This window comes from Lactuca serriola, chromosome 1 (genome assembly GCF_051521515.1).
Source record: "Lactuca serriola cultivar US96UC23 chromosome 1, Lser_US96UC23_V15, whole genome shotgun sequence".
Lineage (NCBI taxonomy): Eukaryota > Viridiplantae > Streptophyta > Magnoliopsida > Asterales > Asteraceae > Lactuca > Lactuca serriola.
Window position 1 is genome coordinate 55,451,087 of NC_136408.1, and position 72,089 is coordinate 55,523,175.

The window sequence follows — 72,089 nt, forward strand, 5'->3', positions numbered from 1 at the left end:
GGCATTTACTTAAAGATGCTTGATGTCGGTCTCTGCCTTCCTTTGATCGACTTCCAAGAGGAGCTCCTCCACCGTAATGGTTGCAGCGTCCAAAGGCTCACGCCTAATGTGGTTCATAAGATGATGTCATTTGAAATAATATGTTGAGCCAATGGTATCCTCCCAGAATTCTTTGTCTTCAAATACTTCTTTCAATTTGGAGCTACCGGCGACAAGTATACATTTTTTGCTTGTCGTGGGGGGTGCATCCTTGTTTCGGATAGTAAAACACCCAAGAACTATCAAGAGAAATGGTTGTGGGTGAATCGGGATTTGCTTGGTCGAGTGCCTTGTCGAGCAAACAAATTTTCCGACATCATTCCGAAACTTTTCCCTCACCATCAAACCACTGCTGATTTCTTGAAGACTCTTCAAGTGGACGTCGAAAGGTTCTAGGAGGTCCTGTTTTCCAGTTTTGGGATGAGCCCTAGTTGGTGTGCACGTGGCAAGATATCGGTCTTCTTTACTGTGTCTTATGGTAGTGTTGTTACTGTCCTACTCCTCCTCCTCTTCCCTTCATTTATACACATAGTAACCGTTTGACTGGTTATTGCCTTCACATGTACCGAGTGTTCCATTTCCATGGATGTCGTCCTCCGGAAACGGAATCAAGAAAAGTTGGAGCAAAGTGTGGTGGATCTTCATGAGAACCTTCCCATGCCTCACCACCTTAGCACAGCCGCTGTCTGTCGTGGCTCGACCTTTGGGGAGTTCTTCAACTATGGAAATTGGGCCTTCCCCGGTCGTTCCTTCACATGTGACACCAGTTGTTCGGATGGCTGAGGTTCCTTTTGCTGAAGTTGTGTAGGATAGAAGGGAAGGGATTGTGTCCAGTGTTCGTTGTGCCATGGGAAAACGAAAATATGTCCACACAGTGGGTAAACCTTCTCCTGGGGATGGCTTCTTCCAGGCTGGGAGGCGTGTTATGAAAAGGTGTGAATTTGCGAGTTTAATGTCTTTGATCTCTTCCGATCCTAGTGTTGTGGTGGTTATACCCAATGATGACGTGCAACATTCTAAGGGTAATCAGGGGCGTCTAAGCAGCCCGTCATGTCAACATCTACTGTATTCGGGTTTCCTTCCACCCCTCGCCCAACGAGTGGTGGGACACGGGTTGCGCACTGTGAGCTTGTTCCTGTGGAGGGCTCATATCGGCTTCTGGGCCATGGTGCGCCCCTGTTTGTCCCGAGATTGGATCTTCGTACTGACTCTTGATTATCCGTTTGCAGAAATGCCCTGGAATTTGCTTGTCATGATCTTCCTCTAGCGACCGATGGTGACATGGATGTTATGGGTAGTGCTGCTCTATCCTAGAACATGGTCTACGCCGTTGCTCAAGCTATTTGCTACTTAGTTGTTGGTTCCCGGTAGTTCAACACGTTGAAGACCTTGAACGAGCACATTCTGATCTTGTGGCTAGTGAAGCTTAACTAAATTTTCGAGTTTTGGAACTAGAGAAAACAGCTTGGGGTTTCAATGAGAATTATGATCTCCTTGCTGCTGAGAAGGCATCCATGGAGGATGTTCAATCATCGTTGGAGAATCGTGTTGATGTTTTGACCCAGTCTAACGAGGGTCTGATGATTCAAAACAAAAGCTTGGAGCAGGATCTTTCTGATCATGACTGGGATTTGGATGAGATGCGAGTAGATCTGGAATCGTTGCGTGCAGATCGGGACTGGTTGTTACATGTTGTTGTTGTTCGTGTGATGGATAAACTAATCGAACATATGGAGTTCATAGGTGGTGTCAGCAAGATCTATCATGCTGCACTTGTTGTAGATGAGGAATCTGGATGTGCTGGTCTGAAAGTTGATATTGATGTCGAGTCCTATGATATGGAAGGTAGTGATTCCCGTTCAAGCCATACGTCCAGTCTTAAATATGCTATGTTGGCATTTGCAACAATGGATTACGCTGTGATTCTTGGTTTAGGACAGTTAAATATGGTTGGTCTCAGGCTCCTGTGAGCTTTCGATGATGTTGATGACCCTATGGATGGTCTTGGACATGGTAGTGGTGCATTTGGTTTTGACAAAGGTGTGGGCGGTGGTGGTGATGGTAATATTGCTGGTGTAGGTGGTGGTGTCGTAGAAGGTGGTGTTGGTGGAGGCAATGGTGTTATGGAAGATGGTGTTGGTGGTGTTGTTGGAGGCGGTGGTGGTGCTGGTGGTGCAGTTGGACGCGGTAACGAAGGTGTTGGTGATAATCTTTGATTTTGGGCTTATCCCTTATGCTACTCTTCGGGTGTGAAATGTGATTTAGTGTTTGTATGGTTTCCTTTATTTTCTTTTAGTTAGGCCTTACGTGGCATGTGTTCTGGTGAATGTAATTGAACAATTATGTCTTGGCACTTGGTGTTAATGCTGATGTCTTGGTACTGTTTTATGTTCGGATTTTGGATTTGTTGGCTTTTTCAAATTTGCGACGTTTCTATTTGATATATTATGTAACACATTGAGGTTTGATATATGTGTCGTGCTTTAATGCCTTCGTGTGCCATGCTCTAATGCATTGGTGTGTTCGATATGTGCCATGCTCTAATGCATTGGTGTGTTCGATATGTACCATGCTCTAGTACATTGATGTGTTTGATATGTGCCATGCTCTAGTGCATTAATGTGTTTGATATGTGCCTTGCTCTAATGCATTGGTGTGTTCGATATGTTCAATGCTCTAATGCATTGGTGTGTTCAATACGTGCCATGCTTTAATGCATATGTGTGTTCGATATGTGTCATGCTTTAATGTATTGGTGTGTTCGATATGTGGCACGCTCTAATGCATTGGTGTGTTAGATATGTTTCATGCTCTAATGTGATGGCATTTAGGTTTTTATTTTATCTGGATACTCTTCAGATCTTGGCGGCGTTTTTAGAGTGTGGATACACTTAGTATCCTCTATGTAATGCATTTTGTTTTTGGTTTTTTTTGAATAAGCACTTGTGTGTCAAATACATTAAGGTTTTCATTTTTGAGGTACACAATCTTTTCCATCATCATGCTAAAATATTTCGCATTTTGACATGCTAAGGTCCTTAATCGGATCACACTGAGTGTCCGTTTGCTAGTCCAAGTGATCAGTCCAGCCATAGTTCACTATGTGATGTGTTCTTACCCTTCTGCACAGGGGTCTGCTCAGCGATGGCTCGAGACGCCTTCTAGGAATGGAATTTTTTCAGGTGCCTTGTGTTCCATGTCCTTGGTATTGGACATCCCTTGATTGTCTCCAGGAAGTAGGACCCGTTGCGATGCGCTTCAACCACTTTGTACGGTCCTTCCCAAATTGCTCCTAGTTTGCCACACGGTTGCGCGTGGCTGGCTTCATTTCATCGCAGGACATGATCTCCTACTCGTAAGGCTTTTTCTTTTACCTGTTGGTTGTAATATATCTCTACGGCATTTTTGTATGTGGCTTGGCGCATGCTGGATCGCTCACAGTGCTCCTCCAGTAGATCCATATTTTGTCTCAGGCCCTTGTCGTTGTCCTGGCACTGGAAGTATGTTGTTCGTATTGATCCTATCACTAATTCTGCCGGTAGCATTGTTTCTACGCCATATTCCAGGTTAAACGGAGTTTCACTTGTGCTTGTATGAGGGGTGGTTCTGTATGAACATAGTACCCCCGGGAGTTCATCTGTCTAGTTGCCTTTGGCTTTCCTGAGTCTCTTCTTGATTCCATTTACCAGTGTCCGATTGGATACTTCTGTCTGCCCGTTCGCCTGAGGGTGTGCCATAGATGTAAACCTTTGTTCAATTCCCCTTTCTGCGCACCAGTCTTTGAATGGATTCTCGGCGAACTGCAGGTCATTGTCGCTGATTAATATTTTGGGTGTTCCATAGAAACTTGATCATCTGCCTTCCTGCGATACACAACAATGCCTCTGCCTCTATCCACTTTGTGAAATAGTCCACAACCACGACCAATAATTTAATTCTACTAGGGGCTTCTGGGAATAGTCCTACGATGTCGATCCCCCATTAGTAGAATGGTCACCGACTGATGATGCTTGTTAGTGGCTCTGGGGGAACACCCTGCACCGGGGAGAAATGTTGGCATTTTGCACATGTGCGAGTAAGCTTGGTGACGTCTTCATAGATGTCTAGCCAGTAGAGGTTCATTCGAAGTATCTTCCCTGTAACGGCTCTGGATCCCTTGTGGGCTCCTGCTGGGCCAGCGTGAGCCTCGTGAAGGGTCTGCTTACCTGATGCCCTGTCGATTCATTTGAACCATGGGGCCGTGTACCCTATCATGTATAGTACCCCTCCCAAGATAGTGTATTGTGGGGATCGTATTCTCGTCTCGGGAGCCTCGACGTGGTCACCCGTACAGATGCCATGCTGTAAGCAGTCTATGATGGGTGTCATCCAACTAGTCGTGTCATAGATAAGGAATGGATCAGTCGCTCGTCGATACTCATTTCTTTGAGTACTTCTACAAAAACTTCTTTAGATAGGTGGCCAAAACATGTTGACGCTAGCTTACTCAAGGCGTCTGGGCGCCTGTTGCTTCCCCTGGATATTTGTTTGATGGAGAAGCTTTTGAGTGAGCTTGCGATCTTCTGAACAACTTTCACATAATTTTCCATCCTCTTATCCTTTGCTTCGAACTCCTCCGTGACTTGGTTAGCAGCTAGTCTAGAATCGGTGAGGGCCGTCACTTTTGTCTACTCCTATCATTAATGTATGCCTTAATCCTTCCATCAAGGCTTCATACTCGGCCTCATTATTGGATGTATGGAAGTCAAAACATAGGGCATACGTCATTTCTTCGCCCATGGGGGTAGTTAGGATGAGTCATACCCCGTATCCTTCTTTTCTGGAGGCGCCATAAGTATGTAGGGTCCATACCTTCTCGTCTTCCTCGTGTTATGGCCTCCCATGCGTGCTCTCTTCCATTTGCTTTTGCAGTTCTCCTGGTATTTCCAGTAAAAAATTCCGCTAGCGCCCGCCTTTTGATGCTCGTTCGAGGGTGGTAGTTGATGTCGTGTTCTCCCAATTCAATGGCCCATTTTGCAAGGTGGCCTAATGTTTCTGGATTTAGGAATACTTGTTTAATTGGGCAAATAGTTAGAACTTCTATCTGGTGTGCTTGAAAGTATCACCACAGTCGTCGAGCGGCGTATACCAATGCCAGTACTATCTTTTCAATGATGGGATAGCTGAGTTCCGGCCCTTGCAGTGCTCTCCTAACAAAGTAAATAGGGAGTTGTTTTCCTTGTCATTCCACTACCAGTACTTACGAGATGACTGCGTTGGATGCTGACAAGTACATTTGAAGCGTCTCACTAAGAGTCGGGTTGGCCAATGTGGGTAACGTGTGTAACACCTTCTTTATCTGAAGTAGTGCTGCTTCGTCTTTTGCTGTCTAGTAAAAGTTGTTTTTCTCGATGCATCCTTTAAGCATGTCAAATAGTGGCATCTCCTTCTCAGCTGACTTAGAGAAGAAACATATCAGCGTCGTTAGCTTACCGTTTAGACCTTGAGCGTACCATAGCGTATGTGGTGATGTTACTTCTTTGAGCTCCGTTATCTTGGTAGGGCTGGGTTGGATTCCTTCTTTTGTAATGTAATATCCCAGAACTGTCCTTTTTCTACCCTGAAAGTGCACTTTGTAGGGTTCGGTTTCATCTTTACTTTCTCTAGGCAGCGTAGGGTTTCTTTAGCATCCGCTAGCAGGCTCTGTTCGTCTGGGAGAGGGTAGCAGTCCTTTGGGTACGCCTTGTTTAAGTATGAGTAATCGATGCACATACACCACGCACCGTCGTGTTTTTTGACTTTGACCGAGTTGGCAATCCATGTTGGGAAAACCGCCTTTATGAGGATTCCGACTTTGGTTAGCTTGTCCATCTCTGTGTGTTATTTCCTTGTTCCTGTCCCCCCCCCCCCTTGGACACATTTTTTCTATTTTACCTCCTTGGTTCCAGGCCTGATCATCAGCTTGTGTTCTATTACTCCTCGATCGACTCCCACCATACCGGTAGGGGTCCATGAAAATACATGCTTGTATTTATTCAGGAGTTCTATAAATGCTTGCCTTGTCTTCAGGGGAAGAGTTACCCCTATGCAGATTGGCTGGTCCGGGTGATCCCAGTTGATGACCTCATTTCCTTCGAGTCCCTCCAAGCGAGGCCTCTTTGATTCTTTTGAGATTTCTTTTGGTTGCATGATTTTATAACACTTTAGAGCCTGTAGCGGGGTTGTCAAGATTGTTCCCAGTCCTTGGATTGTGCTAAATTTCATTACCCCGTGGATAGTAGAGGATATTGCCCCAAATTTCAGTAGGATTGTCCGCCACAATATGAAATTATGCTCGGAGGGATGCCGCACGATGACGAAGTCAATGAGGGTCGTCTTGCGTTGGTGTTTTTTGTGGCTGGTGAGTGTGAGTTGTAAATGAATGATGCCTAAGGGCCATATTCTATGCCATGTGAAGTCGGTAAGCTATCCTGGTGCCAGCGTCAACCCTCCCTTCCACTTGCCCGACAGTAGCCGGAAGCACTCTTCGTAGATGATGTCTGTGGAGCTTCCCGTATTGACATATACATGGTGAATGATAATGAATCTGTTGGACCCTAGAATTATCAACAGATCGTCCCCTCTCTAGCCCAACGACCTAGGGTTAGTTGTTGAGAAATTCACACGTCGCATTGCCCCTATGATGTTGTTTATGTAGCATGTGCGTTCCATCCTTCCCCGCTTGTAATGTATCATCAAAATCTCTTGGAAGCAGTTTCCTCCTCTAGCGTTGTATTTAGGGTTTTTTGCATCGAACTTCGCCCATAGGCTTCGAGCGATCTCCACTATGTTTCGTTTTAGCTGCTTTTCTCCTATTTCGCGCTTCATGACCGAGCAATTGTTTGTGTCATGCGTTCTGCTTTTGTGATATTTGTAGTAGCACATTTTTGTTCCCTTGGCTGCCGATTTATCGGCGATAGTGTATATTTATGCTCGTCGTCCCCATCTGTCGTCTCTTGCAAAAGTTCTGATTTGTTTGTCTCGTCTGTGATACCTAAGTCCCCCTCGCCTGTCGTCCCATCTTGGTCGGTGGCTCTTTCCGACTGGGACGTTGATGGAGTTTAGGTATGCTTGCTTCCAGGCCTCACCTTCTTCCTGTCGTAAATACCTCTCCACCTTCTCCCTTTATTTGTGCTCGCGTCTGGGGTTTCTTTCCCATAAGATTATGGGAAAGTGTGCCATGGTGAAGGCCCCATGTGAATTCTCCAGCTATTGGTCCCTCGTCGTGCCCTGGCACGTCGAGGGTTGCATTTGCGAACTGGGTAAAGTACTCCTTGACCGTCTCCCCCTCCCTTTGTTTACATCTGATTATGGAGTGTGAATCACCTTTGTATTTGCGCAGCTGCATGAAGTTTGTTAAGAAAAGGTATTTCAGTTGGCTAAAGGTATAAATGCTTCCCGGTCGGTGTGTCTTGAGCCACATTCCAACATCTCCATCGAATGTTGAAGGGAAATACGTACACCAAAAACGTTCATCAAGTTTGAGGGACGTCATGGTCCATTCGTACGTGTCGGTATGGCTGTCCAGATCCGTGGTACCGTTATAGGTTTTGATGTTAACTAGCTTAGCGGTATTGGGTATCTCATAGTCCAAGAGTACCTTCACGAACAGTAAGGTTACTCTTCTTGAGAGGCAATCTTGGTTTGGGGTTTTTTGTGTATAATGGTAACTGGGTTGTTGCATCTCCAAGTATGGTTAGACCAACATGTTGTTGTATGCTACCAGGTTTGACGGTGTCAGGCCGTAGAAGCTTTGTGGTAGGAATGGGATGGGGAGGTGCTGGGTAATAGGAGGTGGTTGGTGTTGTTGTAGCGTAGGTGGCGACATGGAGCCCCCTGCAAATGTTGTAAAGGGTGGGATCTGAAGTATGGAATGTGGCCCATTGGGTGTGCTACTTTGCTGGGACATTGGTGTTTGCAACGAGGATGGTGCTCCACTGGTGGTTTGAAATGTTATCGGTGGTAACATTTGCGCGACTTGTTGTGGATTGTTAATTGTCTGGACCACCGGCTGCAACGGGGTTGGGGTGAGATTATTTTCTCTGTCGGCGGGATGGAAAACCGACGGTGTTATGATACTAAAGATGGACAATAGGTATTGGTTATGGGGTGTGTTTTGGGGTTGTGTTGTCATTACTGACGGTGTTTGGCCGATGGATGGCGGTACATCATTTGTAGTTATGACACAGTTTGTCAGTGTCATGAGAGTGATAGCTGGCTCTAATGACGTCTTTGGTCATATTGGGCTGTTCTGTTGCCCTGAGGGTTCACTGGCGGTTTCGTTCGAAATACTGAAGGTGAACTAGAATGTGGTTTTGTGTATCATTTTTAACACAAACGGACAACGCCAAAGGATGCGACCTTGGTTCCGACCACCTACTCTTGGGTTTCTCATTGTCATCGGAGGGATCTGCAGAGTCACAACAAAGAAGGTCGTCAGTCGTTTCCCGGGAGGAGGTCCCGGAAGACGCTCTGACGGTCAAGTTAGTGGGAGATATCTGTCTGAGAGTGATGAGTATTGAGAGAGATTACTTACTTATCAAGGTAGGGTGAAGGCCCTATTATACTAAGGATCCCTGCTGTCCCGTACAGGGAACAAGGACTACAATTCCGACAGGATCCTCTCCTTTGATTGGCTAATCGTGTCCCCTGCTAGTCCAGGGCCAACGATAGGCTCACACACTAGTGCTCTGGGTGTACACTTTGTCTCCTGGAACCGTTGCGTTTGTCCTGTAGCAGGGATGCTCTTGGTGAGGCCAGACTTCTCGCACGGGCGTTCTGCCCTGAGGGAGAGCCGGCGCACTGGAGCCCTTACTTAGACATTCAATCCGGGCCTTCCTGAGCTAACCGGGGGATCCTTCGACCTGGGGGATCACGCTTCTGGCCCGTGCTAGGAGGCGCGTCATCACTAGCAAAATCACTTTCTCCGACCAGACGCCTCAATTCTGGGTGCTAGCGAGACTGTAGTGAACACATTGAAAATCATTTGTTTCAATAGGGAGTATTGGGAGGATTATATGTTAGCTGTGGTTGGGATGGGCGCCACCTGGAGGGCACATGGGATGATGCCTCACTTCTTCATGGAGAAGGATGGTGATGATGGGTTTTGAGCACTACAACAATCCTATGGTGTACATGCAACCCTAATTGCTTTGGATCTAAGTTTTTCTCTATTGAACATGCAAATACAAACTCCAAAGCAATAACCCTATGACTAGCATACATTTTTCAAAATTGACAAGTAAACTAGGGTTTAGATGTTGCCTTTCTTGTTATGTAGCAATAACAAGTTCACCTTCAAGATCCCTGACCTTTGAAAAAATAGTGCCCCAAGTGTTACACCTCTAATGGACTCACAAACACTCAATGCAAAGGATGACTCGAAGAGAGGTGAAAATCGGACACCTTAGGGTTTCTAAAGCTTAGGGTCGATTTCATAAAGTATAAGTTTTTCTCTCTACTTGTCATCCTATCAAGTTGCATGAGTGAAGGCAACCCAAAAGGACCATGCTCATAATCAAATCAAGTACACCTATCAAGTTGTATGTGATTTGTTTTTTTTGCAGGTCGCGAGAGGATTGTTCTTTTCGAGATGGTCCTGTAGGTCAGGTTCCAAGGCAGTTGCCAATATAGAGAAGTAACCATGGTGGAGATACTTCCTCCACTGGTCAGTGCTGATTGTGCTCTGGCACTTGGTGGTCCTACCGTTATTGTGGCCTAAGGATCTGGTCCACATGTTGACCAGGAGTTGGTTCACGCGCTTGTTGAGGAGGTTTCTCGCGACTGGAGGTAGGCGCTCGACTACCAAGCAGTTGTTGGCCTGGTTACACTACCCGCTTACTGAAGGTAACCTTGCCCGCACTATATGCAGGTGTCTTCGTAAGAATCAAAATGTGGACTTCCTGCTGTGGGAGTTAGACGTGGTGGTGGATATTCCCGATGGCGACACTCTGAAACTGTTAGAGGATGTTACCAATCCCGGGGAAGGTGTCTCCTAGAAAGAATCCGATGGTAGGTTTCAAATTTCTCTAGATTCGGCCTTCAACCAGGATAATAGCGTTGTAGGTTCTTCCTCTCTGCCTTTGGCGGCCCCTGGCATCTACATCTCGGAGTGGGGGCTCACTCGAGAATCCCTTCTTATGCAATATATTGTTGCATATGATTGGTGTTGTCATGCATTCCCTCTTGCTACCATTGAATCATTGGAGCCCCTCTCCTACTCTTACAAGTCCAACAGTCTCTAGTACATGGCAACTCAGGTCGCTCCTTAATTGGTGGCCGCCGCTCGGTGCCTCCGCCAGGTCAATTCAGATTTAACAGAACTTGCCTCAGCTAGGTCCGAGTGGGATGAGATAAAGACAAAAGTGTTGGGACTGGAGGATGAGAAGCGCAAATTCGAGGTGCGTTATGACCTCTTGGACGGAGAGAAGGCGTCCGTGGAGGAGCAGATGACAAAGTTAGATGGGTTTGTAGAGCGTTTTTATCAGTGGATTGAAGCCTTGGTGGATGAGAAGAAGGTGTTGGAGAGCCCTAATTGTCGTTTATCAGACACCGCAGGGCTTCGTCGACTAAAAACCTAAGGGAGAAAGAGCTTAAAATTGAGAGAAATTGAGAGACAGCATTTGAAGGGTGTAAGAATGGACTAAGTTTGGAATCCCATTTATAACTAATTTTGGATTTCACGCCGCGCATTCGATCGGAAGTGATGACGTATCGATTTCTGCATGGTGCCACATGTCACATTCTGGGTGGAGTGACAGTGCGCACGAAGAATTTATGTTCCCTAGAAAGTTCGTATCTTCTTTATATGAGCTCGGTTTTCGATGGGTTTATATCAACATGTAGCTATCGACGAGATCTATAACTTTCGCTTAGACTCCTTCGGCTAATTTTGAATTTATTTTTAAAGTTACATTTTTAACAGGCTTAGACATTTAAACTTCGTAAAAATTTATAACTCTCTCATCCGAAGTCTGTTCTCGACTGTCTTTATATTTTAGGGTTTCTATTAACGAGATCTTCGATTATCGTTTTAATTGTTTCAGCAAAAAATCAACCGATCTAAAATTCGATTTTTTAGTTATACACCGCTACATTCAATCTTAGAAAAATCGTAACTTCCTCTAATGAAGTCATAATTAGGTCCAGTTTGTTTACCTCTTAATTGAAAAATTAAGAGGCAACCTCTTAAAAATTCAGATATAGCTTGTTTGATAGTCTCTTATTTTTTCCTCTTAATCTTTTAAAATCCTCTTAATATTTCAGATATGGAGGAGAGTCTGAAAAGAAATAACGGACGCTTGTTCCTTTTTTTACCCATAGATCTGCTCCTTTTACTCTTTCTATTTCTCACGATTTCCCTCCATTCCCTCTCCAACAAAACGCCGACATCATCTTTTTTTGCCCTAATATGCTTCCATTTTATTCCTCTGTGAGACCCTCGGTGAAACATCTTGTGTGAGACCCACCTTCAACATCCACCCTCCTCCATTACTAGTGACGATTCTGCAGTGAACCCTAACTCTTTCCCTCATCTAATTGTACTTCACTCGACGCAGCCTACCTTCTCCCTTCCACTGCTGGTCGGACTTGCAACCGTCCACCATTGTCGGCGCCTCCGCCTCCGTTATCGCTTCTGCCAGCCCCGCAACCAACGACGTCCTCCACTTCTGTGAAATCTCATAAGATATCCCATAAAAATCGTGAAAAGTTGGTTCTTTCCTTGAATCGGGTTCCAACAGCTCCTTCTAAATGGGTTTCATCTACGACTCCTTCCATTTTTACAACATAATAATCTCTTAAATTTTGATCTCTATCATTGTTTGTTTTGTCTTATATTGAAATTGGCTCTCAGATTTGTTGATTATAACTGTTGTGATCATTAATGTTGGTGTGGATTATGAATTTTGAAATGTATGATGCACAAGAAACAATTTGTATTACCAAGCAAAGGTGTTAAGATCAAAGGCACCACCATGTTTTGAAGCTCATTCCAATCAACAGTGGTTGGGGTTAAGTTTTTACTGTTTATTGAATCATTTGTTCATATGATGTTTTACTGTTATTTGGCTACTGTATGATATTTATGTTTCTGTGATTGAAAGAATATGATATTTATGTTTCCATGGATTCAAAAGAAGTGAATTAATTTGGAAGAATTTACGTTATAATTTGATTATATTGTATGATGTTTATGTTTCCATGGATCGAAAAAAGTGAATTCGGAAGAATTTATGTTTAATTTGGTTATTATATAATCATTTTAATTTTTATTAATTATGTATTTATCATTTAGCACAACACATAACTATAAAAGGGTAAAACAGTCATTTTTATCATTCAGATTACAATTTAGAAGTTCCAACCAAATAGGATGTTAAAAATTCAGATCTTGGAAATTCAGACCCCCTTAGAAATTCAGACCTCTTGAAATTTCAAGACTTAAAAAATCAGATTCTGCCAAACAGCCCCTTAGACGTTCTCTATATGCACACTCTCGGTTTAACGACTACTACGACCTTTGTTTAAATCACTTAAAAAGCAAGCTATCTTCGATTCATTATTTACGACATACGGTTTGAACGCGGAACTTCAAAAAGTCGTAACTTCTTCACTCGAAGTTGGATTTGGGTGTTCTTTATATGTATGAAATCTTCGTCACGTATTCTATAAATTTGGCTAGAATTATTTATCCTAAATAATACTTTGTCAAAAAGTCAATTTTAACGCTTATAATAGTCAAATTGACTAGCCCTAATTTGCGGATGTTACAATAAGGCCCAACTTGTCAATACATTCACAAAACTGTTGAGCCCCTAAAGGTTTGGTGAAAATGCCCGCAACTTGGGTCTTCGAGTGAATTTGCACACGTTGAACTTCCTTGGACTCAACAGGTTCTCAAAGAAAATAACAATTCATTTCAACATGCTTGGTTCTCTCTTGAAAAACCGGATTATTAGCAAGTGTCTAGCAAAGTCATGTAAAGTTCCTCTGACATGCTTGATTATCACAGAAAAGTTTAGTTTGACCATGAAAAGTCATGCAAAGTTCCTTCAACAACCACCTCATCCATACTACTTCACAAACATTAGATGTTATGGCTATGTATTCAGCTTCGGCCGATGAACGTGAACCAACTGATTGCTTCTTTGATTTCCAGGAAATTGGAGAGCCGCCTAATATATGAAGGTATCCAGTTCTAGACATTCTAGTCATTGGGAATCCAAACCAATCAGAATCACAGTAAGTAATGAGATTACTCCCTCCATTTGTAGTAAGAAGTATTCCTTGACCTGGAGTAGCTTTGAGATATCGTAAGACTTGATTAGCTGCTTGAAGTTGTCTTGTACAAGGATCACTCATGAACTGGCTAAGAACATTGGCAACATAAGTAATATATGGTGAGGTGGATTGAAGATACAGTAATCTACCCACGAGATGTCTATAATGATTAACATCTATCATGACTTCTCCTTCATACTTATCTAATTTCACATTTTTCTCCATAGGAAAGGAAACTAGTTGACAACCAAGCATCCCTGCATATTCTAAACTATCCAAGGTGTATGTTCGTTGACCTAAGTCTTTGATGGTAAACTCAGCATCAAGAACCCTTTTCATTTCTTGTATTTTATCCATTTTATCTAGAATAATTATGACATCATCCACGTAAATAAGGGCAACGACAATTTTTTTTCTTTACAAAGGAACAAAGAATGATCAGCTCCTGAAGGTTTGAAGGCAAGGTGCTGCAACAAAGCGGTGAATTTTTTATGTCAATTTCTTGATGCCTGCTTGAGCCCATAAAGGGATTTCTACAATTTTCATACATGAGGATCATTTTTCAATCCAAAACCTTATGGAAACTTCATGTAAACGTATTCATTAAAATCTCCATGCAGGAAGGCGTTGTTTAAATCTAGCTCGTGAACACGATATCCTTTTTTATAGCAACATCAAGGAAAGTTTTGATGGTGACATGTTTGGCCACCGGGGAAAAGGTGTCTTAGTAGTCCACTCCTTCCATTTGAGTGAATCCCTTCACGACCAAGCGAGCCTTGTATCTTTCTATATCTCCACTGGGTTTGTATTTGGTCTTGTAAAGTCATTTGGAGTAAATAGAATGATTTCCTTTCGGTAGTTCTTGTAAGGTCCAAGTTTTATTCTTTTCAAGTGCTTGTATTTTTTTCCTCATAGCTTCAATCCTTTTGGCATCTTTCACGACTTGCACAAAGCTTTTAGGCTTATTACTTGAGGTAATGGCTGCAAGAAAGGCTTTATGTTTATCAGTGAAATTAACATAAGAGACAACATGAGCTAAAGCATGTACCATTCAAGGCTAATAATTGGAGGAGTCGGATGAATGTAGAGATGGGAGGAGTTTAACATTGTAATCACTGAGATGAGCTCGAACATATCGATTTTGTTGAAAGCTATCCGGTTCAGGATGAGTTGCCTCTTGATCTTTACTTGTGTCCTGATGTGTTGGAGTGGGATCAATAATGTGATGACATATTATGGCAAGGACTTCGTATTTACTTGGAGTGGGTTGTGTATCTGAGGATGAAATAGGTTGGGTATCCTTGATTCCGTCCAAGCTGTTAATGACAGGTTGTCCTATCCCATCTTAAATTTCCCTTTCCTTTAGAAAGACAAGCAATTCTTCTTCCTTTTCAACCCCATTTACATTAGAGAAGAAAAATACATCCTCAAAAAATTTTACATCCCTCGATATGATGATCGTGTTGTGTTGTGCGTCATATATTTTGTACCCCTTTGTCCTTGGAGGATAATCCAAAAATATTCTTGGACTTTCTTTCATCTCAAATTTATATCATCTAGTTTTTGTGCTTCGATAATATGATAGACAACCAAAGACCTTCAAGTGATTATATTCAGGTTTTTTATTGTGCAAGAGCTCATAGGGTGTTTTATTGTCAATTACATCAGATGGAAACCGATTAATGATGTGTGTGGCGGTCAGAATGCATTCACCCCAAAGCTTGATTGGGAAATTAGCTTCAAATTTTAGAGCTCTTGCTGTTTCACAAATAATGTTTGAATTAGCAGAAAAATTCTTAATAAAATCAAAACGACAAAGTTTAGAAACAAAAGCGTGTCCAAATCTTTTGTGTCAAGTGCCAGAACTTGTCATTAAGGCTTTTCTTCTCGTCCCATCCTATATAACCCCTCTTCACATACACTCATTCCAATCAATTCCCTCGAACTCAAGTCCTATATGACAAGAATTTTGTAAAAAAAATGTGGCAACACATTGTAAGTCATTAGTAATCTTGCTCCTTGATAAAATGTTGCAATCAAAATCTGGTACATGTAAAACATACTTTATGGTAATACGGTTAGGTAAGGTGTGATGTCCATGACCCTTGATAGGAACGATGTCACCATTAGGTAGGCCAACGGGTGATTCAAAACGTTCAGTGGGTAATTTTTCAATTAAAGAGTTGTCATAAGTAATGTGCTCAGTGGCACCTGAATCAACAATCCATTTACCCTTCCCGCTGGTCTTACCTGCCATGTTTGTAAATGGGGCGTTTTGTTTTGCTTTTCAAAGAAGGTGGAAAACTGGTTGTATTGTTCTTCAATTAATCCGAGTGTTGGATTTGGCCCACCTTCAGTAAATGCAGCTTTGGTTTAGTTTGGTTTCCCTTTCCTGTCCACCACTCCAAATATTCAATACATTAAAAAAACCATCTCTATTATGGCCGTCTTTTCCACAAAAGTTGCAATGTTCAACCTGTCCTCCAGTGTCTTTCTTTCCTTTTTTTCGATTGGGCTTGAAGGAACCTTGATTGTGGTCACGTTTGATTGGTAAGAAGGCTTTGGAGGCTGTAGCATCAACCTCTGTTCGTCTTGACCCAAAGACAGCCCACTGATGTTCATCTTTAGCCACAAGTTGATAACATGCTCTTAATGTAGGAGTGGATCGCATGGCTGAGATTTAAGTTCTTATGGTGACAAATTCAAAATTCAAACCTAGCAAATATTCATACAAACTTTCTTTATCTTGAAGTTCAGAGAGTTTCTTACTTATACCACATTTATACTTCTTGTATTCACAAATCGACATAGGTAGAACCGACTGTATTTCATCCCATATCCCATAAAGCTTGGTATAATAAGCTGACACAGATAATCCTTCTTGTCTATCCATAGACATAGATTGTTTCAATTTATACGCCTTAGGAGCAGTTTCTTTTCCAAAGCGTTCCTTCAAGTCTTCCCAAATTTCTTGAGACGTGGAAGCATACTTGACGCTTGTTCTGATCTCCTCCACCATGGTAGTATCCATCCATCCTTTTATCAAGGCATCACTTCTCATCCAAGGCATGTAATCCTTGGAATCGACAACCGGTTTTTCGATGGTTCCATCAATAAACCCAACCTTGTTCTTGGCAAACAAGAAATTCAACATCTCTTGTGACCGGCCAGTATAGTTTCCATCTGTGAGCATGTCATTAACATACATCTGTCTAGGGTAATCAGAGTGGTGGAGATAGAAGGGAGAATCATAATTGGGGTTGTTGTTTGTGGTGTCGACAACATCTTTCTCACCGTCGTCATACATGGTTTAGGGTAGGGTTGGATCGATTGTTTCCGCTATGATACATAATAACTTTGTTATTATGGTAAAGGTTTTCTTAACTGATAAAATTGATTAAGTGCCCTTTATATAACTAGGGAATAAAAAGATAAGGAAAATAACAAACATTCATAAAAAAAGGGATAAACATAAAAGGAATAGATATGGGTAAATATTATTCTGAATATAAGAGACAGATTAGCTAGGCTACTATACTGAGGAGACACGCTTACGAAAACATATACAAGTTATGTTGTTCTTTCGATGTAAACTGTTTCACAATCCATGGATTAGTTTAACGTTTAGGTCATCCATAATGCATGAACTTATTAGACTTTTAACATATTAACACATCATTATTTTATTTGATATGCACAATTCTACATTCATTTTTCTACACTGCATTAAACTTTACAAAATTTAATAAAATATATTTTTAATAATTAAAAAAGTTTTGTTAGTATTGAACTCTATATCTATTGAATGACAACATGACCTCCCATAAAATAGAGTTTAATCTATTAAATGTCAATTAGAAATACTATCTTATTCAACTCTTCCATCGAACTATGTATTATACATCCTTTTAGTATATCGGTGCCTTGTTTCACTCCATGCATTTATACTTCAAGCCATGATTGGTATATTAATATACCTAAACCTTTATTATCTTATGAAGAATTAAGCTTTAGTAATCATATTACCATGTTAACACACACATATGTATCAAAGAAAGCATGTTATTAATTTGGCTTTTTCGATCTTATGAATTATGATGACGCTGTGGAATTAAGATATGAGAAGTTGTTGCCCTATATGCGCTTTACATGAGTGATCATAGATATGACATCTTACTTGATAACATTTTAGGTTATTAATCAAGGTCTTTAATAAATTATCATATTCCATGATAAACAATATTAGAGATCCGTGATCGTTTATTTTAATAAAAGTAGGAAAGGTTTTGAACAATTGACAACTTTTGGTCAAGTGAATTAATGCCTCGTTTAAGATGTCATATGCATGCAATAGCAGTAGTTCTTCCCTATACACACTATGCAACATGATGGCTCTCAAATTGGACTTCTAGAGCATTTACTTTTTGCAGGGAAAGATTAGAAAAAGGATATCTGAACATTTAAGGAATCATGAAATAAGTTTCTATGGCAATTAAATTGATGGGACTTACAGATGGTCAAACCTAAAAAAGATTTCCATTTCATAGCAATTAAATTAATAATCTATTGGGTATACCGTGTACCCATATTTCAACCGGCAAAACGCTACATCATCCTACTTCCACAGCATCTGTCATTGTTTTATTTATTTATTTACCATTTTATCTTTTTTTTTGGGTGGTTGTTTAGGTGAAATAACATATTTATAAAAACATTTAAAATTTACAATTAAGAGATAATAGGTTTAAGTTTCATACCATATGTTTTATATAAGACTCTTAATTTGTCGTTCAAAAAATAAATTTAAAATTTATAAAATATTCTATTTTTTGTAGTTAATAAAAAAATATAATATAACAATCAATATATATATATATATATATATATATATATATATATATATATATATATATATATATATATATCCTAATCTCTAGTATAACTATAAATTGTAATTTAATGAATTTCTTATGTATTATAATCTTTAGTATAGCTACACAGTAGGGAAGATATATTAAAAAGAAAGTACAAAGAATAACATAACAAATTATAAAGTAAGTCCAACTAAAACAATGCTCTCTCTCTCTCTCTCTCTCTCTCTCTATATATATATATATATATATATATATATATATATATATATATATATATATATATAATCTTTAGTATAGCTACACAGTAGGGAAGATATATTAAAAAGAAAGTACAAAGAATAACATAACAAATTATAAAGTAAGTCCAACTAAAACAATGCTCTCTCTCTCTCTCTCTCTCTATATATATATATATATATATATATATATATATATATATATATATATATATATATATATATATATATATATATATATATATATAGGAGTAGGATCAAATGAGAACACCTAAAAGGTTGAGAACGCGAGAACAGATCTGAACCATTTAAATACTTAGATCTAAGGTTATTATTAAATGGACTATTTATGAAAAATTCTAAAACTAATGGTATTAAAGTGTAACTTTGAAATGATCAGAAGGGCATAATAGGAATTGCAACTTTATCTATTTCCTATAATTTCTCACCCTCTCACCTATTTCCTTTCATCTTTCTCCCATTCCACCGTCTCTCTCGTCACTCTCTCTCTAGGGTTTTATAACAAATCCGTCTCCATCATAAAACTCATGCCATCATTGATCTGGGCATCACCCAGTATTACACCATCACAGACCCAAAAATCACAGACCCAAAAATCGAATCTATACAACTCTTCTTTCTCTTCGATCAACACCACGCACAAGAAAAAATCACAGGTAATGGTATCAATTATAAAACTCGAAATTGGACCTCTTCTCTTCTTTAATCGATCGTACCCTTCTTAAATTCTCTTCTTTCTTTCTTGAAATTGATCACAGGTTCTGTTATATAGAGTGTAATAACAAGCCACTAGTTGACTTTTGGTGCTTGACTGATCACTGAAAAGGAAAAATAAAGGCAGAAGATTTTTGGCCCGGTGGTTCAGTGATGGCAGACCCTTACCATCGAACAAAAAAAGGAACAAAAAAAGAAAGCGATCGAACAACCGCAGTCAAGAAAGAAATACGAAGGCAAAAGGAAATCGGGTCTAGTGGTTGCTGATCTTTCGTCGAGAGATTCGCGATGTGGGAGGCATCTCCGGGGTCGACGAGACCGAAGAACGAAGACGTGAAGAAGCAGCGAAGGTTCGATCGTTCTCATCCGGCTGTGAGGTGCGAAGGAAGGAGGTAGTACCCTCGACGTTTGGCCAGACCAAAGAAGAGAGAGGGAGAGACGAAAACAGGTGGATGGGGCAATCGTTTTCCTGTGAGTCCCTTTTTGGATCTATTCTTCGTCGCCGGTAGTAGCAAACTAGAGAAAAATCAAGCAGCAACAGTCGTAACGAAGAAGGGGGCTGTTTGGCTTGCTATTGTTCGATTCTCACAGGTGAATAACAGTGAATGAATAGCAGTGCATTCATGTGTGAATAGCAGTGTATTCATTTGTGAATAGCAGTGCATTTATGTGTGAATAATAGTGAATGAATAGCAGTGCATTCATGTGTGAATAGTAGTGTATTCATTTGTGAATAACAGTGAATGAATGTATTTATTTATGATTAGAGGTACTCATTTATTCAATTCTGAATAACAGGGTACTTATTTCTTAATAGCATTGTATTCATTTGTGAATAACAGTGTAAACATGTGTTAATGAATATATTTATTTATGATTAGAGGTATTCTTTTTATGAAGAAATGATAATTTTTACACTATTTTTATTTTCAATTGATCAAAAAAAGAAATTGGATTACTTGTAAATTGATGTGTATTTATTTGTGATTGGAGTAGTATCAGGTTTTTTGAAGAAAAAAATCATTTATGAATACAAATGTACTAATTTGGTGTTCGATTTCTATTCATTTTTTTAACAAAAAAAAATGTGGAGTAGGAGAAAAAAATTGTTTTTTGTAAGAATTTTTTTTCAGTTTTAAAATAAATTTTAGTAAAAATGATTTTTATATTCCATTAATAAGAAAAATAAAAAATTGAATATTTATTTCTTTTTTGGTAACTGATCCTAAATTTAAGGAAATTTGATTGAATTTTAGTTTAGTTTAATTTAATTAAAAAAAACGTGGAGTAGGAGAAAAAATTGTTTTTTGTAAGAATTTTTTTTCAGTTTTAAAATAAATTTTGGTAAAAATGATTTTTATATTCCATTAATAAGAAAAATAAAAAATTGAATATTTATTTCTTTTTTGGTAACTGATCCTAAATTTAAGAGAATTTGATTGAATTTTAGTTTATTTTAATTTAATTAAAATATACAATTACTAGTATGCTCTTATATACTGATTGGTCTAGAATTGTTCTCGCGTTCTCAACCTTTTAGGTGTTCTCATTTGATCCTCTCCCTATATATATATATATATATATATATATATATATATATATATATATAATATTCTGTTTTAACTATCTATTGTGTGCATGTAGGATTGATTATGAACCAATCATATTCAGGATTCTCAAATACTTCTAAAGCCTCAGGATCCTTAAACATATCCCGAGATCCAGACTATTACCGCTAATATTTCTAACACTTGTAACAACTGTATTTTCTTTATTTTTCTCACATGTGTAGAACGAGTCAACACAAGATCCATTCTTAACGGAGAGTCATCTCAACCAGGCAAAAGACCTGGAATACCAAGTCAAATAACATTCATATGCTGATTCTAGAGGATCCTGAAATTATCAAACTTCTTGTTATAAGAATTAGACTATATATAACACATGTAACTACCAAAAAAGGGGACAATAAGCTCATATACGACATTTGTACTTGATTTCATACATTTAATTCTGTATTTAACATTTTATATCAATCAAATCATCAAGGCAAGTGATCATTATCACATTCCAAGGTTTTATGTCGGAGATCCTATCAAGGATCAAGTGCTTTCCTTATAACTCACTTGTGTCACTTTGATTATCATTTCGTACTTGATTACCATGAACATCACAACCTCTCGTACAATTTGGTTAGATTCTACTTAATTGATTTTTGACCGAAACAATTTGGCGCCCACCGTGGGGCTGTGGTTTTCAAAACCTTTCGGAAAATCATGTCTACACAACCGACCATATCTTCCTCCTCCATTCCTCCCATTTCCTCTAAAAACCTTCCTCCACCCCCAACGGGAGCTCCCATGAAAGCCTCTGAGGAACCAAAGAAAACACTTCTTCAGTCGTTACCCAAGGACATCAGGATCCTCCTGTGTTGATTTTCAATAATGAAATATTCGTTATGATGATGAGACTAGAACTAAAAATCACTGAATAGCATTAGGATAACAGGACAATACTCAAGGAAGTGGAGAAAATGAGGGCAGAAATCTGCAAGCCTCAAGAAGCAGCACCCTCGATCTTGCAGCCCAAGATCCTAAACTTTGATAACATGGGACCCTCAACGAATCAGCTCGAGATAGAATCTTCAATACTGGCCTATGTTCCCTCTTGGGGCACAACTCCAAGAGAGCAAGCCCATACGACCTAGGATCCCAACGAAACCTTCGTTACTCCCAATAACATGGATCCTGCTAACTTCGTCGATAATAGTATCTTTACTACTAACTCTATCGACCTTGATACATGTTTATGCCTGATCATGGCTAAAGAGATTCAACAATTAAGACAAATGATCTCAAGCATGCCTGGAGTAGTCCACTCTATAACAGAAGTATCCCCCCACAAGCCATAGGATCTCAAGATTTGCTCCCGTAATAGTTGGTACTGAAGTCCCAAAGCGCTTCCAAATGCTCAAGATGAGGCCTTATGATGGGACCATGGATCCTGAGGAGCATGTTACACAATATAGGGAAATAATTAAGATCATCCCCATTCCTACACACTTGAAGGAAGGTTTCTTATGCTAGGGATTTGGTTCGACCCTCATAGGACTAGCCTTAAATTGGCTGCTTAACGTTCCTCCTTACTTTATTACATCATTTGATCACTTAGTTAATTTGTTTAACAATCAATTTTGTTGTAGCATAAAATTAAAAAAGATCACTAGTGATCTTTATCGAGTGGTTTAGTATCCTAAGGAATACCTTTGGACTTTTATGAACATGTTTGGCAGGGAAGCTCTAAGTATCCCCTAAAATTGATAAAACGACTGCATTTGAATCCTTTAAAATGGGCTTAACATGGACTATCCTTTCTACGAAGACCTTGTAATTAGCCCATGCAAGAGAATAAATGAGGTTCGAAGCAGAGCATTAATATTCATAAGGCTCGAAGAAGACAAGGAGATCCAAAAAAAAGGACCAACCCACCAAGATCATATGATCACCCTAATAGGAAGGCCGAATCATCGGCACGAAGATTCTACAAGTCAAAACCATATTCCAAACCTGATCATCATTGGGTTAATTCCCTTGAAGATGAAGGTGAGAAAAAAGAATTTCCTAAGATTATCAACTATTGCTTTTCTGTGGATATTTCAGGTATAATATTTGCTATGCGGGATCTTGGCGACAAAGCAAGATGGCCAAGAAGGGAGAGAAATCCACTACCTGGAAAGACAAATCCAAATGGTGTGCATACCATGAAGACTTTGGTCATGTCACAGAGGATTGCATAGCTCTCAGGAAGGAGATCAGCTACCTCTTAGACAAAGGATACCTCAAAGAAATCCTTGGAAGAAGAAAGGAAAGATCCAAAGAGAAAGATCAAGATCCTTAAAATATCCTCGATAAGAAAGGGTCCCCTCCTACTGACGCCAAGGTAATCAATGTGATCTTTGGAGGATCTGACATTTGTGGTACCTCTTATTCTACAGCAAAAAGGCATGCCAAAGTTTCAAAAATAGAAAAAGAAGAAAGGCCACAGAAGAATACATTAATAAAAAATGATAAAGAGATCACCTTCGACGAAGCGGATAGACAAGGCATCCAGGATCCCCACCACGACAGATTTGTGTTCACTTTTTACATCACCAACCATTTCGTCAGAAGGATCATTTGTCGATGGAGGATCCTCAGTCAACATTATACTCTTGGTTTCTTTAAAAAGAATGAACATCCTAGAGTCCAAAATTTTCAAAATATCCTCAGTATTAATAGGATACAGTGGCGAAATAAAACATATAGTCGGTGAAATAAAACTACATATCTACATTGAGGGGGTAAACTCTGCAACGTTTTTGTGTAATAGATACATTATCCGCTTATAATCTTATACTAGGTAGACCATTGATCCACGAAATGAAGGAAGTCCCTTTAACATATCATCAATGTGTGAAGATGCCCACCCCATAAGGGACAATAAAGATCACAGGTGATAAAATAAATCCAAAGAGTGCTACAAGAGCTCGATGACATCTTCAACTATACAACTACAAGCATAACAATTAAAGCAGGGTCACAAGATGTGCTAGGAATAAGAGAGCAAGATATAAAGGAAGTGCCCTTGAACCTTGAGGATCCTGATGCCAAATTTGTCATAGGATCCTCAATACCAGAACCAATCGAACAGGGACTAATAACGTTCCTCAGAGCTAGAATCAAGACATTTGCATAGAAGCACGAGGACATAAAAGGTATAGACAAAAATATAATAACGCATAAGCTAAATATTGATCCTTCTTTCAGACCAATACACCAAAAGAGAAGGAAGATCGCACTTGAGAGAAACCAAATCATACAAGAAGAAGTAGAAAAACTCCTTAAAATAGGAATGATCAAGGAAGTGAAGTTCCCAAGGTGGCTAGCCAATATGGTCATAGTACAAGAGAATAATGGAAAATAGAAAGTATGTGTGGATTATACGGATCTCAAAAATGCATGTCCCAAGGATCCTTTCCCTCTACCACACAAAGACGCCATGATAGACATCACAATTAGTCATGAGATACTAACATTCATGGATGCATCGGCAGGGTTCCAACAAATCCAAACGGAACCCTGTGACCAAGAGGATACAACATTCATAACCCCCAACCGGTATATATTGTTATACTGCCATGCCATTTGGTCTTAAAAATGCAGGTGCAACATATCAAAGGCTAGTCAACAAGACGTTCAAAGAGAAACTGGCGGTCACCATAGAAGTCTACATTGATGACAAGGTGTTCAAGTCGAAGAAAGCTGGAGACCATCTCAAAGATATTGAAGAATCCTTCGACATAGTTGGATGAGTATAACATGAAGCTAAACCCCTCCAAGTGTCACTTTGGAATAAGATCAGGCAAGTTCCTTGGGTAAATGGTGACCAAAAGAGGAATTGAGGCAAGCCCTCAGCAAATCAAAGCAACCATTGATCTAAGATCCCCATCCTCGACAAAGGATTTTCAAAGACTAACAGGAGGAGTAACAACCTTAAACGGGTTCATCTCAAGATCCTCAGAAAGATGCAAACATTTCTACGACGTATTGAAGAAAAATAAAAGGTTCTAGTGGAATAATGAGCACGAAGATTCTTTCCAGGAACTTAAAAGATACCTATTTTCAACACCCTTATTGGTAAAACCATTAGATGGGGAACCACTTCTTCTCTACCTTTCAGTATCCTCAAGTACGGTGAGTGTAGTCTTAGCTAAGGATCTTAATGGAGACCAACATCTCATCTACTATGTAAGTAAAAATCTCTTGGATCCTGAGAATATGTACTCTCACCTTGAAAAGCTTATACTTGAACTAGTAACTGCTTCCACGAAATTAAGACATTGCTTTCAAACACATCCTATAAACATAAGAACTAATTATCCTATTAAGATTGTTATGAGAAAACCAGGAATGTCAGGAAGGATGGCAAAGTGGTCCACGAAGCTAAGGACATACGACATCAAGTATGAACCAAGATCCGTGATAAAATCTCAAGAACTGGCAGACTTTGTGGCTGACATCACTAATGATCTACAAGCTGAAGTAGAGATAGAAACTATACGACTTATAGAAGAAGAAAACACATGAAGATGGACACTATTGAAAGATGGCGCATCAAACCAAAGAGTAATTGGACTAGGGATCATCCTAAAGTCACCACAGGGGGACATCCTATCCTAGGCAGTCAGTTGAAAGTTCGATGTAACCAAAAACAAGGTTGAATTCGAGGTTCTAATCATGGGACTACAGCTAGCCAAGGATCTTCAAGTATATATCGACTCCTTATTAATAACTAACCACTTTAATGGATCCTATGCAGTAAAAGGAGAAAGACTAGCACTATACCTCTAGATGCTCAAAAATTTAGCCTCTAATTTTGAAGCATTCAACCTAAACCAAGTTTCTAAAGTACGGAATGCTGAACCAGATGCTTTAGCCAATCTAGGATCTTCTCTTTGGATCCAACTAGAAACCAGGATCCCGATAATTCAGGTGATGATCCCAACAATCGAAGATCCTGCCAAAAGACTGAAGGATCCCGATGATGACAAAATAACAACCAGCATCGCTACAATCGAAGATCCTGGTCCTCAACTTCCTCAACAGGATCCTAGCATCCAGGATCCTTCCCCAACCTTAAGATCCTAGATTCAAACCATTGTGGAATATCTCCAAAAATTATACCATCCCAAAGGAAGAAATAAGTCACAAGTCGTTCAAAATGAGGGTCTCACGTTTTGTGATGATAAGAGGTAAGCTATACAGGAAATCCATGGCAGTATCATACCTTATATTCCTAGAAGATCACAAGGATGTGGAAGTCCTAAAAGTCATACATGAAGGATATTATCGTAACCACACTAGGGGTAGATCCTTGTGCTCCAAGGTGTTGAGGACGAGATACTACTATCCAACCATGAAGAAATATTCCTTCTTGTATGCTCAATGATGTGATGCTTGTCAAAGACATAACAACATTCTACACCGACCAACAGAACCTTTACATCCTTTCATCTCCCCTTGGCCATTCATGAAGTCGGGGATGGATATAGTAGGAAAATTACCTAAGGTGCCAGGAGGAAAAGTGTTCATGCTGGTAGTGACAGACTATTTCTCGAAGTGGATCGACATTGAGGCTTTTGCTCAAGTAAGAGATAAGGAGGTGGTGTCGTTTATCAAACGTAATATCCTGACCAGGTCCGGGATCTCTGCATAAATTATATGTGAAAATGGATCCCAATTCATAATCAAGATGACTAGGGATTTTACACAAGTTGGGGAATCAAAATGATAATGTCCACCCCTATTCACGCTCAAGCTAACAGCAAGTAGAATCTAGCACCAAAATCATAGTCAACAACTTGAAGAAAAGTCTAGATAAAAAGAAAGGAAGATGGGCAGAAGAACTTCCTCTCGTCCTATGGGCATATAGGACCACTTCCAAGGCAGCCACGGGTCAAACTCCATATTCATTGGTTTTTGGGACAGAAATTGTGATCCCTACTGAGGTGGTGATCCCAACAGCAAGATATCAACTTCAAGAGCAAGAGAACAACGATAGGATCCTATCCCTTGATCTTGAAACTATTGATGAACTCAGGGATCTTGCTAGGATCCACATTGCTGCTCATCAACAAATGATCACCAAAGCATACAACAAGAATATCAAAGTCAGAAGATTCCAGATAGAAGATTTGGTCTTAAGGAAAGCATTCCAAAATACCAAGGATCCTAGTGTAGGTAAATTGGCACCTAAATGGGAAGGACCATATCTCATAGATGCTGAAGCAGAAAAGGGGGCATAAAGGCTAGCTACCCTCGATGGAAAGGTCTTGCTAGGATCCTGGAATGCTATGCATCTTAAAGCTTATTTCATGTAAGTTAGATTAGTCATTTTTTGACAAACTCAAGCTACACATACTCTTTAACCTTTACCCTTTGTTTTCATTATTATTATTATTATTTACTCTCCCGAAAACCATTACTAACTTAAGCATCAGAGGAGCGTTAGCCAAGATAATGCCCACCCCAATCTAATGTTTGTTGTGTGTAGGAATCCAAGGATCCTAACATTCAACGATCCCAATGGCTACCAAATTATAAGATATTCATGCTTACAATACACAAATTCCATAGTAACTATGGATAGAGACTGATCATCTATCCTATGAATAAGGGTACTTAATCCCCTCTAAGGTTTAAAGAGTTAATTACCTCTTTCATACGAGTTAAGGTTTCTACACCTCACCTGGATGCACGATATCTAACTATGGGATGTGAATAAGGGATCATTTCACGCTGTAGTGACTTTGCAACCCTCTTATTTCTGAATAAAAGTTAAGATCCTAAAGTTTGAATCTAAGGTTAATAGCATTGACATGTTTTCTCAAATTGGGATCTCCCCAAGAAAATTTCCTAAAGTTTATAGCATTGACATTTTATCATACGAAGTGGGATTTTCTCTAGTAATTTACCAAGATTTGTAACATTGATGTGTTATATCAAGTTGGGATTTTCCCTGAGATTTTCTAAGAGTTATGACACTAATGTGTTGTGTAAAGTTGGATGTTCCCCCAAAGAAATTCAAGGTTTACAACATTATCACATTGCAAAACAAGAGTTTTTCTCATGCATTTTCCAAGTTGAAGTTATTTCCAATTGATTCCTAAAGAGGGATCCTTCCCAAGTTCATTGGGCTGGGGACAATCAAGGATCCTCCTTGATGAACTCTTATAGCAAGGATCTTTCCATATCATACTAAAGGACTTCTTCGGTATGCAAGACCATTATCAACAATTTCGTTTGACCAAATCCAATGCAAGTTACCAAATTGTCAATGTCATTAATCATTACAAAAAGTAAGTTGCTATTTCTTGTATTTATAGCCACCAATTTTTAGAGTTAGATGCAACAAATATTGGCTCTAGATTGAATAGAGTGCAAAAGCATATTTTGAAGACATGAAACATGGGGATGTAGCATCATTTAGCTTCTGTTGCACATCCAACAAAAAGACGAATATCAATCCAAAGTCTCGCTGTTATAATCAACACACTTGTCACTTTTATTGCATCAACTAACTTTATGTCTACTAATTATAATGTTTTTATTTACATTAATTATTATATCTAATTTGATCGATAAAATGAAACAATTTTAGCAAAGAAGTGTTTAATGAAACTATTTCATCATTTATTTGGAATTTCATGATATTACGTAGTGCTTAAAACACCGGTAAGTAAATTCACAATGAGTATTACTCGTATTTAGCTTACCACAAATAGATTGGGATCATCTTTGAACAAGTAAACTCAATTCATGCTTCACAAACACCCAAAGATGGTTTGATGTTAAAACTTTATGGTAGTAATTTATAAACTTTAACCCCCAGTCCATCAACAGGACATTTAGGTAATCGGAAGCCATCAACCGCCGATAAATTAGTGAAACATACTCCTTTTTGTCTAAAAATGTAGCTTTTCCTAATAAGGATAAGAAAAAATTCATGTTAAGCAAAAACATATTAGGATTCTTGAAGAAAGTAATACATGAGAGTAAAATTACCTTCTTGGGCTTCTTTTTTAAATCAGTCAAAGCGGGTTCAAGTATTTAAGAAAATTTCACAAAACATAAGATAAGAAACCCATTACAACATTTGAATCTGGCAAAAAAAAAACACAAGATCTTATATGTACATCTGATAAAAAAAATACCAGAAAGATGGACAGGGGAATGTTGTTTACCACAAAATCTACACTTAGTCATCATGACGGGATTGGGTGCAAAAGCAATTTGACAATAGTTTAATTGCTTTGCAAACACATATTAACAATAAAGCCAATAAAATCATTTTTTGATACATACATGTAATTTGGTTTAAAAGATGCAGAGAATTAGTTACCTTATCCTCTCCTGCTCCTTCCATGGTAAGGTGTGGTCCATTTGGAATTAGATAGTAATTACTATTAACTAAATTTTATAAAGAGGAAAACATCAAATTGTCATCTAATGCAAGAAAATCTGGAGAACATACGGATCAGATCAATTCATTTTCATACCTATTTCTCTTTTACTTCAGTTAGCCAATATCAATCAAGATCAGGGGCATGTTCGAACCATATAGTAGGTGCTGGTCTGAAACATAATATATGAACAAAACTAAAGAGTTTAGCAAATTTTTGTTTAAAACTCCTCGTAACCACTTAATTCCAACGTATTAGGATGGGGTAGATTACCTGTAGGTGTTAATTACTTGATAAATCCAATAAAAATGCCATTAACACCCATGGTTATGTCAAAAGGAAGAACTTTTGAGGTCAACTATGATGATCCAGGAATTTCATTTCCTAAAGGCGTAAAACATGAAAAAAAAAGGAATAAAAATCTAGGGTTTCCTTTCACCCTTTCTCTCCAATCGATTTCTGATTCCTCATTTGTCTCTGCAACATGTTTAAATTGAAAAATATAAGAAGAAAATTAAACATCATACTGAATAAAGAATATATAATTACAACAAATACCCTTTTACAACCAATACCCTTTTCCCCCAAATCACCATGACCGAATGGTGTTGTCCCTCCACCCTTTTTTTTCTCCGGTCGATTCCTTTTTCCAAATCCAAATGCATATCTAATCTTCAAACCAATACTCTGTTACTTTTTTTTAAGATCAACATTTCAAGAAAAGGATGATTAACAAATGAAACTTTTGAAGCAATAAAAGAACATTAGAGAGAAGGGGATTCTAGTTGTTTTCTAATTCATCATCCTCTATGAAAGCAAATAAAAAAGGCAAATCGTAAAGAACCAGATGTGTGTATTTAGATCTAGGTGTGTGAGTGTGAGTCTATTATGGAAAACCAGAGAGTGGTAGTGTGGTGGGTGACTGGTCATGTTGGTTTCTTAGATAGGGACGAAGAAGGAGATAAAGAGAAATATGGTAGTGGTGGTGAGTTGTGATTGAGAAGCTTCATCGATTCCTAGCTGTAAATGGAAGCAACAAACTAAGCCTGTCAACAAATCGAAGCAACAAACCATTGAAAAGATAATTATAAGAAGAACGGGAGATGTTATATAAAGTGTAGTTGGTGTTGACCGATTCATTTGGCTGAAAATGAGAAATACCGGTCGAAAGGCAACATGACTTTTTCAATTAGATAAGATTTACGTAATGCATAATGTTATTGTATATGTTGCTTTAAGGGTTGTACCTCTTAAAACTCAGCATTTGAGGCTAAATGATTATTAAGTTATAAAGATATATATATATATATATATATATATATATATATATATATATATATATATGTGTGTGTGTGTGTGTGTGTGCGATTTTAATGTTTATAGAGTCCAAAAAATATTAGATATCTCAAAGTATTTTTTTTCTACGTATTTCTATTGACTTTCTATGTTTTAAGGTTTCCAAAGGTGTATGTATTTTCTATTGATCTTTCCTTTTGTATATATATATATATATATATATATATATATATATATATATATATATATATATATATATATATATATATATTAGTGATGTGCATATTTATAACCACAAAATTTCAATTTTAAAACCATGCACCATCAAATCAACCATAAATAATTTTTTTGTTAAAAATCATGAATAAATGTCTGTGATACCTCTCTACATCATTATGTGTTTTTACAATAATATAAATTAAAACTTGACAACTGAAGCAAATAAGATCAAACATCTAAATCCATTCAAATAGATCATGTTCATGTGTTAGAAGCAACTAACTTAGAAGCAACCGAAACCCCTCAGACAGTGCCACACGCTTCAACAAGCAAACAACCAAGAACACCTCAGTCAGGAGGCTTGCATGGACAATATACACCATGAGTAGGTTTCATCTCAAAGCCAACATCGACTAAACACACACATATGGGGATGGCTCATTTGTATGTTTTTGAGTGTACGATGTTATCTCCTTTGATCCTTACCCTAATTTATAAGTTATGGGATCTTATCTTAATTTTAAACATTCATTGTTTCATTCAATGGATTATCCAATTCAATTAATAACTTATTCCTTCAATATTATTATTCAAAATTATCCATTAGTTATTATTATATAATTAATATACGTCTTTTTGCATAATTATTTTATTATATAATTAATTTGTATTTATATATTAACAATTAATAAATAAAAAATTAATTAATTGATTTCTATTAATTTATTGATACTTTAATAAGTAATAAAATAATCGCTCTTATTTATGGTTTTTTGCTACACTATCTTGATCTGAATGTGTAACACGTTGAAGCAATTATTACGTCAGTACTATGTTGTGAGAGTGGTCATATTTCAAACAAGAACTGCAACATCCAAAAATGCAATCCTTCTTTTTGAAATCATAGTATAAAAATCTTAGTATAATATAAACTTCGTTCATAAAATCCATTATTTTTTGAAATCAAACATATATCATCATATCATCGTACCAAACAATAGTATCATCAAATTGCGAAAGCATAAGTATCTTTTTTTATATAAATCATCACATGATAAAATACTAGAAAAATGTCATGCCCCTTCATAATATCCAAATGTTGTAATCAAGTCAACACCTTCCCCTCCAAAAGACCTAATGGTCCTGCTATAAACATTAAGTAGTTCCTATAAGCCTAGGGCTTAGTGAGTAATCACAACACATACCTATTAAACGTATCATATGCAATACATATAAAAGCGCATAAACATCATGTATTAAATCACGTATTACATATCATCGGATCTCAAACATCTGCTAGCATAAACATATCTACTTACCGAATCAACTAGACTTCCCATAACAGGCTTTTCTCTAGTTATCTAGTCCACGAGACCACGACCACTTCCCTCTTAGAGGATTTTCGTCGCCTGTCACCTAATATCATTCTACTTACTTGTTTGGGTAAAAAAAATGAACAAACAATAATCACCCAAATTGTATAAGAGGATGTGATGTTCAAAATAAAACAAGTATATGATGATGATCCAAGTGACACAAGTGGTTTACAAGGAAAGCCCTTGATCCTTGCTCGGATCTCCGACACAAAACCATGGGAGGTGATAATGATCACCTGCATTGATGATTTTATTGATTGAAAATGTTGATTGCAGAGATCAATTTGTGAAATGTAAGTACAAGTATCGTAAATAAGCTAAGTGTATGTGTTGTGTGTGTAATACAACAGCTATTTATAGTCTAAAGCAAATAGCAAGAAGTCCAATAATTTCAGGATCCTCCGAGATCAGCTTATATACGTTATTTGACTTGGTATTCTTGGTCTTTTGCATGGTCAAGATGCTTCTTTGTTGAGAATAAGTCTTTTAACTGACTATTTCTGCACATGTGAAAAAATAAAGAAGCGTATAACCGTTATATATGTTAGGAAAATAAATGATAAGAATCAGGATCCTGAAGTATGTTTAAGGATCCTGAGGTTTGAGGATCCTGAATGTAATTTTGGGATCCTGGCCCTAACAATTGCCCCCAAATTATTTTTGCGAAATATTTTGAAGTTAGTTTACCAATATTTAAAGGGATAGTTTATATAAATTAAAAACAATTAAGAGAAAGAGAAAGGGAATTTGAATTTCAAATCTTAATTGGATAGGATTTATCCAAACAAGATTAATTATTGCGCAACCAAATCATATCTTCTTTCTTCTGTGACTAGGTTAAATAGGGTGAGGAACCGTCATTCTCTTTTACCTTCTTTACCATTCCCTCCGGTCATCCACAATTGCTCTCAAAGTTAATTCTCTTCTGCCTTGTTCTTCTTTGTTCTTTCTATAGTCGTCCACGAGAAAAAAGATGACCTGTTCGTGCACCAACATTATGGCTCCGTTGGAGAAAGATTTCATCGACCAGGGGACCTGGCCTACAATGAGGTATGTTCCTTGAATGATGAAGACATGCAACACCTAAGGTCTATAGGATCTTTTCCTTTTGATGTCATTTTCAAACCTTTCGATACCTCTATTCAACCTGATTTTGCATCTTCCTCATGGGTGTGTTTTTCGAAATACCCTTTTTCCCTCGGTTTAAAGTATCATTTTTCCAGCATTGTCTCCAAGTTCTTTCAAGCTACTGAACTTTCATTCGTTCAAACCATGCCTGTAATCTGGAGGATTTTGTCTTGGATTGACCGAGTAAATCTTTCCCATGATCAAGAGATAGGTCTTCCTGAGTTAGCCTTCGTTTGTGAACTATCTACCTTTGGAAATTCTCGTTTCTTACTCAAGCTTAAGCCTAACCAGTCCCCTTTGATTCTAAAATCAAAATACAATGACAGAGCTTGGAAGGAGATGTATTTCTTCGTGAGGCGTGATTATATTGCTGGTGGAGATTTTTTTGCCTAAAACTTGGGCTAAAAAGGGTAGGGTTCGTTTGTTGTTTTTGAGGATCCTCAAAGTTATCCTTCTTATTTTGTTTGTTTTAATGTCGGTTTGAAGTTTAGGGAAACATTTTCTAAAGTTGAAGATACCGAGGAAAAGGTTGCAGCCTGTAACGCCCGGGTTTCAGGGCTAAGCATTTTTGTCAATGTAATAGTCTAGTTCAACTCTTGTAACTCTTTTTGAAATAATAAAGATGAAATATTTGAGTATTATGTGAATTATATGTGTTTATTATTTAATTATAAATGTATAATTAATAAAGAATAAAAATGAGCGTCAAAATTAAAGTGTGAGATAATCCTGATATCTCTACATAAAGTTGTAGAATATGTCTCAAGGTTTCTGTTCATATAAGGAACGCCGAAATCCGAGTTATAACGAAGAAGTTATGACCCGTCGAAGTTTCACGACAGAACCGGCACGATACCGGGAAGCGTGAATAGTGAATTTACGATAGAGCGAGATTTAGCCTTAGTGATGTAAACGAAAGTCGTAGAATATGTTAAACTAAGAACATCGATAAAAAGAACGCCCAAATCTGACTTCGTATGAAGAAGTTATGAGATTTTAAACAGACCAATCCTGTCCCGGCTTGTTAAAAATATAACTTTAAAAATAAAGTCAAAATTAGCCGACGGAGTCTAAACGAAAGTTGTAGAGTACGTCTTCACCTACGCGTGGATATAAAGAACGTCAAAAACGGAGTTCGTATGAACGAGTTACAAATTATAATAGCATATTTACGTATTAAAATAAAGTATAAATCATGTATACGTACACATATATATACATATGTATATATCATTAGAAAGGTATCGACGATGCGGTCATTATAAGACTAATGCTGAGTTCTTTCGACATTAGCTTAGTACAAATATCATTAAATCCATTTATAATAGTATTATAGAGGGGTGTTTAGTTGTTTATATAACTAAAAGGTCATTAAGTAATTATGGAGGGTAGTTTTTGAAAATTCAATTAGTATAAATAAGAGCCTTGGGCTCTCATATTTCTTGCACCATTCTCTTGATTCAAGAGTCTTTCTCTCCTTATCCCCCGAGCATTTCGGTCCCTCGTGATTCGACTTCTCTTTCTGTAGCTTAGTATAGTAAGGTGAGCGCTGAAGCGTTGCACGAATCTTTCTTAGAAAGATTCAGCGACGAATTTCTGCCCCTGCAGAGCCCGACTCCTAGCTAAAACCCCCTTGTAAGTAAGTTATGCTTACCTTATTTTAATATAGCTTCTATTTAAAATTAGTATTGTTATTATGAACTTATAATAAATATTTGAGCTATTATTATAACTTATATAAGTGTCGTTATAATATTTTTTTTTAACTACTCGCGGTACGGGGAATCTGGTTTAAAGGGCCGCATAGGGTTGTTGGATTTCAGAAGTGCTATATGCCAAAATGGTCCTGCCCTCCGGTGTTTTATGTCTGGTCCCTGTCTGTACATAGTGGTTGGAAAATATTGTTTAACGCTTATATAATAATAATAATACTAAGACTAATAGTTGGTCACGGTAAATATTAGACTAAAATTTAGCGATAATAATGCTAGGTTTCGTTGAAGGAAAATAGAATCGTTAGAAGCAAGCGCTGCCCGATTTTGGAATCATCACCTTAACAAGTGAGTGCATAGTTACTTTCAACTTACACATAGATATGAAGTATTTTATATAAATTACGTGCTATGTGTGCATATTATCTGAATACTTGCTATCTATGCTAGATGAACGTTGTTATACATGTTTTCAATGATTTAAACTGTATATGTATTTTATATCTACGAAAATGTTGGGGTAAAACATGGGTAGATGCAATAGGTGATGTGTGATAAAATGATGAGAGGCCTCGATGTTGATGTTGTTGATTCTGTCATCTAGCAGAGTATGGATGACGACCACGGACTCTTCTAGACAGTCCAGTGGAACACTAGCAGGCTCGCAACCTGTAGGTGTTTGTGAACGATATGTTCACCGGTGTACTCCATCCCCCACATGGTTGCCTTTAGGACATTTATTGCTGAGGAATCCCCTTAGCAGTAGTGTCCGTCCCGATGATGATCCTTAGGCTAGGTCCCTTATGATAGGTGTTTAGGGACGTAAAGTGAGGATAACGGGAACGGGTAATCGGGTTATTGTTGATCGATGAAATTAATAAACTTATTTATTGTGGGTTGAAAACCCTATGTGCTCACCAGGCTCCCAAGCCTGACCCACTCAGTTTTATGTATTACAGGTAGTGGCGCATGAGCATAGGTGTGATGTTTTGGACGAGGGATTACGGATATAGGCCTGTAGATATGAAATAATGTAGTAAGGCTTATATTGTACTGTTTATGCTTTTGATCTGTACGAACATGACATCCCGAGTCTTTTAATGAAATACATTTCTATGGAAATGCTTTTGATAAATCTTTATCATATTTTTGTTTTGGGACAAATTCCACAACACTTTCATTTAAAATGTAACTCTGATTTCTAAACAAAGCATAAACAAACCAGTCTTTTCTGGCCGTGATTTTGGGGATGTCACACAGCCTTTCTTGCTTTACCAGCAGGTGTTAGGACTTTCAAGTTTGATTGTGCAAATCTGCAGGAAGGTTCATCCACGATTCCTCTCATGGCTACCGGTTAGGATACCTTTCTATTTTTTTATTTGAATATTAGGATCCTGAATTCACAAGGATCCTTCATGGTTTGTAGGATCCAAAACTACTCATTCTAGTGCTCGCTTCGCTTTAGCCGATCTAGAGAACGACATGTCTAGTGGTTTGCTCGCTGTGAAGAAGGATAAGATCCCAGCTTCTGCTCCTGCCAAGATGACCAGCTTGACCTTCACGTGAAGCCTTCCTCATCTCTCAAGAGAAAATATTCCAAAATCTGGGATCTTGAAATTTTAGGGACAGACGAGGCACTAAGGAAGCTGATTTATTTCTCCTAGTTTGTAAGTGTTTTTGTTTTCCCCTTGTTTAAATTCAATTTTCTACTTATTGTTGCTTTTTATAGGTGGTTTATCATGTCTCTCCTTCTAATGAGGATTCCAAGGCAAAGCTGGATCAAGCAGAGCGTGCCTTGAGAGAGCAAGAGGAGATCAACAAGGAGCTTCTACAGAGGGTAAAGATGTTGATCAAAGAGAAAGCTGATAAGGAGGAGAATCTGATGGGTTTTGAGCATATCTACATTCTTATGTGATCATGCAACCCTAATTGCTTTGGATCTAGGTTTTTCACTAATTGAACATGCAATTTGAATACCAAAGCAATATCCCTAAAACTAGTATAAAATTATGAAAATTATATAAAATTAGGGTTAGAATATTACCTTACTTGTTATGTAGCAAAAACAAGACAATCTTGAAGATCCTTGACTCTTGAAAGCTTAGTGCCCCAAATGGTGCACTTCTAATGGTTCACAAACACCCAATACAACAAGATGAGAGGAAAGACGCGGGAATACCCTAAGAATTTCGGCTAGGGTTTCTATCAAGAATCATTTCCGAAAGTCATAGGTATAGGGGTCCTTATATAGCTGTGGGCTGCTAGGGTTTCTGGATGAAACCCTAATTTCCTACATAAGGCTTAAGCAGCCCATGGACCTCTTACCAGTAGGCATTAGACAAAATCTTTAGGGCCTCTCTATATAATTTCGTCCACTCCTAATTAAAGAGTCCATCAACCCGATTTTACAACTATCAATGATTTGCAAAACAGTCGCTCTATTATTAATCAGTTCCTTTAATCCCAAAATTAATATCAAATTAATTTCTGATTAAATACTAATTAATAATATGATTTTCCAAATAATATATTAATCTTATAATATATTAATAAAATCATTTTGAGTACCAATTTATTATTTCAAATAATAAATTCTACCCTCTCTCTCCACTAGTCATCACGTCAATTTGCATGAGTAAAGGCAACCTAAAAGGACCATGCTACTATCAAATCAAGTACATTCCAATTATAGTTATGGGATTAGACACCTAATCCAACAGTCTCTCACTTGGATAAGTCTAATAACTATTATTGCAAGTATGGCCTCAAAATTTAACTAGCAGTCGTGGCTTTCAAAAGCCGTTGTCGAACTCTGCACTATGACGTGTCCTTTAGATAAGTGATCAAATATCCCACCATTCTACAAGATATCGTATGGACATGAGACATGGATAATAATCATTCTCTCTGTCCAAAGTTTGTTTTCTGATTTATGATGACCGACTAATTAAACAAATCAAATCAGTCCAGGCTTGGCTAAGCGCTTTAGATGCCATCACTAAATCATTGAGGGACCCACATATATCGCTTTTATCCCATTTAGGGTAAAAGGAATGGATAAACTTCAACTCATATGCTTGCACAGTTCACTCGTCAAATCACGCACACCAATACGTTTTATAACATCAAGTTACTGATGTGTTTACGTATTATCAAAGCACAACTGACTCGTAAAAAACAAGTCATATGTCTCCCTTTCAAGAATATAAGATATTATCGTCTCAGAATTACTCGTGATAAAATCCGTGAAGTAATTCTCTTAGCGTGGACTTATCCAATACTCAAATTCCTATTTCAGAAGTACTCATGAACACTGCAACAAACATTTGGTATGTTTAAGCACTTAGACAATCTACAGTCAGATTCATGACAGTTTTAATTCGCTACTTACTTCCAAAGTATGAAAGACTGTGGATGTTTGAATAAACCAGTTATTCGGGAAGTAAAACATGCAAAGTGAAACACAAGAATAACCTAATTAAATATGGTCTCAAAACTTTTGAATATAAATAAAAACACTTTTATTTAATCACCATATTAACTAGACTTTATTCATTGTATAATGTTTCGAATAATCAACTTAATACTTGAATTAAAACAATAGTCATGTCATTATCCAAGGACACACACTATGTTTATTTATGGTCCTTCCTTTGTGAAATAGATCAGTTGAACATTTTTAATGATGCTTATTTCACAATTCCAAATCCTTATCACAAGTGTAAGAATACTAAATTCTTGCCACTACTAGAATTTGTTAGAGTCTAAACTTACATGCAACGATCCTTTTCTAATATCAAGGCACCAAAGTCATAGAGACTTTGCCAATGATATTACAAAGCATTCCATTGGATATTTGTTAAAGAAACAATTCCATGGAAACGAAGTCTCACATTCAAAGAGCATTCCTTGAACATCATTCTTGCATTAAAGTTACTAATCTCACACCCAGATCTCAATACCCAACTCCCATGATGAAACATTTCCAGATTACATCTATACTTGTCTATATCATTATCTAATATACAAATATTACATAGAATAAGTAGCATACAAATTGTTGAATGAACAATACAACTAGTTAGATGACTTACCTCTTAGAAGGACTTATAGTTCTTGACCTTTGAAAGCTTGAGCACCCCAATTGTGATGCCTCTAATGGTTTACAAACACCAACATGCAAGAGGACGATTAAGAGAATATTTTACTTGCACAAAATCAACTTCACACTCTTAGAAAGTATGGTGTAACCGATTTTGGCTCTAGGGGATCCATTTTATAGTGTAGCAAATGCTAGGGTTACACTTTGTAAACCATAATGATCCATGACCTTCCACATTCTTATGCTCCATTGGTTTAACCTTCATGGACTATCCATGGATTATCTAATTGGTTTATCTCATCTGAATAATCATGGATCATTGGCCCACACAATAAGAATCATTGATTTACATAATCAATCTCCATTTATTTAATTAGTCTCAATTGACCACAAAATTAATTCCAAATTAATTCTTAATCAATACTAATTAAATAATATGATCTCATATTAATATATTATACTTGTAATATATTAATAAATCATAAATAACCTTGTTCTCAAAAGTCCATCCTATCAAATCGCACTAGTGAAGGAAACTCAAAAGGACCATGCTATAATCGGGTCAAGTACATCCAAGTTATAGTTATGGGCTTAGACACCAAATCCAACAGTCTCCCACTTGGATAAGTCTAATAACTATAAATGTCAATGCAACTTCAGGATCTGACTTAGCAATTGTAAGCTTTCAAAAGACGTTGTCGAACTCTAATCTAGTCAGTGACGCATCCTTCACATAAGGGATCATATATTCCTCTGTTCTCTAGATATCTATGCGGACAAAGACATGGAACAAAGTCATACTTATTGTCCTTCAATTTGTTTCCTGATTTTTGATTCTTCTGATATAGAAGATAACTGAACACATCAATTTAGTTCTTACCGGGCCCAACACATAGTTAAAATAGAACCATTGAAGGGCCCAAGATATCTCTTTTAATCCTCTTAGGATAAAAGGAACAGATAAACTTCAACATTATATTCTTTTACTAACTAGTCATTAAGTCATGCACAATGATACGTTTTATAACATCAAGTTACTGATGCATTTTCGTATCATCAATGCACAACCAACTCGTAGTCAACAACTCATATATCTTAGTTTGAAGATTATATGACATCATCGTCTCACAATTACTCGTGATAAATTCCATGAAGTAATTCAGGTGAGCGCGGGTTGAATCCAATACTCAACTCTTATTTCAGGAGCACTCATGAATGGTGTAGCAAACTTTTGCTATGTCTAACACCTTAGAAAATCTACAAGCCAACTCATGACAGTCTTCTTTTATACTTACTCCCAACGTATGATCGACTATGGATGGTTTAAATAATCTTATTATTCGGGAAGTCAAAACATGCAAAGTGAAACACATGAATAATACTAATCCTATATGGCCCCAAAACTTTTGAGCGTAAATAAAACACCTTGTATTTAATCAACATATTGATTACACATTATTCATTATATATTGTTTCAATTTATCAACTAATACTTGAATTAAAACAATAGCTATCTCATGCTCCAAGCATGCACACTATGTTTACCTACAGTCCTTACTTTCTGAAATAGATCAATTGTAAACATTTCCAATGATACTCATTTCACAATTCCAAATCTTTATTGTAAGTGTAAGAATACCAAGTTCATGCCACTTACTATAATTTGTTAGATTCTAAACTTATATGAAGTTATCCTTTTGTAATGAATCTGTACACATGTCACATAGACTTTGTCAATTACAAAAATTTCCATTGGAGATTGTCGCAAGACAATTCCATAGATCCAAAGTCTCATATTCAACGCATATTCCTTTGAACATCCTTCTTGCATAAAAGTTTCTAACTTTCTCATAGATTCTTGATATCCAACTCCCATTATGGAAACATTTCTATATTTTTCATATGACAACTCATTGTTAATAGAATCTTGTCTATTCATAATAATTTCAATATGCTCCATCCATTACTATACTTCCAACTATCAATCAGCAACCAATCTTTGGCGAACCTTGGATTGTTCTTAGCAGTTGTTTAATAACTTTATTGACGAAGATCGATGATTGATTAACACTGGATGATGTTGATGATGGTTTAATTGAAGAAATTTGGATGATTGTTGAAGTTTGGAGGAGAAATTTGGATGATGAACGATTGATTAGAAATAGGTTTGAACTGTTATCTATTTCTATACAATTACATATTTGAGATTGAAAGTTATTATCATATTTACAAGTTTGTCACCGTGTCTTTTTATGCTTAGATTAAATGAGTGGGTGAGAATGATTCCCCCATTCTCAACCTTTTTTATTTTCTCAATTGAACTCACCTCTCTCTCTCTCTCGCTCTTTCTTTCTCTCTCTCTCTCTCTCTCTCTCTCTCTCTCTCTCTCTCTCTCTCTATATATATATATATATATATATATATATATATATATATATATATATGGTTGGGTTCAGTGATGATCATATTAGACCATAAAACCAAGGAACCAATTTTGATTGTTAGAGGCAAAATGGTCAAGGGCCATAAAATACACATTAAGAGGTTGAACGCACATGCATGAGATCATAACAAAGAACTCACTTCTTTATTTTGTTTTTGTTAATTTTAGGACAATTTTATTGTCGAAAAAACAAATATACCAAATTTCATATGTTTTTTTTTATCCTTTTTCGATAAATATCTATATTGTTATATACAAAATATATATATTTTTTTTTGAGAAAAAACATAGTGTTTGATTGGTTTTCTAAAAAAAACATTTAGTCTTTTAAAAAAAACCATTTGTTCTTGTGAGATAATTATTCCATCTTTGGAGTTTAATTTGTTTTTGATCTTTAAAAATGAGTTTTTATGAATAAAAAAAGAAAAAGAAAATTGGTAGTTTGAAGTTTATTCCAAGGATATGAACCATTTAGTGATCATTTACATGTTTAGTTGAAGTGTTATAAATTTGTCTTGAACTCCTTAAAGTTTTTGGGTTCGTTTTGGAGTTATACGCAAGTTGGTTGGCTAAATGAGAAATAAATACCAAAATCTGATTTTTTTACCAATAGTCATGATGCGGCCTTGGCGAAGTTGTGACATGTTTTTTTATCTCTTCCATTTTTATCTTCATGATTATATTTTGCTTTGAGTCTAGCTTACTAATTTGGTCTTCTTTGGCCTCTATGTTCCATAATAGGATGTCTTAGGAGCATTTTGAGCTTAGAATGATGGGTCGACCCATAGAAGGATATTTTAGTCTTTTGACACCTTATGAAAATGATATTATGTGTTGACTTGGAAGCACAAGCTTATGAAGTGTAACAAGAGTGTGGTATTACAAGTTTTGGACTGAGGTGAGTTTACCAAGAACATATGTCACAAACAAGAAACTTTCCTCTAAAAGTTTTAACATGCTACTATTTGCAAATATGCTATGAAATGTTTTGATGATCCTTATATGATTTTACATGCTATGTGCTTTCTATATATATAAAAAAACCAGTTTAGTATTTTATACGAGTGATTTGGAAAATATAAGAGTTTTCTTTAAAAGGTTGATTTGAAAATAAAATGGATTTATGATGAAATATTGTTAAGATGTTTTCAAAAAGGTTTTCCATAAAAGAAACTTTTTGTTTTATGTTGATACGATGTTTTCATGTTGAAAGGATGCCTTTTGGAAAAATGTTACTATATATTAAAATGATGCTCTAAGGTGAAATAATGTTTTGTGATTTGAGGTATTAAAATTTGCATACATACTACGATGGGTGCACATGTGTGTCCCTCATTATATCCTATGATGTGCACTTGGGAGGTGTTTGTCTGGAATACACCCATTCTTACATTGTCCCTATTGGTTGTGTTTGGAATATGCTATTTCATAACTATATGGTGTATATTTGGAATATGCTCCTTCATACTCAATTCTTAACCATATAACTTATGATATTGGACTCTTTGAAAGAAACTTGGGTTTAGGGATAGTTGCATGTACCATCCCAAAAATAAGACCCAAAATTTTTCATTTTTAATTTAATAAAACGGTAATCCAAAACATTGTCATACAACCAAGATGGATCAAAGTGTATCACTAGATCATAAAATATCAGAGTAAGTCACAAAATGTGGAATGAGGTGGTGTGTGCTCTACAATCATCCCAGGCTCTTCCCTTTTGAACCAGAAGTACCTGAAACATAAACTGAAAACCGTAAGCACAAAGCTTAGTGATTTCCCCAAACTACCACATACCATACACAATAAACACATACTGGGCCCACGCCCTTCATCGGGCCTCATCCGACATCAAGTCCCACCCGGGCTTGGGCCTCGCTCGATTTACAGATCTGCCAATCATCAGTCCCCGCCTGACATCGGGCCCCGTCTGGTACACATATAAACATATAATCATACGAACACATGTGATAATCATGAAGACAATAGCATACAGTACAGTGAACGGGCCTCGCCTGACATCGAGCCCAACTCGTTATATATACCAACGCATACGACATTCAAGAGTCACGCAGACTATCTAGCATCCTAACATAATAAACCATGGGCCGTCATTGGTGCCTTCGACCCGCTAGATATAGTGAGAAAATTCACCTCAAGTTGTTGAGTCACTAAGATAAATCTATGTCTGCTGGTCCGATAATCCGAGCACTATCAATACCAATAACATCTAATTAATAACTGGATTCCAATCCATAACCATTAGTCTAATCAATTAGGGCCATCATTAAGGAAAAATACCATTTTACCCTTTATCTAACTTGGCCCAAGACCAAGGCCCAATTCAATTACTATGAAGGCCGAAATTCTATTTGACAACCTTAAGCCCAAATACACCCCAATCTTCCAAATTAGCCCCAAACCCATCATGGGAATAGAATCCAAAGAGCCCAAGACACTAGCCACAAGCCCAAATTAGAAGTATAATGGCCTAACAAGGCCCAAATGAAGAAAACCCAACCTATGGCCCAAACCGAGAATGCATGCCCAAAAAGCCCATCTGCTGAGTACGCCTGTAACGCCCGTGTTTCTAGGCTAGGCATTAATGTTGATGTAATAGTCTTGGTTAACCTTTGTAACTCATTTTGAAATAATAGAAATGTATTATTGGAGTATTATGTGTTTTACGCTTACTTGTTGTGATTTAAATGAATAAACGATAAACTAAGAGTTAAAATGAAATATTAGATAAGCCCGATTTCTATGAAGGAAGTTGTAGTGGTCGTGACGAGGATTCTGAAATTATAAAGAATGTCAAAATCTGAGTTATAATGAAGATGTTATGACCTGTCGAAGTTTTGCAACAGATCCGGTACGACACTGTGTGACGTAAATAATGAATTTACGATAGATCAATTTTTAGCCTTAGTGATCTAAATGAAAATTGCAGAATACATTAAACTGTGAGTGTGCATAGAAAGAACATCAAAATCTGACTTCGTATAAGGAAGTTATGATTTTTCGAAGTTTCGACATAGCGGTATGCAGCCAAAAGTTCGATTATGAGATCGAGTGATTTCTAGCCGAAACAATCTAAATGAGAATCGAAGATCTCGTTAATAGTAGTGCAACGGTAAAAAGACAGACGAAATCAGACATCGGATGAAGTTATGAATTTTTAACGGACTTTTCTTGTCCCGACCTGTTAAAAATATAATAATAAAAATAAATTCAAAATTAGCCGATGGAGTCTAAATGAAATTTGTAGAGCATAGTCTCACCTACAGGTGGATATAAAGAACGTCAAAATTGGAGCTTGTATGCAAAAGATACGAATTTTAGAAGTTTAGAAATGCGAAGTACGCCCAGTGTACTCGTGGTTCATCGTCTAGGTTGGGCCACGTCGACCTACTCCACCACTTGAGTGTCTCGGGTACGAAGCCGGGATGCATCCGATCCAATACACGTAGTACGCCCAACGTATATGTCGACGAGGGAGTACGCCCCGCATACTCTGAAGTTACGCCCAGCGTAAATCGGGGGTTCAGCCCCTATAAATAGAAAGTGAAACCTCTGGGTTTTATTGCTAATTTCCACTTCTTCACCCCTTTTTCTTTCTTCTACTTTGTGACATCCCCAAAATCACGGCCAGAAAAGACCGGTTTGTTTATGCTTTGTTTAAAAATCAGAGTAACATTTTAAATAAAAGTGTTGCGGATTTGTCCCAAAACAAAATATGATAAAGATTTATCAAAAGCATTTCCATAGAAATGTATTTCATTAAAAGACTTGGGATGTCATGTTCGTACAGATCAAAAGCATAAACAGTACAATATAAGCCTTACTACATTATTTCATATCTACATGCCTATATCCGATTAATCTCTCATCCCAAGACATCACATCTATGCTCATGCGCCACTACCTATAATACAAGAAACTGAGTGGGTCAGGCTTGGGAGCCTGGTGAGCACATAGGGTTTTCAACCCACAATAAATAAGTTTATTAACTTCATTAAATTAAACAAACCCGATTACCCGTTCCCGTTATCCTCACATTACGTCCCTAAGCATCTATCATAAGGGACCTACCCTAAGGATTATCATCGGGACAGACACTACTGCTAAGGGGATTCCTCAGCAATAAATGTCCTTGAGGCAACCATGTGGGGGATGGAGTACATCTGGTGAGCACACAGTTCAAATAAACACACAGTTTGAATAAACACCTACAGGTTGCGAGCCTGCTAGTGTTCCACTGGACTGTCTAGAATAGTCCGTGGTCGTCATCTATACTCCGCTAGATGACAGATTCATCAATAACATCTATAGCGAGGCCTCTCATTATTTTATTTCGTCACATAGCAACTATTACATCTACCCATGTTTTACCCAACACATTTTGTAGATATAAAATACATATACAGTTTAAATCATTGAAAACATGTATAACAATGTTCATCCAACATAGATAGCAAGTATTCAGATAATATGCACACATAGCACGTAATTTATATAAAATACTTCATATCTATGTGTAAGCTGAAAGTAATTATGCACTCACTTGAGTAGGTGGTGACTCGGCGCTTGGACAGCACTTCGTTACTCTTAACACACTTTTCCTTTGGCAAAACCTAGTATCATTGCCACTAGGGTTTAGTCTAACGATAACCGCGATTAATTAATAGTCTAGCTATTATTACTATTATATAAGCGTTAAACGATACTTATATAACCCATAATAATATCCCAAGTACTTATTATAAGGACCTAATAACATTAATATATTAAAACGTAAGCTAAACTAAAGATAGGTTAGGCGTAGCTCACTTACAGCGGGTCTTCTCGAAAACTGGGCTTCGCTGGAGCAGCGTTCCGGAGTCGAAAGACCCCTTTTCTCGGGACTCCGGGAGCCTCGGGGCTTCCTTCAGGTGCTAGGGGGTTTTCCTAGACTTTAGGGGGCTTAAGGAGGCTTAGAGAGAGAGAAAGAGAGAGAAAGAGAAGTTGGAAGGTGTGAGAAATGAGGATGCCCCGACACCCTTTTTATAGGCTGGAAATCACCAAAACTCGTCGAGTTTTATGGCCAGGTGTCACCATCTGGTGGCTAGCCTTGGGGAGGAAGCAACGGCCAGGATTGCGCCACGTCACCCGATTTCGCACAGCAGCCTCCCGACTTAGAAAAACCATAACTCTCGCATACGAGCTCCGTTTTTGACGTTCTTTTTTTTCCACGCGTAGGTAAAAACAAGATCTACAATGTTCATTTAACAGTAGGAGGCGTTTAGACTGTTAAATTACCGCGAAGAATTTGTAACTCCTTCATATGAACTCCGTTTTCTTCCATCTTTTTACCGTTTAGTTCCTATTAATGAGATATTCAAATCTCATTTAGGTCGCGTAAGCCAAAAACCGCTCGAACTAAAATTCGAATTTCGGGCTGTACACCGCTAATCCGAAACTTCGAAAAATCATACCTTCTTCATACGAAGTCAGATTTGGAAGTTCTTTTTATCGATGTTCTTAGTTTAACATACTCTACGATTTTCGTTTAGATCGCTAAGGCTAAATCTCTCTCTATCGTAAATTCATTATTTACGCTTCCCGGTGCCGTGCCGGTTCTGTCGCGAAACTTCGACGGGTCATAACTTCTTTGTTATAACTCGGATTTCGGCGTTCTTTATATGTACGGAAACCTTGTGACATATTATAAAACTTGGTTAAGATTATTTATTCTAAATAATCTTTTGTCGAAAAGTCGTTTTCGACCCCTATTGCCTCAAAATTGACTAGCCCGGATCTACGAGCGTTACATACTTCTCGAGAAATACCCCCGAAGTCCCGATATCATGCTGACACCCGAAGCAAGTCCCGAAGCCCCAAAGATCCAGAGAAATAAACTTGTTGAGCCGAAACTTTGCCCGCGAGAAGCCCGGTTTTTGGAAGATATCCCGGTTTCATCGAAGATTATTATTTTAAGAGCCGTAGTGCTGTCCAGGCATCGTCTTATCAAGTGAGTGTGTGGTTATTTTCTTCTAACACGTACATATGAATTATTTCTCTATAAAATATGTGTTATGTGTTTATATATTATCTGTTATTTGGAATGAGTATTGAATGAAGATATTATACTGGTTTTAAGTTGTATATGAATATATATATATATATATATATATATATATATATATATATATATATATATCTACAAAAATATTGGGTAAAGCATGTGTAGATAGTTGATGTGTGATGAAATAAAAATGAAGAGAGGCCTCGATGTTGTTGTTGATCTAGTCATCTAGCAGAGTATGGATGACGATCACGGACTCTTTCTAGACAATCCAGTGGAACGCTGGCAGGTTCATAACCTGTAGGTGTTGTGAACAGTGTGTTCACCAGTGTACTCTATCCCCCTCATGGTTTCCTTTAGGACATCTATTGTTGAGGAAACCCCTTTGCAGTAATATCCATCCCGATGAAAATCCTTAGACTAGGTCCCTTGTGATAGTTGTTGTTTTAGGGACGTAAAGTGAGGATAACGGGAATGGGTAATCGGGTTATTGTTAATTGGTGAAATTAAATATAATTATTTATTGTGGGTTGAAAACCCTATATGGTCACCAGGCTCCTAAGCCTGACCCACTCAGTTTCTTTGTATTACAGGTAGTGGCGCGAGAGCATAAGTTGGACAACTTGTGAAGATATTTTTTTATAGGCCAGTAGTTGTATATAACTGTTGTAAGACTTATAATGTGCCGTTTATGCTTTTGGTCTGTATCGGAACATGATATCCCGAGTTTTGTTATATATGAAAATACATTTCTTTAAGGAATGATTTGATAAATTTTATTTATCATATTTTGTTTTGGAAATAAATTTCGCAACTGTTTTAAATTAAAGGATTACTCTGAAAATTATTTTAAAAGCATAAATTAAATCGGTCTTTTATGGCCGTGATTTTGGGGATGTTACAATGCGGGACGTACTTAGCTTGTATGCTTAGAGTACACCCTCTAGGGATAGTACGTGCAGCGTACCAGCTTGGTACGCCCAGTGTGCTCCCCAGTTAGCCACCCCACTCCATTAAGTACTTAAATCATTGAGACTTCGAGCCAAACTCTCAAATCCGATTCTATAAGAGCACTTATCATGCAATTTTACACACATGCATGGCTTAATGGTGCTCAAGAGCTCAAAAAGAGCTTAACAAAGGTTTTAACACATGCATGTTTAAAGATACACCATAAAACTTTGATTTTTATGAACAAAGGGGCCAAAAGAAGCATAAATCTAACACCAATACTTCTGGAGTGAGTCAAGAACCTCATCAAACAGTCCAAGGACTCAAAATGCATAAAATAATAACACAACTAGATCTAGTATCATGGATCATCAAGATGTGAGCTTTTTACCTCAAAAAGCTTGCAAATGATAAGCTAACCCCGTATCTTCAAGCGCAAGAAACCTCTCAAATTGGTCCTCTTCTTCTTCTCATCCACTAACCACCAACAAACACTCTTTGACGCTCAAAACTCAAAAAAATACACTAGGGTTTCGGTTTCGGGACAAAGGAAGGTGGAGGCTACATAAACATGACCAAATGAGGCTATCATAAGGTTTAAACATGGTGAAAACTCTAAAAATTAGGGTTTCACTCAAGCTCACGTACGCCATGCATACTCCATGTACGCCTAGCGTACGTGGATGGGATCCGCGATCAAGACCTCGAGCTAGTATGCTAAGCGTACTACCTAGTACGCCAAGCGTACTAGCTTAAGGACCAAAATGCAAAGTTTTTGATAAATAGGGTTAAATGTGAAACTTACCAAACTTGAGTGGTACATTACATGTTGCATATCATTGATAATTTTGTATTCTTATCCCGTTTTGTGCCAAGTTGAATCATGATTATGTTGAACTAACTAATATTAGTTGAGATTTGTTGATTATTTTGAAAATTGATTTATGGGTCTTAAACCCTTGAACCTAAATTTAGGTCATTAAATCCAAACTTATTTGTTTTGGTTTGCTAAACTTGATTTGGGTCTTTAAATCCCAATTTATTTAAAAGGATTGGTTTAACTTGTTTTGGAAATATTAAAACCAAATACATTGGAATCTGCTTTGATAAGATCCAGGTTATGAAATTCCTAAAACATGTGGAAGTGGTTTTTGAGTACCTTTTTGGCATAATATTTTGAAATGGTGTTTGATAAGAACTAGGGTAATAAAACCTCTATATTTTTTGAAATGATTTTAAACATAAAAAGAGTTTTAGGCCGATTCGAGTAAGTTAGATTGATATCTCCTTACTGAAAATAAATCTACCTCGAGTATTCTCACCAGGCAAATTAATTACCTAACTTGTTTCGACATATCCTCAAGTTGAAGACATAGTCAATAAATAGAAGACTTTAGCTTGGATATTAAGAAGGCTCTTGGTTTGTAATGGTTTCTTAAACCTTTGTTTTGATATCTATTCTGACACCCTCAAACAAAGTATTTTTCTTAAACCAAAAATAATTGGGAATTTATGACTGTGATTGTTATCTGCATTTGAACTCTGAAAATACGTTAAAAGATTTTATTAAAGAATATTTCAAATGGGCTCATGAGGGGTTTTACAGTTTTGTTATTAGAGTTTTCGTTTAAGTGAACTAGGTGCTTAGATTTATACTTGGACTTAAATTGAAGCTCTAGTGGTAATTTGAAATAGTAATTTGTATCTTATCTGCTTGCTTTTTTTTTGATCTTCTGTCATTTTTGGCGAAATAAAAATAGCTTATAAGCTAGTTTTAAAAAAACTATTTATATCAACTTTTCATAAGTTTTTTTTTAACTTCTTAAATATACCCTTAACTAATTATATAAAAAATTATTTTTATAAATGTTATATTATGTCATTTTAAATATTTCAGCTACCTTCTTAGTTAGGTTTTACTGAACGTCATTTTTATCAACTATTTTATGAGTTACCAACTAGTTTTTCAACTAACACTTACATTTTCAGTTAGTACGTCGTCTAATAACCAATTAAAATATCATTGTTATTGAAACATATGATTTATTTTTACTTTTCATTAACTACTAAATATTTATAAAGTATTTATTTTGATTTTTATTCGTTGAGTAAAATCACATTTTCTATCTTCAAATTATATTTAATTAGGCGAATGTCCGTGCGTTGTGCAGAAACACCTATATAGTTGAAGTTTTTATAAATATATGTTTTTTTTAAATATAAAAATAACGTTGTAGTTAAATTTGATATAATAATTCATATACTAAATTGATATAATATGTTGATTATTTTGAATTGTATGATAATATATATACATCTATTATAACTGCATAATCTCAATCGTTTGAATGACTTCCATCCACAAGTTACACATGAATAAGATTAAATAAAACATGGTTTAATGATATTTATATTTGTTGTTATTGTTAATTAATTTTTTAAATTTTATTTGTTTAATGTTTTAATTTCTATCGTTATAATTATTTAAAACATCAAACATTGTTTTTTGATTTTAAAGGTAACAATATAATTTATATAGAGTTGTTTTTAACTATTGTTATTATAAGTTATTTTAAGCTACTTATTTAAAAAATTTTAACGATTATAAAAATATTTTTAGGAAATAGTTTAGTTAAATTGAGATTACAATTTAGTTTTTGCATTTATCCCTACAATTAATCACTTTTAACTATTTGCAAAATATTCTTTGGTTTTTTAAGTGGAACTGAAATTTATATTTAAGTTGACATTGTAATGTTATATTTAAATTAACAATTTAAGTATTTTGTCAAAACTGTTCAAAAGTTGTAGTTTTAAACTGATAATGGTTTACATACAACAACATATTAAATATAATAAATTAATTATAATATGTTAAAAGTTAAAGAGATAACTTTATAAATAGAAGTAAAAATATTATTTTTAAACTGAAATTTAGTATATTTATGATCATAGTTTAGGTTTGATATTTATTTAACATTATTAACCAACTTATAATCATTATTAGAAAGACATTACAATTAATCACTTTCAACTATTTATAAAATATTCTTTGGGTTGTTTAAGTTCAACTAAAATTTATATTTAAGTTGACCCTGTAATGTTATATTACAGTTAATAACTTAAATATTTTATACAAATTGTTCCAAAATTATATCTTTAAAATGATAATAGTTTACATCCAACAATATATAAAAAACTGATAAATTAAGTATAATATATTAAAAGTTAAAAAAGCATAACTTTATAGTAGAAGTAAAGATATTATTTTAATATTTAAATTTAGTTTATATATGATTACACTTTAGATTTGTTATTTATTTAACCTTATTAACCAACTTATAATTATTATTAGAAAGAAATTGAAAAGTTAAGGGAGTTTCAAATGAATATGGTGAAAGAAAAAATACATGTGAGTTTCAAATTAATGCGGTGAAAGGAAAAATGTTTCATTTATAATATAGTATGATTTTAGTATTATTATTTCTTTAATAAATAATTAATTTTATTAAAAATTAAAAATTATATTCCCTTATTATAATAATTTTAGTTATTTACATTTCAACGGCAAATACTTATATTTCTTTTTGAAATGTATATTTCAAATACCATTATCTACCCTAATAAATAAAGATTTTTTTGTCACATGTCTTATTCTTATTCATTTTGCCACATGTAATTTTATGGTTATTTTAAATTAACTTTTATTCCACATGTCATTTTATGCTTTTTCTATTTTATTAAATTACACATATTATCTAAATCTAAAAATAAATGCATATCAATTTCATTAATGGTATTTCCTTCTAATTTCAAAACTACTAAATTAAAGTTTCATTAATTTCCTTTATTTATTTATCTAAATCTAAACTATTTGTTTAAATTGAAAAGAGAAAAAAAAACATTTTAATTTTTATAATTCAATTTTTTTTCTTACTTTTCTTATAAATTCAAACTTTTCAAATATATTGAATTTTATATTTAAATTTTCTTTTAAATGAACCTATGTAATACATGGGTCTCACACCTAGTTTGTTTAAAAAGCAACGAACTTATAATAGGCTTTTGTAAAACATTTAAAAAAAGTGAAAATAATATTTAATTAAAATTTTACATTTTCCTTAGGAAAAGATTAACGTTGAAAAATATATTTGATTTTTAGTTTTTGTTATTAAGATAGAAAAATATGCATAAAAATCATATATTTTGGTTTTATTGACAAAAAAATTACCTTTGATTATTTTATTTATTATTATTATTATTTTTTTTTTTTTGCAATTAAACCATTGAAATGGGTTATTACTTACAATTGAGCTTAATTTTGAGATTAACACAAACAATTACAGATTTTGATGGTTACATTTTAAACAACATATCAATTGTGGTTTTTTTTTATCAATATGTCAAAATATAGGTATTTTTTTCATTTCATAATAACCTTTATCCTTAAATTTTTATATGTTTTAAGATTAAAATGATGTTTGAGATTTCATTTTGAACCTCAAAATGAATTATTGACTTATGGTGATGAGAAAATAAGTTTTTGAAAAGTGTTTAGATTAACTTTTGTAGTCAAAAAAGTCGATAAGCCAATACATTATTTTTTTAAAAGTGTTTGTCTTAACTTATACATGTTGCATATGACCAAACATTTGTTTAACTTATTGACTTTTCAAAAAAATAATAAATCAATAAATTGTTTTTAAAAGAAATCTCAAACACCCTCGAAATTAAAATCTATTTTTGCTGAAACAACCATTACAAATTATTTGATTTTTAATATATGATACTGAATAAATATATTTTTTTAATTATATTTCTATTTAATAAAATATAAAACCGATAAAAATATGAAAAAATCTTGTTATAAAATGTACCTATCACTCTTTGATGATGAAACAAAATAAAAATTAGATAACACATATACATCAAAATACCAAGTAATTGGTTGAAAACACAAGATGTAATTTATCCATATATCGATAGAGAAGATATGAAAAGACATACGTTCTTTTCTTTATTGGATTTTCATAATGATTACCAATATAGACAGTGGTTTTATAATTGTCTACAAACCTGTTTATGCATATTTTTCAATCACATTAATATTTGTTCACACCAACCCACATGAATACTTTTCATAATTGTCTAAAAACCTATTTAATAGACACCAATCCATATGGATATTTTTCAACCAAGTACTTGATATATGAATGTATTCAATATCAAATTTTGATTTAGTTTCATCATAAAAAAACCAACAATACATTTCATATCAATATATTTTTACATTTTAATTGGTTTTTATATTTTATTAAATAGAAGTATAATTAAAAATTATATTTATTTATTATCCTATATTAAAAATCAAACATATTATAATGGTTGTTTCAGCCAAATTAGATTATAATTTAGAGGGTGTAGATTTCATTTAAAAACAACTTATTGATTTATTAGCTTTGTTTAAAAAATCAATAAGTTAAAAAAATATTTGGTAATATGAAATCATGTATAAGTTAAGACAAACACTTTTGAAAAAATAAGTTATTGACTTATTGATTTTTTTCTATCATAAAAGTTAATCCAAACATTTTTAAAAATTATTGTTCTCAACACCATAAGTCAATAAGTCTTTTTAAGGTGCAAAATGAAATCTCAAACATACTCTTAATCTTAAAATAGATAAATCTGAGGTTAAAAATTATTATGCATTGAAAAAAAGTACATATATGTTGGCATAATGACAAATAAACATCCCTTAATATGTTGTTTACAATTTAACCATCGAAATTTGTTATTATTTGTTGTGACCTGGAAACTAAACACAACTACCTGATATTGTCGGTTTCAATGGTTTAATTGTAAAATAAATAAATAAATAACTAAATAATAAAATAAAATAAATGTCAATATATAGGTCTAAAATATAAAGACTTTTATACATTTTTAACTTAAAAATAAATATGATGTTACAAAAATAATAAATAATGGTTAATTAACTACTTTGATGCCCTTCCTCTTATTTTAAATGCAAAACTTAAAGACTTATACAACAAAGTTCAAACTTGTTTGCTTGCGAAATGCGATACCTCATGACTCTCAATCATTCATTCGTTTTGTCTTTTTTTTTTTTTTTTAATTATAACAATGGTATTTGTGCATCATCATATTAGTTATCCCACAACTAATCAATTATACAAATTGAAGAAGAAAAACGTTTTCTAATTAACGCAACGTTCTTCTTCATAGTTTTGCAGCGCGTGAAACACGCGAATCAAAGGTGAAAGTTGGAATGTAAGCGGGATTAGTAGCAGTGATGGGCCATTGAGAGAGTGGATGTGCATGTGAATCTAAATGCAAGTATAGATTGGCATGACATGGCATGCAGTTGTAGTAATCAGTGGAATGCCATGCATGCCATTTTTCCATGCAATTTAGAAATATTCACTGCACTCTAACAATTTCCTTCTTTCCAAAATGCTTATTCTTTTCTTTTTATTTCAATAAAAACACCAATTGTAAAGAATATAACTAAACCTAACACTACTACTATTTCATCAAAATTAAATTCTATTATACAAAAACACTTAACGACACAACTTGTTTCCCATTTGCCATCTCACTCGTTATATAAAAGTATTTATTAAAAAAATTATATCTTTATCATAGAGTATAATCAAGGGCCCATATAATAGCTTCATTCCATCTTCCCAAAAATTCCACAATCAATATAGATCATGGTGAAGATCTTAAGATAACAACTGAAGCATGCACATAGAGTGTAAGATCAATCATTGATCATACAACCAACGGATATAAATTAATGGCGGTACGGTGTTACCGTACCGTAATCGGTGAATGAAAAAGTTTGCAAAATACAAGCATTTGTAAACCTAAGGGTATTTTGGGAAATCATTTTGTAAAAGTATATTCTTTTGGGTTTCGTTTGTAAATATGGGGTGGTGAGTGTTATTCAACTACTCATAGAGGACTCATTTTTATTTTATAAAATTATGGAAATTAAAACGGAAAAACCTAAAACTTTGAAAAATTGAAAGTGTAAACTAGATGAATCTGTGGTGACTTGGTGGGGTCACCACACACTTTATGCAAAATACCCTATTTTTTAAATGATTTTAGAAATTGCCCTATTTTTGCAAACCTTGCAAAGTAGTGAGAGAAGATGTCCTTAAACGTTTGGATTCCCAAATTTGGCTGTCAAATGGAAGAGAATTTGTCTTTTAGAGATTTGAATGAATTGAAAAAGGTCCACACTACACACAAAACCCTCCATATCTTCATTCACAGATGCATTGCAGAAGACAAATCAATATCTCACTGTCATTTTTTGGATTTCTGAAAATTCGTATTGCTTGGGACAATTTGTATCCCTATATGCAAATTAAATTAACAATGATTACCATATATATATATATATATATATATATATATATATATATATATATATATATATATATATATATATATATATATATATATATATATATATATACACACACACGCGTTTACATGGATGTATATGTAATATATTAATATGTAGGTAACTTGTTAGTACTTGTAGACATTAAGTTTCATAGAACAATACAACATACATATTGGAGTTGTACATGTTTTCCTACACAATTAATTAAAAGGTTTAACATTTTTACCAGGGTTTATAGTTTGTACTTATAAGTACGAATAAAATAACAAACACGTGTAATTTATACCACGGTTCGCACAAGCTTATAGTTACAAGTGAAGAATGCGAGAATGGTATACGTTTTGGAGGGTTTTGTGTTACATAAGATGCATGCAAATTACGTAGGGTCATTGTCCTTCTACAAGAGGGGAAGATGATGGTGATATTATTCTTATATGAAAGAGAAGGTCCACATTGCTGAAAATTTTCACTGTTTCTCTTGTGTTTATTTAAGGCTTGGGGTTTCTCTTTCAATTCTTGGGTCCACTCATTTCTTATATTTTTGTCTTAGTGAGTGGTAGGTTGCTTTTGAAGTCTGATCAACTTCATTGACTGACATGGATAAATTCCAAATCCATACATCATCCCATGTGAAAGATCACATATTAGGGCTTTTAGGCATCGTTTGATACATGAGATTGACACTACAAGAAAAAAAAAAAACTAACATTAGCGGTGACATCGGCGACAAAAGTCGCCTGCAATAGCGACGACACGTCACTGGAAAAAAATCGCTGGTACTACCCCGTCGATGTTGCTCAAAATGTCACCGCTAATACTTCTGTCGCCGGTAATACTCTCTATTGTTGTTAATAACCGTGTCGCCGATAATACTATTTTTCATTTTTTTTTTATTTTTTTTTAAACCTAACACTTTTCGGGTGCAAAAAATCTAACATGTAACGACATTAATAAAAAATTACATAAGGACATCCAATTAAGTACCAAATCTTGTTATAATTTCATACAAATACAAAAATAAACAACAAATGTGTTACAATTCCAAAAAGTACCAAAGTGTCACAACAAGTTTAACATACAAACCACAAACTAATTATCCAACGAACCATCATCGTCGCTCCGCTTGTTTCCTCCTTAATCATCACTCTGTAGTTTTCCCGATTGAAAAACCGCATAAAGTTCATCCCAGCACGCTGGGTCGTTGAGCATTGCACTAAAATTTTCCAACTACATAATAAATAACAACATTTATAAACTTATAATTTAAACTATCAAACATAAACAAAAACTATCAAAGTGCATTGCTATTTCTCACTACTAAATAAAAGGTATTAGGGATGGAATCAACGACAAAAATTTTCCATAGCTATATTAGCGAAGGAATTACGAGGGTTCAGCGACGGAATAAAAAATACTCATATTTATTAAATTGTAGCCTTTAGCGAGGGAGTAACGAGAGATTATCAAGGAATCTACGTTGAATTTGCGATGGGCTCGATCCTCCGTTGAAAATACTTCAGAAGTACACTTAAATTGGTCCTTGATTTTCATTTCCCTCCTTAGGTTTTCATTCCCTCTAATTCCACTTTTCATTCCCCTCAATTGCACAACAAAAAGTTATCTTTTCCCTCCTTAGGTTTATCATTCCCTCAAATTCCATACATTCCCTCTCAGTCGACATTCTTCTTCTCCCTTCCAAATTGAGGTCGTCGTCACTCACCCTATGAATCAAACGTCGCTCACCATCACCGAGAAAACCAACTCTTTCCCCACCGGGATACAAAAAGGGAAGGTTCATGCTCCACCCCTAACACCAATGATTTCTCATAGGTAAGCCCTCATTTCCTCCGATTTCTTGGAATAGTTTTGTATAGGGATTTAGAGTTGTTTATTTTATAGATTTGGACCTGATTCTTTTCTACAAAAGAATTCGATTGAGAATCAGTTTGAAACACAATCCAACAAAAATACTACTGGATCGACTTCTTTCTCTTTATTTTTTCCTAAAACATTATCAATTTGGTTATGTTTGTTAGTATCACTTCACAGAATTCTGTCACCTTGTTGTTTTGTGGTGGATATGGAACAGCTTATGCTTTCTTGTTCAGGGGCAAATCTGTCCAAATATAAAAAAAACATAAATAATATTTTTTTACATACATACATATACATAAGATATATTACATGTTCAACTTAATTTTTAAAAATTAAATGGTTAAGTTCTTATTCAGGGACATATCTTCCCAAAAAATAGAGGACATACAAAACATACAAAGAACAAACCCAAAACATATAGGAAGTCCTATAGAAGTATAATAATGATCTAATTTGATAATATAATCATTAATTCCTAGCTCTCCAAACATTTTAACAACCAATTGAAAAACCATCTAAAATTTAAACCTCTTGAGACGTATCAGGACCAAATTTCATATTGAGAGGCAAATCTATCCAAATATATAAAACAAAAATAACTCACATAATATTTTTTTACATACATACATATACATAACATATATTACATATATTACATGTTTATCTTAATTTGTAAAAATTAAATGGTTACGTTCTTGTTGAGGGGCAAATTTGTCTAGTGGCAAATATGTCCGAAAAATAGAGGACATACAAAACATACAAATAACAACCCTAAAATGGTTATGTAGTTGAAACCTCAACCCATAATGGTAGTGTACTTCCATTTTTGGTGAAAAGTAAAAATGATAACTAATGAATGGAAAAAGAAATGCATTGAACAAGTTATACTTACATTAAAGACAAAAGTTGACCACTTAAATAATCTGAACATATAATAATGACAATTTAAGACACTGAAGACAAATAACTTAGAATATTATTAAAGAAAACAATTAGATCACTTAAAGTGTTGATATCCAATGAACTTTTAAATGATTTTTGTGTTCACTGGAACATTTAATTCATTGTTTTTTATTGACATATTTATTATAATATTCAATTTTTAAATGTATTTAAAAAGTTACCAAATTGTAACCACATGTTGACATGACTGATTTTGTTTAATTTCTTTGTTCAACCGACACCACGAGGTATATCGTACGTACCACTAGGTTAATATTCTATATTGTATCTATAGTCGCTTGTAGTTGTGGTCATTATCTCAATACATAGTGATTGAGGATGGAAGTACAATAGGAAAGAAGATGGGTTACTTAGTGCATCATATAAGACATCAGTTGACTACTTTTTGGATGTTGCTTTTTCTAATGAAGCAACTATCGATAAGGATTGTATCAAGTGTCCTTTTAGTAAATGAAAGAATATTCCCTATAGGAGAAAAGATGATGTAGAGCTTCACCTGTTACAATATAGGTTCACCCCTAATTACATAACTTGGTGGGTACATGGTGAAAGTACCATGATATTGTCATATATATATATATATATATATATATATATATATATATATATATATATATATATATATATATATATATATATATATATATATAGGAAATATTTTAATACATTTTAAGTAATATTTTGGTTAATTGCAAAGATATTTGATACTTATTGAATTAAGTTACATTTTGCAGTCAAATATGACATTCTTGAAGAATAAGGACCGGGCGTGACAAGTATTGGAGCTTGGAAGGACGGGAGTTAAAACAAGAGCCTAACGAAGTTTAAAAGAAGAAGATTCTAGCAAAAGACCAAGCTCATAACTTGATTATAACAATCTCATGATGTGAGGAGCGAGATTCTAGAAGATAACTACGCGGTAGCCAAATTCCTTGTCAGACACAGATTCTACGGAGCTCACAACTTGAGATCTTAATTCTCACGTCGTGAGCTAAGATTTTATGAAAATATAAATAGCCTTTGCACATTCAACTTAAAAGGTTGAATTAGAGATATTCTGGAGAGATAGTCGATTTTAGAGGCCAGAAACTTACGAAATTCAATTTGTGAAGGAAATATCATTTGAGTTTGAAGATTTGAAGACTACACATCACATTCGGTTTGCATTAACTCAATCATGTTGAATTCTTATGATCTAATGTGTTTACCTTCTGTCATGAGAAGGTAATTTAGTAGACTTTCGTTTAGTTAGATGAAACCTAATACTATGTGCTAGTTTTCTTATTTTATGGATTATATGAATTTGGTTTATGTTAGTGTTTGATTATCATTACCTAACATGTTAAAGTTTTGATACTTATTGATTTTATTCAAGTTAAGTGTAGTTTAGTGACCATTAAATTGTATGAACTTGTTTTCCTAGTAGTTTAGTGATTATTAAATTATCAGAGCTAGGATTAACAAAAGGAAAAATAATGTAAAATTTTTCCATGTGCTTTGGTTACAGATGCTTTATCAAGAATCTCAAGGATAATCTTTCAATATTCCAAACTAAGGCAGATGAAGGAATGTTTCTTGGATATTCACATAATTTCGTTGCATATAGGGTGATGAACAAAAGATCGCAAAGGGTTGAAGAAACTTTAAATCTTACATTCTATGGTTATTATGTCAAAAGAGTTGATCATGAGTTTCCTAAGAAACTAATTCATACTAAGTCAAATGAAGACTCTGAAAAATGATTACTTTCGATGTTAATTTGATTCTCTTTGGTATACCTGCTAAGCCTATTGATGTTGAGGTCAATTTCAAAGACAATCAAGTTCAGGAAGAATCAAAGCACTCTGATGACTCAAAAATAACTAACGAACAGACAGATGAATATCCGTCATCAACGCCAAGAGTCAATGTTAAAGGAGGAAAAAATTTGACATTTGGTCATGTAGAGGGGGAGCACTTGACTTATCAATCTTAGGTAGAGGGGGAGTCATTACATTCGCAAGTTGGTTTTAAGGGGGAGCAAAAAACAATGGATTCATTGGTTGAGGGGAAGCCAAGTGGAACAAATAATGAAGATGATAACGACACGCCAGTAAATAAAGATGTTAACATTAATGATAATATTTTTGTTGTAGAAGAATTCTATGAAGCTAAAGAAACATTTGAATATGCACATTTGTAGTTTGATCTATCTTATCCTCCTTTGGAGAAATGGACATGAGATCATCCAAAAGAACAAATTCTTGGTAATCCTATTTCCGTTGTTTTAAAACATGCACATATTAGAGCTAGGATTGAAGTTCTTAATGTTGTACAATGTTTTTATCTCAAAAATTGAACCAAACACATTCAAGAATGCATTAGAATATCCTAATTGGGTTGTTGCAGTGCAATCCGAGTTGGCGGAATCTGAGAGAAACAAAGTTTAAAGGCTAATTCCTAAACCTAAAAATGTTTCTATAGTTGGTTTAAAAAGGGTCGTTAAAAATAAAATGGATAAAGAAGCTAATGTGGTTCGCAATAAAGAAAGATTAGTCATTAAAGGTTATTCTCAACAATAAGGAATTGATTATGATGAAACATTTTCCCTTGTCACAAGACTCGAGGCAATATGAATTTTTCTTACTTATGCAGCTGACAAAAATTTCGACGTCTATCAAATGAATGTAAAGTGTGCATTTTTCAATGGTTTACTTGAATAGACAGTTTATGTTGATCATGTCTTAGAATTTGAAGATATAATAAAGAGTCAATTTTAAATAACCATGATGGGGAAGATCAACCATTTCTTAGGACTGAACATTTGTCAAAGCATGGAATGAATCTTTATTAATCAAGAAAGCTATACATGAAATCTAATTGAACATGTTGGAATGATGAATTGCTCAATGCGAAGGTTCCCATGACATTCGTGACTCGCTTAAGACCTTCAGTAGATAAGCCAGTCGTGGATTTAAAGACATATCGAAGACAAATCGGTGTATTATTGTATTTAACTACAAGTCGACCTGATATCATGTTTTCGGTTTGTAATTGTGCAAGATACTAAGTGTATCCCAGAGAACCACATCTCATTGTCGTTAAGAATATTTTTTGATATCTACATCGAACACCAACTCTTGGATTGTGGTATCCAGCGAACACATGATTCTTTATTCAAGCATTTTTTTGATGTTGGTCTAGGGGGTTCTCAATTAGATCACTAGAGTACTACTGGTGGATTTCAATTCCTAAATGGGAAGCTAGTGAGTTGGTAGTCGAAAAAGCATACTTGTGTACCGATATCCAAAATTGGGGCTGAATACATTGATGTTGCGGCCTTTACTTCTCAAGTGATCTGGATCTGAAGTCAATTACGTGACTATGCGATTAACATAAAGAAAATTCCTTTATATTGTGATCCTTAAAGCGAAATTCGCGTTTAACATAATCGAGTTCAAAATTCCAAAACAAAACATATTGCACTTTGATACCATTTCATCAAAGTTCATGTTACGGATGGTAATATAGAAGTATATTTTGTTAAAATGACAAACCACCTGGCAAATATTTTTACAAAACCACTTGATGAGAAATCCTTTTTGAGAATTTTAAATGGTTTGGGACTCATGGAAGCTTGTTATGTTCCGATCTCTAATTATTTTTTTCTAAAAATTGAATTTTGAAGTTTAAGACTAACATTCGTTATTGATATAATTTCATTCAGAGCTTACTGTTCACATACAACGTTGTGATACGCTTCGCTTTCGACTTTAGCTCTGACTCGTTCAGAAAATGTTTCCAACTATCAAAGTTGTAGAGAAGGACTGATGGAAGTAATGATGAATGGGACGCTAAGGCATGTGTCATGTAATGACGAATGGGAAGTTAAGGTTTGTGTCATGTCATATCGAATGGGAATATAAGGCTTGTGTGATGCAATAGTGAATGGGAAGCTTACATTTATGTGAGGTGCTAACGAATGGGAAACGATGGTAATCTTCACAACTATTCGTTATCAATAGTAAATGAGGAGCGTAGGTCTACTTAAGTTTCCTAATTGAGTAGAGAAGGTTTAATCCTAGATTCTCTACATAACTATTCATTATCAATAACGAAAGTCCAATGTTGGTGATATCTTTATTTTTATTTTTGTTATTTTTTTAAAAATATCAAAAACACAAAAAGATTTTCTTTATTTTTGTCTTTTATTTCTAAAATTCAAAAATCCAAAAAAATTTTCTTTATTTTTTTCTTTTATTTCTATAAAATCAAAAATCCAAAAAGATTTTCTTTACTTTCGTCTTTTAATTCTAAAATCAAAAACAAAAAAATATTTTCCTTATATTTACGATTAGGAAGTCCATTGTAACAATATGTTGCTCATAAGCATGCATAAGTGAAGCTCAAACAAAGAACATGTAACATTTGTAATTCATAACTAGTTAGGTGTCCCTAGAAACATGATGCAACATGTTGTCCAAAGCTTCACTGAGTCATTGTTTATGAAGCCTTAATGAAAATTTTCTCCTGAAATTTTTTTCCTAATAGGATGTATTAACAATATTCCTCGAGCTGACTTTCTCTTCTCAATTTGATTGAAGAGATGTCTGCCTGGTCACTATCATTCGTAAAGGGACAATGGATTTTCTTAACCAATCTTTTTCACCCTAAAATTCTTACACTTGCACATACAAAGACGCATATCCCAAGACATCTCTAGTAAAAAAATAACTAGGATATAGGTTTGGCAAAACTCTATGTTAATGATCCTAAATCATTTTTTCTTGATGAGGGTGAGACCCGTCAAACCCTAAACCTAAGGAATTGGCGGTGAACAATTTTATTTTTCAAAATTTTAACAAAACCTTATGTTTCATTATACCATTTCAAATGTTCAAAATCTCATTTTCTTTTCTTTTGAGAGATCTTGATGAAATGCACTAATCCCAAGTAATTTCTTCCCAGTAGATCCAACTTTTTAATTTTCTTATGAAATGAGGTTTCCATCTGAACATTTACTTAGATCTTTAGCCACTTTAGAATTTTCCAATGCTTACTTGTTGTTAATTACACTGATCACACAAGTCTTTTCTTACAAGGATTTGCTCTTATGTTAAGTTGCAAACTTGTTTGAAAATTAAGCCACCTACGAATCTTGTTAAAAGAGGCCCTTCGGCACTTCTCTATAAATAATTGATTGTAATTCACGGGAAACCACACAAGCACTTTGATATCTCTTTTGATGTCGAAGGAAGAGTATCTTTTCCTAGGATTTTTCTGCTTTTATATAAGAGTTTCTTTGATATCACAGTCTCCAAAATTTTCTTATTTTGATTCTATCTTTCATTTTTGGGTACACAAAAGCACTGAAATCCTCGAGGTTTTGGGAACCAACTCAGACCTTGATTTTGCAAGTCTAGCTTATGATTTCATTTATTATTCCCATAAGTGAATGAGGCCCATATTTAACTCACAAAGATTGGCTCTTGGTTCCTAAAGAAACTTTGTGACTATTTGATTATACCGGGAATGACGAAGTAGCTGCTGGATGTGACATTTTGTGCTTTCTCATGGCTTGAGAAAAAGTGATCATTTTTACACATGGCAGAAGGGGGAAATGTCGTTTCAGTTACTTACTTTACACGTGGCACTAATTAATTGGAATGTGGTTTGAAGTTGAATTTAACGTTGGTTATAAAAGGAGATGTGATCATTGAATTTCATCTTTCTGATTACCTACATTTACGCAAGAACCCTAACCCTAATTTGCGATCAAATTCAAAATTCTTTTGATCACCATGTCTACTGCCAACACTGTTGTTGATCAATTCATTACCAACAATAACGGTGTTTCTATGCCACACATGAAGATTCAATCCAACAACTTATGGTTCAATACGATTGTTTATGAGTATCCAGATGAAGTGAAGATGTTCATTCAGATAATGAAGGATGCATGTCTTGCACATGCTCTGTGTGCTTCGTTTTCTATTCCAATGAACTAGTTATCACTTGCTACTTCTATAGCCATGTATAACAATTCGGCAATCATCATCATATTTCGGATGGATTCATAAAAGACTAAAAGGTTGAATAAGAAGAAATTTTTACAAATTCTTCAAATACTATCAGAAGGGAAGTTTGAAACTCCCACGAATGAATAGGTACTCTTGATGTTCAATGAAGTGGGGTATCAACCTCCAATTACGCTTGTAAGTAGTATCAGGAAGTCGAGTCTTCCTGGGGTATGGAACTTCTTCTTTGGAATCACTCTACAATGCCTGACTGGAAGGAGTTTTGGAATCGATAAGGCAAAACTCCAATTATAGTCGGATATGGTTGGACTCTACTATGGCTTGAGTGTGGATTATGCTTCGCTATTATGGGTGGAAGTTTGCTTCATCGGTAAAGCATTCCAAGAAAACTATTGAGATTTCCAGTGAAATATTTTGGATTTTAATCTTACATGAAGTCTATAGTCAAGCAAGTGTTCTTGTTTCAGAAGATGCTAACGTTTCCACATTCTCTCATCAGCACATTCCTAAGTCAGCACTCAATGACCCTATTGTTTTCCCAGCCGTTGGTTGCATTTCAGATGCCATGTTAAATTTGGTATCTCCTAAGACCTCCATTTTGTTAAAATATAAATCTTCAATGGAATCAACTTCTACAGGTGTTATCCCAAAGAAGATGACTTTTAGAGCCACAGAAGGAACTTCCACAGATTCGCAATTTATAAAGAAGAAGTCAAAAGCGAAGCCTAAAGCTGTTGAGAAAGAAGCTTCAACAAAAAATGTTCCTGAGAAGTATGGGAAGGGGTATCTAAGAAAGTTACAAAAGAAGTTTCCTAAGAAGTCTGTTGCAATTGGTTTCGAGAAGGATGTTGAAAATGTTATTAAATAAGGTGTTAAGGAGACTTCTATTCCTAAGATTGTTCTCAGGAAATCCAACAAATTAAAGACGAAGTCAAAGTCTTCTGGTGTCGTTATTTAGTAAATTAATGAGGAAGAATGCAGAAAAAGAAAAGTTGTTGGTGTCCTAAAATGCATTAAGAAGCTTAGGGCTTTAGCTGATGATGAGCCTTCAACCAAAGCTTCGTCACCATTAAAAAGTTTTGAGGTTGATAGAGATAGAGAAGAAACAGAAGATGATTTCTTTTGAAATGATGGTCAAACTTTTAGTGATTCACCTAGAAAGGAAACCATTTTCAAATCGAATTTCGAGGAGATACATATTTCTGATGTCACTGTGAACGCATATGATGCAGATACAAACATTAAATTTAATGAACCAGTTATCACTTCGCTCCCTGAGTAGACAATAGTCACACCACCTGAGCTTCCTATTTTTGAGTCCAATGTGGAGGATAGTAGGACTCCAAACATCACTGAGAACTTATATAAATAGGACTCAAATGTTATCATGGGTGAAAGGAGTTCGACATCAACAATCAATACTACAACCGTTCCACCACCACAAACATCAAAAATCGCACTAACATCAGTTCCAACTATCTCACCAACATTTCAAGGCGTTATGAATGAACCAATGACTACATTATTCTCTTCTTAATCCACAAAACCAAAGATATAGAGTTACAAAGATGTGGATGAAGATGAAATGGTTGGATTCACAGAGTTAGAGTTTAATCTAGAAGAAGAAAATCTCGATGACAATGCCATCATATCTGGAAAACAACACAAAATTCTCAACTCTAAACTCAATTCAATTCTTCAATTCTTGAATGAAAGTGTTGGGAAATCAAATTTTGGTGGAGAAGAAGTAGAATTTTTATTAAAATCTCACGAGTCACAATTTAGATCTTTACTTGATAGTGTTGTTGAGGGCGTTTATGAATGTTTGGCTACTCAATCTCGAACTTTCAAACATGAAAACAAAAAATTACATGATGTTGCTCATGAGTGACATGAGATTTATGAGAAGTTGGTGAAAACTTCTAAAGAATCAATCAAAGTCAAGAAGCTTGATACGTTTTGTGGAGGTATTAAAGATAAAGTTCAAGTTCTTTTGGGAGAAACACAGACCATGATTGAAGATATTCATGCTTTTAAAAAGGATTATGTTGGGGAGTTGAAAGAAAAGAAAGAAGCAGATGGTCATGTGCTTTCCAAATTTGAAAACTCTTACTAGCTTTCAAGAGACTTTATCGAAGTTTGATTTTACATCAAAATATTCGATTTCCCAAGATCTGGTGTCTTCAATGGTTTCCTCTTTCAAATTTTGTTTCAAGAAAGGGCATTCACATATTCTGGATTTAGTCCTTCGTCCCCCAACCAATGCTCCACATCCAGTTGCAAACGTGTCAAAAAGAGGAGAAAGGGGAGTTGGTTCGTTAAAAGATAGTGGGGAAGACAAAGGGAAAGTTGTAGGAAGTTGATCTCTACCCTGATTCCTACTTCTCTACCTATGAAGCCAATAATTACACCTTCTTCGACTACAATTTTTGTTCCAAATGTCAAAGAAGACTTATCCAAGTTGCAACAGAATAAAGGGATAATTATTAGGGAAAGAGGATCAAGTTCGCAAACTGCAAAACCTGTGACAACCAATGATCCTAAAGACAAAGGAAAGGGTGTCCATGTAGAACCCTTGGAAGAAGAGAAGAAAAATCTTCAAGAACTGGAAATGGAAATACTTAGGCAATTAACATTATGAGGCAAATTGAGAATGATCCACTAAGACTCAACAAATACGATCCTAACAAAGTTTGGTGCTATGAAACAATTGATAACATAACTTTTAGTGACGAATAGTATTTTATTATGAAGTTAAAGAACAGTTATGACGTTGAAGATATTGAGTTCAATCAAGTAGACTTCCCAGTTAAATATTTGTTGTTTGTCTTTCCTCAGGTCAAGGTTGTAGAATGTTACAAAGATAAAGATGAGTTCAAGAAGATGAAAATTTGTTTTCATGTGGTGCTTAGGAAGAGTGAGGAAGAAGCATGGTCATTAGTGAAGATAAGCAAGCTTGTTTCGATAACTCTAGATGCTTTGTATGAAGGAGTTTTACAAAATTTCTGACACCTTGTTGTGAGGGCGAACAATGTGTTATTTGATTTCACCATTGTAGACTTTTCTATAATGAATGTCAATGATCTCATCACAAAAAAGAAACTAATGGGTTATGTAAATGTAACATCTGGTTCCTGGTATGCATTTAACTTAATTATTTATTCATTTTGAAGGGCTACTTGACGAGTTGGTGGCCCTAACTCGTTGATTAGAAGGTAGAATATGTGCGGGTTTTAATTGAACTACTCGACAAGTCAAAGTCTTGACCCGATGAGTAGGACAGCCTGGACGAAACCCTAATCTTTAGTGCTTGCACGCTATTTAAGCATCATATTTGGCCTCCACCCGAGCCTCTATCACCTCCAAACCCTAATCTCGAAACCCTAATCAACCTTGAGTGATCTTGACCTATTTCTTGCCATTTTTGAGTGTTTTGTGTGTTCTTGAAGCTTAGAAGAAGAAAAAGGAGCTTGAAGGTTCAAGGAGAAGGTTATACATCCAAGGATTTGGTTCCATTGTCATGACTTTCTGGTAATCAAGCTCTTAACTTGCCTTATAGTTCATTAGATCTCTTTGTGGTCTATTTTATGGGGTTTTTTTTCCAAGTAGCATGATTTATGAGTCATGGATGTCCCAAGTTGAATATACTTTCACATCTGGAGTTATTAAGGGTTGTAAAGGCATAAAGGTGCAAAATTTATGCCATTTGAGTCTCATGCAACAAGGATATTGTTATGGCCTTTTAAGCCCCAAAGGGGCCATGCATGGAAGCAAGCTCGAGACTTTACGTGGTTAACTGGTTTCTAGGCCCTAGATCTAGGATTTCATGCTTTGGTTTAGAATACTAAGGCTGTTTGGACAAGATCTATGTCATAGAGTAATTAGGGTTTTAGCTAAACCCTTCAAAAAGGGTTATCAACGGGTAAAGTTGGAAAATTTTCCCTTAAAAAGGTCATTTCCAGTGAACAAGATAAGTATGGACTATAGATCTAGAGAGCAAGGGCTTAATCTCTTAAGATGGCCAATCAGACAGAAGGACTCGTCGAGTCCATAAGGGAACTCGACGAGTCGGGTCGTGCTGTCCCGTTTCAGTTTATGGTAGAACCCGACGAGTCTGTAGAGGGACTCGACAAGTTAATTCGCCGAGTCGCGACTATGAGCAGCTTGATAGGACTCGATGAGTTGGAGGAACGACTCGGCGAGTAGGATCGCAGTTTCAGGATTTATGAGTTAAAGAGCTCGATGAGTTGAAAGGTTGACTCGGTGAGTTGGTCAACCCAGAATGTTGACTTTGACCAAAGCATTGACTTTGACTAGGGGTAAAATGGTCATTTTACCCTTAGATGGATTTTCAGTTTTCTGACTAAGTATTATTGTATAGAGTTAGTTGGGGAGTCATGGGAGTAGCTAGCATAGATTCCTCACGCACGAGTTCAGCATCCAGTTTTAGAGGTGAGTTTTCCTCCAGTAGGAACGGGTTGAAGGCACCAATGCCGGCACGCTTATGTATGTTAGTATGTGTCGGGCTTTGGTCTAATGTCGGGGCTAGCCCGATGTAGAGTATGTGTTCCGGACTTCGTTCTGATGTCAGGGCGGTCCCGAGAAGTATTTATGTATGCTTGATGTCTTTGTGATTAATGCATGTTATGTGTTATGTGTTTCGGTCCTAGGTTCGATGTCGGGGTAAGCCTAGTGTATGTTAGCTTATAAGTGTTATGTGTTCCGGGCTTCGTCCGATGTGGGGGCAAGCCCGATGTATGTTATATGTTTATATTATGTGTTTATGATATGTGTTATGCAGTGTGTATGTCGGGGCAAGCCCGATGTCGAGGGAGGCCCAATGCCAGACATGGTCTGATGTCGGGCATGAGTCCGATGTCGGGTAAGCTGATGTCGGGTTCGTCACGATGCAGTTAGGCGGAGTCCCAAAGTTACGTTTTATGTTATATGTGATATGTTATGTGTATGGTATATGGTAGTTTGGGGGATCTCACTAAGCTTCGTGCTTACAGTTTTCAGTTTTGGTTTCAGGTACTTCTGTTAGCAAAGGGAAGGGCTCGAGGTGATCGCATGACACACACACACACCATAGTTTTCTAGCCTGGGATATTTCACTCTGATATTTGATATGATATTTTGATACTTTGACAGATATGATGATGTTTTTGAGATACATGGTTTACAATGTTTACTTGATGATGATATTTATGGTTTTAATAATGAATTAAAAATGAAATTTTTTTGGACCGTATTTTTGGGATGTTTCATTAAATAAATCCCAAATTCTAGACAAGGCCACTTCCATCATTGGTTATAGGCATATCAAGGCTTTCTTGGATGCTTATTTTTCTAACTTAGCCTTAACTGATATTGATCTTATTGTCGCCTTCAATAGAAAGTTGAAAGTTCCAAAGCTTTCTTGACAGGGAAGATGAACATTGAAGATTTTGAAGATGGAGAAATCATCCACAAACCACTAGGTGTTGTGTTCTAGGGTAGAGGCAAGAAAGGGGGAAGGAAGAAATTTTTGTTTCGTACTGATGATGTATACTCAAGCCAACATCTATCTAGTATATTGCTTCACATCAACAACTGTTAGAGAAATATGAATGAATACAGGGCAGAGATTAGGAAGATCATCTTTTGGTACATGGAGATTCGAAAAGTTTTGTTGCAGACTATAAAGATACTACCGTTAGTTTGAAGATTCGTTATTGATCACAAAGAGGGAGAACGTAGAGTCTATCTATGTTGTGATATGTCGAACCTAAGGTAGTGTCTTAGATGTCGAATAGTTTGTAAATAGTGAAGGCCTACAATAATTCGTTAAGTAATGTATTTACTAGGCACATTAGAGATTCTCCATGTACCGGCACATTAGAGATTCGCCATGTAATGTCGAGTCCAAGTATTTTTTGTTTCCGTAAGTATCCTATAAATAGGGTAAGTACATTTAATGGACTTTTGGGAACTTATATGCTCTGAACTTTCTCTCTCATAGAAATACCTCTTGTACTCATTTCAGAATTAATTGAGCTGAAACCAGATCTTATTTAGATCATTGTGTTCAAACTTACTCTAATTTTACTTACGATTGATCAAAAAATAATTTAAACATCCTTTCAGTTATACTTGCAATTGTAGTTATAGACTTATCCAAATGGGAGACTGTTGGATTAAGGTGTTTAAGCTCATAACTAAATTGGTATATTCTTGTAATTGGAAGAAAAATTATTTTTGGGTTGCTCGTATAACTAAAACTTAATTAGAATGACATTTGTAGTGAGAAAATATATGATTTATTAGATTATTATATGATTGATAAACATATTAGAAATTATGAGGAAATGATTTGTAAATATATTATATGATTAATATATAAATTGGAAGTAGATAGTTGATTTGTTAATTTATTATGTAATTAATAAATTAATATGAGTTCAATTGTTAAATAATTGATTTTTTAATTTATAAGATTAATAAATTAATGAGAAATAAATTAGAATTAATTAATTATCAATCAAAATTAATCTGTAATTAATTCAGGACTAATTAGAATTAATTGAAGGTGAAAGGGGTGAATTGTAATTGTTCAATAGTTAAATAAAAGAGACAATTCTAGAACCATCCAAGGGAGGACGGTTTTAAGAGCTTTTCTAGGGTTTCCAGAAGCCTCCTGGATTCTAATAACGAAAAGATTTTAATTGGGAGTAAATCCATTGTTTGATTAATTCAAATTTGGTTTTGCCTATAAGTTATCTAAACTATAAATAAGACCCCTTGGGCATCAAATTTCATGGTTACTCTTTCCATGGAGCTTATGAACAAAAATTATACCTCTCCTCCTATCTCCTCACTTGTCTTTTAGTTATAGGGTTTGGGTGTGAGCCATTAGATGCATCATCTTTTTGGTGCTAGCTTTCCAAGCTCTTTAAATGAAGGATTCAAGTAACTTGTTTGCTATAACAAGTTTGAGGTGTGTAACCCTAATTTCGAAATTGCTAGGGTTCATGTTAGATTTTGTTATTCAACGTATGTTTCCTTAAAAGTGTAATATATAGATCCTTTTAGGTTGCATGTTCCCTACTTAATTGTTAAGTGTTTTCTGCATTGTGCATATTGTTGTAACCAAATAATCCCATCAATGTTTTCTTTACGAAATTTTTTAAAAACTTATAGTTCTACCATGTAGATATCTTCACCAAGGTCTCCATGAAGGATAAAAGTCTTTCCATCGATTTCCTTTACATGTAAGTCCTCTGAAGCCACAATACCAAGGATTATTATAATTGTGGTCATCTTTACAAAGGGAAAGA

At 35.5% G+C, this 72,089-nt stretch overlaps 2 protein-coding genes and 1 pseudogene across 2 annotated transcripts; 1 reads left to right on the forward strand and 2 right to left on the reverse strand.

Annotated features, from left to right (window-relative positions):
- Nucleotides 1–13,032: 13,032 nt before the first annotated feature.
- On the reverse strand, nucleotides 13,033–13,695 carry LOC145055249 (secreted RxLR effector protein 161 pseudogene; annotated as a pseudogene).
- A 1,996-nt stretch (nucleotides 13,696–15,691) lies between these two features.
- LOC145055256 (uncharacterized) lies at nucleotides 15,692–16,645 on the reverse strand. Its single transcript, XM_079003552.1, has 2 exons — nucleotides 16,075–16,645; nucleotides 15,692–16,011 (listed from the first exon to the last, which is right to left on the reverse strand). Exons 1-2 carry the CDS (start codon nucleotides 16,643–16,645, stop codon nucleotides 15,692–15,694), a joined length of 891 nt encoding a protein of 296 aa, XP_078859678.1.
- Nucleotides 16,646–26,263: 9,618 nt separating this feature from the next.
- On the forward strand, nucleotides 26,264–27,026 carry LOC145055266 (uncharacterized). Its single transcript, XM_079003560.1, has 2 exons — nucleotides 26,264–26,368; nucleotides 26,547–27,026. The coding sequence occupies exons 1-2, from the start codon at nucleotides 26,264–26,266 to the stop codon at nucleotides 27,024–27,026; spliced, it is 585 nt and encodes a 194-aa protein (XP_078859686.1).
- Nucleotides 27,027–72,089: the final 45,063 nt, after the last annotated feature.

Coding starts and splice junctions, on each gene's coding strand:
- LOC145055256 (XM_079003552.1), bottom strand. CDS start 16,645: ATGTATGACGACGGTGAGAAAGATGTTGTCGACACCACAAACAACAAC. Junction 16,012..16,074: donor TGAACTTCAAGATAAAGAAA/GTTTGTATGAAT, acceptor CTTAAATCTCAG/CCATGCGATCCACTCCTACA.
- LOC145055266 (XM_079003560.1), top strand. CDS start 26,264: ATGGATATAGTAGGAAAATTACCTAAGGTGCCAGGAGGAAAAGTGTTC. Junction 26,369..26,546: donor ACATTGAGGCTTTTGCTCAA/GTAAGAGATAAG, acceptor TCAAGCTAACAG/CAAGTAGAATCTAGCACCAA.